Genomic DNA, 72,089 nt, shown 5'->3' with positions numbered 1-72,089 from the left:
CCAAGTTACAACTTACAAACATTATTGTAAAATAGTCAGAGGGAAGAAATTCTAGGCTACTACAAATAATCAAAATTGTGTGCCCTGCATTAATCATAACTATAGACGCAAAACTGAGGTATACGATTTTGGGCATATATTTTTACTGAAATTACATAGAATTTTGAATTATAGTAATTTAATTTAGAATAAAATCATAGATTAATCTTCAATATAAAGGAATCCTAGATGAACCATCTCATTCAGTTGTATTACTAGAGAACAGTGTGTTTACTGTTGATCTGGTCCCCTGTTCAGGTCCATAGTTTAAATGAATGTTAAGATAGTCACAATAATCTCTTTTTTAGCAGTAGAAATGCATTAAAACTTGAATGTTAGCCATTTTGACTTCTCATATCTTCTCAAACTAGTAAATAATTTGGATTGATTTGGAATTTCTTGCTAGCTTTGACAGGCTTATATAGCCTATTGGCAGAGTTGCTTGCCTGGCAATTTGACAGTTTTTAATTTGCTTGGAGCATCATTGCTCACTGCATAGTGCATACCTTAAGCACATGGTCAAGCAGAAACGTTACAGAAGGAAACAAGACAACCCATGCACCCCTAGATTCTTTAGTAAACAAGGAGCACAAGATTGTTTAAGCAGGATCATAAGTGAATAAATTTGGTTAACATTATTATGAATTGTGTCTGTATCACAGTTTGAGTTTCCTTTGTTACTCACACTTGACATCACTGTTACGAAATTCTATTCCAAATTGTTTTCTGAACTTTACTCCTCATTCTCCTTTTTTACATTTCTTGTCTTGTTTGTTTAACGGTTGTGATACCTTGCTTGGATACTCCATTCTCATGCATCTCTTTTCTATTGCGTGTACTTGGATAAAAAATAAATTCAAGAGTTATCTTTTTCTTTTTTTCTTTTTTCGAGAAAAAAGTAAGTAAATTTTATTAAACTAAATCCGATTGGAAAACAATATCCAAATCACTAGGTAAAGATTCTACCCATACATCTGTGTCTACAAATAAAACTGCTCTTCTAGCTAAGGTGTGAGCTAATCTATTTCCTTCACTTTGAACATGCTAGAACTTGCAATACTGAAGAGTAGCGCCTAAACTTCGACTCTCATCTATCACATGACCAAACAAAGTGCTGCATCTTCTCGGAACAGTCAAGGCTTTAATCATCGTGAGTAGTCTCCCTCTATTTCCACATAGAACAAGCTCAGCTCCTTGGCAAACACTACTACAAGTCTTGCCGCCAAAGCCTCCATCAACTCCATGGACTGAACTAATGGGATCTTTTGACTCAAAGTAGCAATAATATTTTCAGTGTGATCTCGAAAGACAACTCCAATACCTGCACAACCTGAAGCATAAAAAAATGCAGCATCAAAGTTACCTTTATAATTCTGCTCAGTTGAAGGAGTCCAGCGAACCCTAGCAGGCCAAGTTACATCCCGAGTAGGTTGTTTCTTCACATCGAGATACTCCAAAACTAGCTCCTTAGCACGATTCCCCAGTTCATGAAGCTGCCAAGTCGATTGGTTCTCTCTAATCCTGTTCCGGCGTTGCCACAAGCACCAAGCTATGGTGAAGAAAAGTGCAACCTAATAAGCTGAGCCCCTGTGCATCACCTCCTCCACCAAATCCTCAAACTCCCTATATTGTTTCTGATACAGAGGAGCAAAACCCGAGTCTGACTTCCAAATAAATTGTGCATGATCGCACAACCAGAGGCTATGTAGTAGAGTTTCTTGATGATCATCACACAGATCGCATGTCTCATCTATCGGAATATGTCGAGCTCTTAGATTTTGTTTCATTGTGATGAAGCAGAAAATATCACCAGTGAGCCACACAATACTCACACACTCGAAATACCTCCTGCACGACAAAAAGAGAAAACTTAACAGAGAGCACCGGTGTGGTACCGGCCAAATACCCTCCGAAGGTCAAGTTAGAACTTCTTACAACTCTAGAGTGCTCGAGAGGGGTTAATTATGTGTACCTTGATTTGTGAGGGTGTTGGGGCTTTTATAGTAGTAGAGGGTTGACCATCTCTTCCTTGGGCTAGAAGTCCTTTCCTTATAGAAAACCTCATGAGCGTATATTACGGAATCATTTCCTTGTAGGAGACTAACATTGAGTGTGGGATACAAGTCATTTCCTTATATACTCATGCGTTGTGGCCAAGCAAAGGTTTTATTAAAACTGTCAGCTTCAGGATCGTCAACTTATCTTATTCCCTTCAGCCATATCGGTGTCAGTCTTTCGATGGTGTCAGCCCCTTAATGTGCTCCGTGAACTTCCTTCCACGACCCTATCACATCATTGTCTGTCAGCTTTAGGGTCTTCAGTTTTTTCCATAACTTATCCCATCAGCCTAAGTTGTAGGATCCATTCCACGAGCAAAGCCGACGGGTTAAATCTAGAGTGCCTTGCATGTTATAATTTTACTTATCAGTTGCCCCTTACTCCATATCCCCGTCAGTTTAAACTGACGGGTTATGGAGTTATACTTTTTGTTGCTAACTTTCACTTCGGCCAGGAGAGAGAAGATGATTCAAAGCCGATTCCTCGAGCAGCCATTATTAAATGCTTGGACACATGGCGCATTCTAGTTGGCTTCGCTTCTGGACGAGGGCGTCGCTTCGTCTTCTGTGCATTTTCCCTTTATATATAACCGACCTCTTCCCCTCATTTTTCTTATTTCATCTTTATTGATTCTTGGAGAGAAGACTCGTTGCCTTTGTTCTGTTAATTCTCCTACATCGTTGCCTGTGTTGCTACCGTCGCTTCCAAAATTGTCACCCGTTTTAAGGAACTCGTAAGTTTTTTTTCTTTCTTTGTATATGCTTTGTTTTGGTTGATTTCTCTATAGCGAGGTCGTCATCTTAGGTGTTTAGAATAAATCCGTCACTTGTAGGTAGTCAGATGTCAAGTGATGCGTCGAGTGATTAGTCGTCGGTCCACGATGGAGCAGGCTACGACAAGGTATTTGGTTCAAGTTATGAGTCTGGGAGCTTTTCCTGGTCGTTAGAGAGGGACACGTCAGCCCAATCTCCTAACGAGGAGGTAGGGAGTCACGGAAACGAAGGTCAAGAGGAGGTAGTAGGTAAGGAGGGTGAAGTTGAAATGGAAGAAGAGAAGGATAGTGACAAAGGTGAAGGTGATGAGGAGTCCTGTGAAGGAACTTCAGGAAGTCCTGGAGGTAGCTATCCCTTCATCCTTCCCGAGGAATAGGCCGTCAATAAATTTTTACCAAAAATGAGTGATACTGTCTTCAAAGAGTTGCGCATCCGTTTCCAAATCCTAGACCACATCCCTATTCGTCTCCCTAGGAAAAATGAAAAGTGCTATACAGGGAGAACCGCAGACGTCGGTATGTATGATGCCATGTTCACTGCGGGGCTCAGACTGCCCCTGACGGCCTTACACCGTCAGCTGGCTGACTTTTTAGGGTTGTCCATTAGCTAGATTGCTCCAAATTCATGGAGGATCTTTATAAGTGCTGAGATCTTATGGGGTCGTCTGAATGGAGGACACCGTCAACTTTCTTTAGATGAATTCTTCTACTGCTAGAGACCCCAGCACCTTGCTTCTTCTAAGGGGATGTACCATTTTGCTGTTAAGGAGAGGGATTTGAGATTAGTGTTTGAGATGCCAGATTTAAATAGAGATTGGAAGAGTAGGTACTTTTTTGTTAAAGGGACAGACTGGGTGTGCCATTAGGAAGAATGGGAGACGATGCCCCGTGGTTATTTTGATAATACTTGGGCTTTCGTTAGGGATTCAGGTTTTAGCCGACAGCTTTTAGCCCCGTTATCTTATACATATATTTGTTTATTTATTTTTTGAAGTGTCTTAATGCCGTCAACTTTTTTTTCTCTTTAGCTAACACTCGCCCTTTTATCACTGAAGAGCAGAGGGATTTTATCTGTCGGGTTCTAGAGATTCCCTTAGAGGAGCGAAGGTGTTGGAATTTAATTACTCTTGATAGTCTTCACGCATACTGTGTGGGTCCGGAACCGACGCCTGAAGCTCGCAAGTTAGAAGAATTTTCTCGCCATCGTAAGTAGTTTTTTCCGATGGTCCCGTCACTTTTAGCTCTTGTCGTCAATTTTTCTCATATATGTCTGTTATTTTTGCAGAGATGGAGGCAGCTAAGCAACAAATAAAGGCCGCTGCTGCCTATCAAAAGGAGGAGAAGAGGGCAAAGAGGGAGTTGACATCCTCGTCAGCCCTCAAAATTGTCACTAAGGGTCCGTTGAAGAGGAAACCCAACAGGAAGGATGGCCGTCCCCTTAAAAAGGTGGCCGTCACTTCTAGAATTGAGCACCCAGAGAAGTCACCCCCCAAATCAGGCCATGGAGCAGGAAAGGGGATGATGACTTCTTTCGGTCCTGTCCTTGAGGGGCTTCGTTGCTTACTGATGCACAAGGATTATGCTGTTGAAGAGGTAGAATCGTTCATAAAACCGATGGATATAGATCCTTGTGCTTGGTTGGGGACAGAGGACTTGGGGGCGTCAGCTCTGTTTGACCTAGCACGGGTAAGTCGTCTCCCCTAGCTAGCTTTTCTCTTATATTTTTCTTGTTTATTGACCGACAGCTGTGTCCTTCTTAGGCCTTGGTACATGTAAAAGCGCTCCAGGACCGGTGTGTGGCCAAGGAAGGTGTCGTCACTCGCGTTAGTAAACATAATACTAACTTGTTGAACCAGTAGGCGCAGTACAAGGAGGCCGTTCATCTCCTGAATGTTGAACTGAAAGAGACAAAGTAGAAGTTGGAAGAGGCGGGTCGTCAGAATAAGAAGTTAGAACAAGAGTTGACGACCCTTCGTAAGCAGGTGGAGACGGTTGGGGCTGACGTGGTCCAGAGATTCAAGGCGTCAGATTTCTTCATTGATTCCTGTGGTGGATACTACGGTACTGGATTTGATGACTGCCTCAAGCAAGTGGCGTCAGCTTGGATGACCCCTCGCCGATGACACCTGCTTATGATGCCGCTACTGTTGAAGGTGACGACTCCAAGGATACCCTTCCTGAAGATAGTGGCGTCGTTTTGGCTTAGCCTACTACGAATCCTCCTGTCACTATTTCCAACCCTTTTGTTGAGGTTCTAGATGTGGAAAATCTTTCTATTCAAAAGACCTCGAGTGATGCTCCTGCTGCCCGGCCATAGTTCTTCTTTTTTCCTTCTTCTTCTTTTACTTTTCTTCTTTTTATATATTTTGTTTAATTTGTAAACAATGTTTCTAAGTGATCCTTTGTTTTTGGGTCGTCTGTTTGTAAGTGATATGTTTGTTGATGCTTGGTAACCATTGTTTTTTACATGTATGTATTGTCATTTATCTTTGTGCTTCTCTTTCTGAGGGGTGTTTGCTTTGTAGACTTAATAGCTATTTCGTAGTCGTAGGCTAGGCTCGTCAGCCTAGCCGTGGATAATGATTTAATGGTATTGATTTGCCATTTTTATGCATGATTATGGATCTGCTTATTTTTACGATGCCGTCAGCTTATTGAAGCCATCATCTTCAATGACCATTTTTGTATGTAGGATACACTAGTGGAGCCGTCAGCTCCAGTGACCTTGTCTATTTTATTAAGTAATGGGTGTCTATTTATGACGTCTTCAGCTTAGTGAAGCTGTCAGCTTCAGCGACCATTTTTATGTGAAGGGTGTTCTTAGTGGAGTCGTCAGATCCAGTGACCTTGTCTACTTTATTAAGTAATGGGTTCGTCTATTTTATTGACAAACGAACCCTTTTGTCCCTATAAGGGATTTTTAATCATCTTTTCATTCTTCTGGGGTGCAGCTGTCCACGTCATGAGCTAATGTTGGACTTGTTTGTTTTAAGGGTATGATAAGTCCGTTGACTTCATAACCTTTTTATTCGTTATGGACTGGACTATTGATGAGCCCGTCACTGGGACTGTTAATTTTATAGCCTTGTCCATATTATGGGCTTGGTGAGCTTATCTTTTTACAATCTCGTCACTTTGATGAGACCGTCAGCTTAGTTGGCTAATATTTTTTCATCTTTTTGGGATAAATTGATGCTATGTAGTTTTTGGATAGTGAAGTCATCTGCTTCTTATGGATTTGACCATATTTGAACCTGGTTCCTTGCCCATTCAATGGCTTCAACCATGCTTCATCCTCTTGGGATGGATCCGTCTGTCTTACGAGCTTATAGTTGCCTATTTTTGCAGACTTAAGGTTGTCCACTTTTTAGGGACATACAATCTTTTTACTTTTTATGGACTTGAGGTCGTCCAATTTTTGTGAACTTGTAAATATAAAAACGTCAGCCATTCTAAATAAACTCCTTTTATTGCTATGCATTAATAGAAAAAAGTAGCTCTAAAAGAAAAACCTGCCCTTATGCTTATTGTAGCAAGAACTAATAAATTTGAGAAGTATAACTTCCGTCCGTTTAGCGTCTCCAGGTGATAGGTGCCCCTCCTCTGCCATGCCGTGACTCGGTAAGGCCCTTCCCAATTTGGACCGAGTTTTCCTTGGGTTGGGTCTCTTGCAGCGCCCATGACTTTCCTTAGAACGAGATTTCCAACTTGGAAGTTTCTGTGTCGGACCCGAGAATTGTAATGTTTGGCTATGAGGTCCTAGTACCTTGCGAGCCTTTGTTCCGCTGTCGCCTGACTTCGTCTACTAGATTGAGCTGTAGACGTATAGCCTCTTTGTTTTTGCTCTCGTCATGGTTGTGTACCTTATAGCTTCTAAGTCCGACTTCGGCTGGGATGACCGCTTCGCTCTCATATGTTAGTTGGAATGGTGTCTCTCTTGTGGGCGTCCTCGCCGTTGTCCTGTATGCCCAAAGTATGCTTGGCAGCTCTTCAGGCCATATACCCTTTGCCCCCTCGAGCCGAGTCTTGATAATCTTGAGCAAGGATCGATTCATGACTTCGACCTGTCCGTTAGCTTGAGGGTGGGCGGGGGAGGAGTAGTGGTTCCGTATCCCCAACTGCGAGCAAAAGTCCTTGAAGGAGTCGTTGTCGAACTGCTTCCCGTTGTCCGAGATTAAGACTTTAGGGATGCCAAACCTGCATATAATGCATCTCCAAATGAAACTCCGCACGCTCTTCTTCGTAATGGTGGCCAAGGCTTTAGCTTCCACCCATTTATAAAGTAGTCAATGCCTACTACCAGGAACTTCAGCTGTCGTACCGCTGTAGGGAATGGTCCCATAATGTCTAGTCCCCATTGAGCAAACGGCCATAGGGCCATTATTGGGGCTAATTCTTCAGTTGGTCGTCTAATGATATTGCTAAACCGTTGGAACTTGCCACAGGTCTTGACATAAGCCTCAGCATCCTTCTGCATGGTGGGCCAAAAGTACCCTGCTCGCACTAGCTTGTGCATTAATGATCTTTGATGAGTCCAGAAAAATCATTAGGTTGTCCATTAATATGGATGACCTTGCATCATTAGTAGGCCATCAAAACACTCAACACATTTAATAAAAACCATCAAAGGTCTTAAACTCTCATCAAGACAAAAAACGTTATAGTCAAGGTAATAATCACCCTAATTTATGTACAACAACTACCTAAGTCACCAATAAAAGAGACAATCTGTCTCACTAGCAAAGGTACGTCAAAAACTACTACAAAACACTATCTAAATATGAAAAATATGGGTTGATACTAACTTAAGCATCGGAGGCTCCCCCACCGGGCACAACTCAGTGGTCTATTCGATCTATCTCTCCTTTATCTTGCAGGTCCTATGAGATTGTCTAATACTTTGAATTGGGCGAGTGACCCAAACTGACGATTTTGGCATCATCAGTTTGGCGCCGTCTGTGGGAAGGCGATTAGTCATCTAGCTCTTTCTGTAACAAAGGGTTCACTCGGTTCAATCTAGAGTACCTCATAGGATGAGACTCAATGCTCATCTCTTTACTCTGCCCATATCCAGTCATCTAAAATTGGGTCGAGATGGGAAAGATAAAGAGATATTACCAAGGCACCATCGTCTTTAAAACACAAATTGTTAGCCGAATGAACAGACGATGATGAGAGAGCCTAGATCCAAGGTCTTAAATATGTTGGCCTCTAGCTTGAGGGTCTGGTGGAAAGACATCTCCAGTGATGCCGTTACCAATGAAAGTGTGACTCCCAACCACAAGACATGATTGGGTTGGTTGACGGTGACGTAAGAACTTCACAACCTGTGACCTTCTAAGCATGACACAGTACACAACCACAAAAATTGAGCGACCTTGGTAGACCTCGCAGGAATGGCCCAGCTCCTAGGCCTTAAGGTAAGATGTGTCGTTTCTCATCTTGTTATATGGTCTTACATCATCTTGTTAAAAGATCTAGAATACTAGAAGTCTAAAAATGAAATGATAACCTCGTCTAAAACTTTAGAAATATAACAAAGGATTTTATTCTATTAGATATCCTTTTGTTAAAAAATAAAAAGAAGTGATTGTATGTGGTCATATAATTTTTAGCCACCCAAGTCAACTATGATGAAATTACTATAGGAGAACTTTCCTTTCTTAGTTTCACCGGCTCCTCATTGTTTTTAGTTTGCATGAAAGGCGGAACCAAACTTCAATAGAACATAATTACCTTACCAAAATTGTGATCTTAAATATAGGCATTGAAAAAAAAAAAAAAAAAAAAAACAGGAAAGGTAATGAATACCTTGACTGTTATAAATTGCATCAGTCAAACCGGTCTCTTTGAAGTCCTTGCCATTAAAGCCAAATATAATTATATATTGTTAAGGATACAGCTGTAGTCATCAAGGATAGCAGCTAAGTCATTCGCGGCTGGTGTTACTGATGTATCACAGCTGTAGTGTTCAAAATACAAATCTTGGATTGTGTTGAGATAGGATTAGGATAAGACGGAATTGTAAATAATTTTGTATCTAAGTGATAAGGGAGAAACATATCTAATTTGTATAGAAGAGTCAAGGCTGGATTGCATGGAGAAGCATATCTGATTGTGTATAGATGTGGTAAGGCCGAATTGTATTTTAAATTTTGAATATGTTAAAAACTATGCTACATATGAAAATGCCTTGAACCGTGAATGGTAAGGCTAGGAAACAATTTCAATTAATTGTTTTTACATATATTATGGCGTAATTGATATCCTAATAATGGCTTCTGCTATAACTAAAACAAAAATAGAATGTTTGTGTCCCTTTATGGTATTAGATTAATGGTACACTAAAGAAAAAAAATAAATGGTACCCTGATAATATCTTAGTTAATATTCACGGGTAATAAAGCCACAAAATAAGGCCATCCCCCAAACTTATATGTGTATTTATTGGTGGCGAAAGTATAGTAGAAAATGCATAGCATGGTTAGAATGCTCTACAGTTGGTTATGCATGAGTTATTAGTCCGTCAGTTGGTTAATGAAACTATGTTTTTCAAGGAACAATTTCGAAAAGATTTAAAAAGAAACCTTTAGGAATAAAATGCATGAATGACATATTCGGCTTTGCACACAGAATAATTTTCAAAGTGAATGCAAGGTGGGACTGAGGTTGAAAGACCCAGAGAATTATAAAATTCAGTCCTTACAAAATTACCACAATAGTTAAGCATAAATCATTTTCAAAATATTATGAAATTTTGTATCTTAAAATGTTCCACAATAGAATGAACAAAATTTACTATTCAAATTTTTCCATGTATAAATATATGTTGCTTTGACTTTGAGAATGGAGAATTTAAATGGTTCCATCTATACCTAGTCATGCTTTGAGCATTCAAAGGGAAAAATGTGGGACTCTCATGGTGTCACAATCCACATGTATGATTCAATAAAAGCGGCTATATAGGTACAATGTTTTTTATTTTATGCTTGCACTAATGACATCACCAGAGTAAGTACTTACTCACATATCTGATATACGAGCAAAGCTTACTGTCTCTAAATACTAAATAGTATCAAATTATTTCCACGTGATTCTATTAAATAGAACGACATGTACTCTATATTAAGCTCATCATTTGAGAACAATCGAGATTATTAATTTGTTAGTATTTTTTGGAGCAAAATGAGCCTAGTAAAGCTTGACAAAATGGATCAACCAAAGGCTCAACATAAGAAAAATCATTCAGCAGAAAAAGGTCATGGCGTAGGCACAACTGTTGAGAATGTCGTAGAGGTTTTCTTACCAACGAATGTACCTTTCGTGTTTGAACGGGGGCAAACCCTTTGGATATATCTACATCTTCAAATAGCTGGAACAAAATACAGCAACGATGGTGCCCAATTCTTGGGCCTTAAGATCAGATTTAAAATTTTCTTTTCTTTTTAGCTCTCTAAGTATTTGCAACAATGTTTGAAGTCAAGTTTTAGGCATAACGACAAATATCATTATTGCCAAGCTATAAATTTAAAATAAGATCATAACTGTTTACTATGATAAATATGATGACTATTTATCATAAAGGCAAATGTCATTAAACACACCGAATTCCAACACTCTTTAAAAAGTTTAAACACTTTGCCAAGTGTTATTTAGTTGCACGAGAATAGGGTAATAGTTATGAAAACGATTGTTGGAAAGGCAAATTGCTAAATTACAAGATTAGTACAAACATGTACAATTGACACAAAAGGCTAGATACTTTCTTGCTAAAGTTAAAAGGCTTGACTAGTAATATCTGCTCTAGCTAGTGTGACCTATTTTAGACTTTTGATCTCTAGCCGATCAAATGATCTTAAGTCCATCCATTTCTTTTATTATTCTACTATCACCAAAACCAAGAAAAAAGCGGAAATGGCTGAATTGCCTATAGAGCATGTGCTTCATACATAAAATAAGACAATTCTATTCAATTGCATGGCATTAAGTGTGGATTTAATTCTCATTAAGTTTCTATACTCTTACATGAAATGATATTGTTTGGATGTAAGCTATATCAATTCACCCAAAATTTTATATAATATGTAAACCTATAAGAGGTTTGCTAGATTACTAGCTTCAGATATGCAAAAAACAGATGTTCCAAATTTTCTAAGGGGATGTCATAATTGGACGAAGAGAAACGCTTAAAAAGAAAATAGAGATATAGCTAAAAGTTGTGAAAATTCCATCTACATCACAAATACTGAGTTTAACTCCTGTAAATTATGGGTTGTACAAATCCAACAAAGAAGAGCTCTATAAGTAAGAGTTCAATGACGAAGAGTTCGCCAAGAAGACTACAACAATGAAAAGACCGAGGTATGTACAAAATAGTATTGAGATTTAAGGTCTTCTATTGAGGTAACTCATTTCTTTCTTTCTTTTTTATCCATGAGATAATTTTATTGAAACTAAATAAATATCTAGCTTGCATGATTATTACAAATGTTTATGTAGAACATGTTGAAAATATTGCTATAAAATTGTTACAATTATCACAATCAATATGACTATATTTTTAGTAGCATATGTTTCATCGTCATGAATCTAAGAAGTTCAATTAAGTTTCCTACACATAAATGCTAGATGATCGTGTTCACAATATGCTCATGAATTTAAGTCTCAATAAATTTCTACTATCTCCATCAACTCACCAAAATCTTCTTAAATTGCTTTAAAAATCATATACGGTGCAAGCACCTAACAAAGACCAGTTTAAAGAAGCATATAGTCAAATAGCTTTAATTCTTATACTTCTCTATGATTCATATAGAATGCATTTTGTCTTGTATAGCATGTAATTGCACATTTGTACATTGTCATGCTGCTAGCACTATTGAAGTGACTTAAGTGTACAATTAAAGAAGAAGGAAGAGGAAATTGCTATTACAAATGGTAATGACCACAGTCATCAAAGCATGCCAGAAAAAGAAGAAGAGAGGTTCCAATAGTGGATGACCATTCCCCTAGTCGTCAACAAACGAGAATTGTACTTTTAAGGTTTGAGCGGGGGCAAAAACGTGGCCTAGTTTTTACGCCTTCAAAAAATTGAAGCAAAAGAGATCTAGGCCTTAGACATGAAGTATCATGTTGAGCTAAAAAAAAAAAAAAATCTTGAAAAGGGAAGAGCTCGTCATCTTAAAAAGGGAAGAGCTTATCAAGAAGATCCCAGCAATTAAAAGATCAAGGTATGTGACAAAATAATATCGTCATTTAAGGTAACACATTTATCTCTGTCTCTTTTATATTCGTCTATAAAAATTTGCACCTCGTAAGGTTTCATGCAAAAATGTATGCATTACTAGACAAATCACAAAAGAGGTAAAACTCTAGGATTACAAGGAAATAAGAAAAAGGTCCACCTAGGCTATTGGTAACTCATTATTTATAAATTGTTCTAAAATTCTGGTTTAACAAAGTCTTGGCAAGTGCATGTGTTACTTAACGCAGATATCAACATGACCTCAAGAAGGTCCAAAACAACATAGCGTCAAGAAATCTTTCTAGCAACAAGTGACAAGATTTCTTAAATGGATGTAAGTCACCAAAAAAATGGCTAAGTGATAAGATTCTGCCAAGACAGATGTAAATCACTAACGAAGCCTAAGTGACAAGATTCCTTAAATGGATGTAAGTCACCAAAAAAATGGCTAAGTGATAAGATTCCGCCAAGACAGATGTAAATCACTGACGAAGCCTAAGTGACAAGATTCCTTAAATGGATGTAAGTCACCAGAAAATGGCTAAGTGATAAGATTCCACCAAGACGGATGTAAATCACTGATAAAGCCTAAGTGACAAGATTCCTTAAAAGGATGTAAGTCACCAAAAAAAAAAAAGGACAAGATTCCGCTAGACCGATGTAAATCACTGACGAAGTCTAAATGACGAAGCTCCATAACTGGATCTAAGTCACCTAAAAGTGGCTAAGTGACTAAATACCCTTAGACGAATGTAAGTAGACAAGGATTCTCACACAAGTGCAAGTCACACGCAAATCAAGAATATCAAACGTGACAACCAAAAAATGAATGAAAGAAGAAGCATCGAAGTGATCAAAAATGGTTGTCCAAAAAAATCACCTCGCTCTTCAGTAGTGATAAAAAATGGTTGTCCAAAGAAATCACCTCGCTTCTTAGCAATGATAAAAAATGGTCGTCCAAAGAAATTACCTTACTCTTCAGTAGTGATAAAAATGTTCGTCCAAAGAAATCAGCTCACTTTCAAGCTATAATCCCTCGAATGTCCAAAAAGACCTTCAAAAGGCAGATACTAAGAGGTCGTCATAGAAATACTAACATTCTTGAAGAAGAAAGTAGTTGATGATAAAGAAGCCTGAATCTGAACAAGTCCAGAACATTCCCTAAGCCTGATCAGCATAAAGCAAAATCAGACTTAGGAATGGGGGGCAATTGATGAGTCCAGAAAAATCATTTGGTCGTCCATTAATATGGACAACCTTGCATCATTAGTAGGCCATCAAAATGCTCAACACATTCAATAACGACCATCAAAGGTCTTAAACTCTCATAAAGACAAAGAACGTTACAATCAAGGTAATAATCATCCTAATTTATGTACAACAACTACCTAAGTCACCTATAAAAGGGACAATCTGTCTCACTAGCAAAGGTACATCAAAAACTACTACAAAACACTATCTAAATATGAAAAATATGGGTTGATACTAACTTAAGTATCGGAGGTTCCCCCGCCGGGCACAGCCCGGTGGTCTATTCGATTTATCTCTCCTTTATCTTGCAGGTCCTACGAGATTATCTAATACTTTGGATTGGGCGAGTGACCCAAACTGACGATTTTGGCATCATCAATCTTGACCCTGAGTGGTTCCCGTAGATTCCCTCATGTACTTCTCTCATGACGTAGTCTGCTTCTTCAGGACTTACGCATCTTAGGTATGGGCGGAAGAAACCTCTTTTGTATAGGACATCTTTTATTAAAACGAATCTCACTGCTTGGACCTTCAGCTTTCTTACGGCCTCTTTTCCGTCTGGCAATACGCCGTCCTTCAAGTAAGAGACTAACAATGTGGTCTAATTACTTTCAGAGCCTATTTTCTACATATCGATGGAATCTATCAGTGGAGAGAGCTGAACAAAAGAGAGTACATTATCTAGGGTGGTCATATGTTCGGCTGAGGCGGCTCTGGCCAAGCGGTCAGCTTGCTCGTTTTCTCCCCGGGGGATTTGTATGATTTTGGCCTTTAGCTCGTCTACCCTTTTCTTTGCTTAGTTTAGACACTTCTTCGTTCTTTCGCCCCGACACTCATAGTCCCTGTTTATTTGGATGGTGACGACCTAGGAGTCGCAGTGAACGACTACGTTTGCGACTCCTGCAGCTTTGGCGCGATCAAGCCCTGCTATTAAAGCCTCGTACTCTGCTTCATTGTTGATGGTAGGGAAATGGAGGTGGACCATACATTTGACCGCATCCTTCTCGAGTGATAGTAGTACTATGCCAGCTCCCCCAGCCTACCTGTTGGATGATCCGTCTACATGTATGCTCCACTGGGGAGACTCCTCTGCCCCCCTGTCCTTACCATTTGTGAATTTAGCTATGAAATTTGTGACGACTTGTCCTTTAATGGCGGTTCGTGGGTGATACTGGATGTTAAACTCGCTTCACTCTATGGCCCATAATGCCATTCGACCAGCAGCTTTAGGGTTGCTCATTGCCCGCCGCAAGGGCTTGTCAGTTAGGACGATCATTGTGTGGGCTTGAAAATATGGCTTGAGTTTGTGTGCTGCCGTAATTAGTGCGAAGGCGAGTTTCTCCATGGGCGGGTATCCTTCTTCGGCACTACGAAGTGCCCGGCTGGCATAATACACAGGCTTCAACACTCTTTCTTCTTCTCTAACCAAGGCGATGTTGACGGCAGCAGGGGAAATAGCCAGATAGAGGAAAAGTTCCTCATCGGGCTGCGAGGGACTTAGTAACGGCGGGGAAGAGAGATAAGTTTTTAACTCTTCGAATGCTCGCTGACACTCGTCGGTCCATTCAAAATATTTCTTCAGTGTGCGAAAGAAGGGTAAGCATTTGTCCGTTGCCCTTGACACAAATCTGTTTAGCGCTACTATTTTGCCGTTGAGGCTTTGTACCTTCTTCACATTTTTTCGGGGTGCCATCTCCATTATGGCCTAGATCTTGTTAGGGTTGGCCTCGACACCCCTTTGTGACACCATGAATCCTAGGAATTTTCCTGCTGTTACTCTGAAGATGCACTTTCCTGGATTAATCTTCATGTTGTTAGAGCGAATAGTGTCGAATGTTTCCTTGAGGTCTTTCAAGTGGTCCTCCTCCCTTTGGCTTTTCACCAGCATATCGTCGACGTAAACTTGGACATTTTTCCTAATCTGCTGCATGAACATTTTGTTCATGAGCCTCTGATATGTCGCACCTGCATTTTTCAGGCCGAAGGACATCACTTTATAACAGAAGAGGCTTTGGCTGGTTACGAATGAAGTTTTTTCTTGATCAGTTTCATGCATTCGGATTTGATTGTAACCGGAGAAAGTGTCTATAAAGCTTAATAGCTTGTGCTGAGCCATAGAGTCTACTAGAATGTCGACCCGTGGAAGGGGATAACTATCTTTGGTGCATGCTTTGTTCAGGTCGGTAAAGTCCACGCACATTCTCCACTTTCTGCTGGCTTTCTTGACCATTACTACGTTTGCTAACCAGTTGGGGTAGTACACCTCCCTAATGCAGCCTACTTCTTGTAGCTTATTGATCTCCTCTGCTATTGCGCAGTCTTGTTCTTGGGCAAAGACTCGCTTCTTCAGTCGAACGGGTGGACAGGATGGCAATACATTTAGCCTATGTACCATGACTGAAGGGTCAATTCCTGGCATATCCTCATGGCCCAAGCGAACACATCCTGATTTTCCTTAAGGAAAGTTACAAGTACTGAGCGAATCGCTGGGCTGGCGAGAGTACCAAGCCTGGTGGTCTTGTCCGTCCTGGAGCTATCTATGGGTATCTCCTTGAGCCTCTCTACGAGTTCTGCCCCCGCCCGCTGTTCTTCTATGCTCATGGTTTGCAAATGGTCGTCTATTTCCAGCATCGCAATATAACATTCGCACACGGCTATTTGGTCCCCTCGCAATTCCCCCACTCTGTATTCAGTGGGGAATTTAATCATCAGATGATAGGTCGAAGCTACGACCTTCCAAGAGTTAAGGGTAGGTCGCCCTATAATGGCATTGTAGGCAGAGGAGCAATTGACCACAAGGAACGTAACATCCTTAGTGATTTGTTGAGAGTAATCTCCAATGGTGACCGGCAATGTGACTGCACCTAGGGGGTACACCTTGGTTCCTCTAAACCCGACGAGTGGGGCATTGGCTAGGGCTAGTCGCTCTTTGCTAATCCGCATCTGTTGGAATGCTGGGTAGTAGAGAATATCTACGGAGCTCCTGTTGTCGACTAAGACCCAATACATGTTATAGTCTCCTACCTGGATGCTAACGACAAGCGCATCGTCATGAGGATGGTGGAGTCGTCGGGCATCTTCTTCCGAGAAACCAATAAGGGGGTTGTCGAATCGCGGCATCTTCGAGGTGATGCCTGTGAACTGGACGTTCTAGACCATCCTAAGAGAAGTCTTTTGAGCCCTTTTTGATAAGCTGTTGGCGGCTGCACCCCCTATGATCATCCTTATGTCTCCCAAGGGCTATCTCGGACACTCATTGTCTCGTCGGGGAGCCTACTCTTGAGGGAGCTGATCAGTTCTTTCCTTGTTAATGAACTTTTGCAACTTTCCTTGCCTAATGAGGGCTTCAATCTACTGTTTCAGGTCATAGCAATCAGCCGTATCATGTCCGTGGTCACGGTGAAAGTGACAGTATTTGTCTATGGACTGCTTGTTAGGATCTCCCTTCAACTTTCCATGGAAAGTCAATGCCCCCTCATCCTTGATTTGCATTAGGACTTGGTCGATTGGGGTGGTTAGTGGAGTGAAGCTTGTGAACCTCCACGTGGGGGGCTTGGAGCGCCTATCGTCCTTTCGCTCTCCGGTTCTCACCATCTTCCGCCCTCTTACTTGTCGAGTATCTTCCTGCCTTTCTCTCTTCTTGGGTTTTTCTTCGCGAGTTAATAGAGCGTCTTTGGCATTCATATACTTGGTGGCCTTGTAAAGTACGTCCGACATAGTTTTCGAGTCATTCTTATAAAGTGAAAATAAGAACTTATCCTTCCTTAATCCATTTGTGAATGTTGCTACGAGTATTTTGTCGTCGGCCTCATCAATCGAGAGTGCTTCCTTGTTAAAGCTAGCTATGTAAGATCTTAGCATTTCATCTTCGCGTTGCTTGATACTCATCAAGCATATTGTAGACTTCTTATACCGGTGTCCTCCAATAAAGTGAGAAGTGAACTGGGCGCTCAACTCTTTGAAGGTGCTGATGGAGTTGGGTGTCAGGTGGCTGAACCAAATTCTTGCAGGGCCCTTCAGCGTTGTAGGGAAAGCCTTACACATGATCTCGTCTACTACTCCTTGAAGATGTATCAAGGTCTTGAAGGTCTCTAGGTGATCAAGCGAGTCCTTGGCTCCATCATAGCTCTTAATTTGCAGCATGTAAACTTTTTGTGGTAGGGGGAAGGAGTTGACAAAGGTGGTGAATGGCGAATCGGTTCGGTGGACCAAATCATCGAGGTCGATAGACACCCGTCTTTTGAGGGCGTTCACCATAAGGTCCATTCTTTCCTTCATTAATTGCATCTCCGCAACCATGTAAAGGGGGGCTGTATCAAAGTCGAAGGGACGGCTGGTCTCCTATCGCTCTTGTTGGTTTAGAGCGTTGCTGCCTTCGGGTCCCTCCTAGTTCCTTCTTTTAATGCTGGTCCCTTCTTGATCATCTCTTTGGTTATTCGGTGTTGCATTCTTCTAGCGTAACTGTTCTTCCAGGTCATGGTTTTGTTTGGTAAGGCGTTCCACGGCAACGGCGAGAGTTTGAACTTGTCTCTCGAGGGCGGTCGTAGGGGGTTCCTCTTCTCGAATGTCGTTTGTGGTTGCCATCGAGCGAGTAAGCACCATGCAACTCTTTTGTCCGGGAAACTACAGTATGGCTTTAGAATTGCAACAAAGTGTTTCGTACAATGAGTTCCCACAGACGGCACCAACTGATGAAGCAAAAAATGTCACCAGTGAGCCATACAATACTCGAACGCTCGAAATACCTCCTGGACGACAAAAAGAGAAAACCTAATAGAGAGCACCGGTGTGGTACCGGCCAAATACCCTCCGAAGGTCAAGTTAGAACTTCTTACAACTCTAGAGTGCTCGAGAGGGGTTAATTATGCGTACCTTGATTTGTGAGAGTATTGGGGCTTTTATAGTAGTAGAGGGTTGACCATCTCTTCCTTGGGCTAGAAGTCCTTTCCTTATAGGAAACCTCATGAGCGTATATTACGGAATCCTTTCCTTGTAGGAGACTAACATTGAGTGTGGGATACAAGTCATTTCCTTATATACTCTTGCATGGTGGCCAAGCAAAAGTTTTATTAGAATCGTCAGCTTCAGGATCGTCAACTTATCTTATTCCCTTCAGCCATATCGGCGTCAGCCTTTCGATGGTGTCAGCCCTTTGATGTGCTTCGCGAACATCCTTCCACGACCCTATCACATCACTGTCCGTCAGGTTTAGGGTCTTCAGTTTTTTCCACAACTTATCCCATCAGCCTAAGCTGCAGGATCCATTCCACGAGCAAAGCCGACGGGTTAAATCTGGAGCGCCTTGCATGTTATAATTTTACTTATCACGTTGGAAGTGAATCTTTCACTGCACGCCAAAGGAAATGTCTAATTTTATTGGGAACCCGAATCTTCCAAATACTCTTCCATAAGTTCCACTGCTCTGTTGGTGTGGAAGAACTCGGTGCAGTGCTTGCCTCTGCTGAAGCTAACAAGCGATATGCACTCCTAACACTATGGCTTCCATCCCCAGTCAAAGGCCATACCAGCAAATCCTCATCATACAATATTTCTCATTTGTCACACTAATTGTTTTATAACTTAACTTATATTTGTGGTTTTAATCTTTTTTTTTTTTTTACATTCAAATTTTTAATTTTAACTTATGAGTTGTTTATCATTAGAATTCACAATTTCATCATATAAATAAAAATTATTAATTAATTATTCTTCTTTCTCATTTTTATTGTTAATTGTTAAATTGGGTTAAGAATATTTATTCCTCATTCTTTGGTCACATGCTCATTTATGCGGAAACTGTGAGTACTTGTTCCTTTATACATCAATGTTTTGTTTAGGAAATATTTTTTAAATGCAATAGTACTTGAATCAAAATAGCAGTAATAGTTAAGGCTTTTTTTGTGTTAGGAAAACTTTATATTTTTAGACAATGTGCTGAGATTATTTTCAACAAAATTTTAGAGTAATAACTAAGAGAATATTTGTTTCATTGAACATTAGTTCTGTCCATAGTCCATTTTGATCTTTTATCAATATTATGCTCAAGTTTTACCTTATGATAGAATATGATAAGATTGATTTATCAAAAAAGCTCTAAATAAAATGGTTTTTTCTCATACTGGCGCTCTCTCTCCCTAGTAGGAGTTTTTTTCCTCTCGTTTGAATACGAGTTGTTCCATCCCTAATCTTCCATTTTAGGGGTTGTACAGTTTTTTTTTGTTCTCTTTAGGCAAGAGCCAATAATCTCTAGTCATGGATCCAAGTTTTCCCTCTAGTTTACAGAACCTGCAACTCACAAAAGAAGAAGAAGAAGCTATTCCTATCACAGTCACAAACTGCTCCGGCCTCTTGGAAGAATGTTCCCTAAGTCTTTTTGGGCGGCTTGTCTCTGATCGGCAACAGAACCAACGTGCTCTGAAGAACACCCCTAGATTAGCATGGAAAATGGGTTCAGACATGAGAATTGTGGAAGTTGGAAATAATATACTTCAATTCAAGTTTAGCTCAAAATATCAAATGAAGTGGGTTGAGAGGTATGGGCCTTGGAGCTTTGATAACAACCTCCTCTTGCTCTGTAGATGGAAAAAAGGGCTGACTTCCAAAAATATTTCTTTCACCCATTCTCTCTTTTGGGTCCAAATTTGGGGTCTTCCTTTTTAGCATATGTCTCAGGATGTTGGGGAAGAAATTGGTAGCAAGTTAGGTAAATTCATTGAAGTTGATAGGCGTTCGTGGCAATCTGATCAGGCAAAATTCATGAGAGTCCGTGTGGAGTTGGAGATTGATAAGCCACTAAGAAGAGGAGCTTATATTGCAATCTCTGAAGGTGAACGACTATGGCTTACATTCAAATATGAAAGGCTACCTCCTGTTTGCTTCATCTGTGGGAAGCTTGGGCATGATAAAAAAACATTGCCCAATATCTGGGGTTTGGCAAACTGCTTGCCATCAATATGGAGACTGGTTAAGGGCGGGATGGACCACAAAAGTGGCAGCCAAAGAAAGGAACTCGAGCAAGGACACGATCCGAGTGAGCTCCGATGAGATAGAAGTGCAGCAAATGACCCGGCCGGTGAATGGTTATGCTTTGACATGGCTTGAGGCTTCAGGTCTTGTGGGCAGGAAAAAAAGCTTGGAGAAAGGTGATGCCTGGGGAAGCAATAACACCACATGTGCGGATGGACAACTTGCTGGTGATGTACAAGCCTTCAGTAGACCTACAGAGCAGATGATGAGTGCAGTGACAGGACAAGACTTGAGTGTTTTGGGTTCCTGTGAGAAGTCACGTGATCATCTAAGGTAGGATTCTTTAATTGAGCATAGAGACTCTTTCTCCCATGGGCCAAAAAGCCCTGCTTCACAAAGCCCAAAAGGCTCTATTTTTCAAGGGAGCCCAAGTACTAAAGCCCCTTTAGAATAAAATGAGAAAGACAACCCAGAGAAGAAGAATCCTGCCAATGCTGTCCAAGTTGGTGTAATTTTTCAAGCCAAAGCTCAATGAAAAGGAAAACAGATTTTGAGTAAAGGCAATCTGAAAAAAATTGCCCATGCAAAAGGAAAAGTTAGTGATGATCAAACTCTCACCCAGATGTTGAAGTTTGGAGCAAAGCGCTTGAGAGCGAATGAAGCTTCAGAGGAAGAGAACAACCGGGCTCCTAAGCGCCTCTGTGAACCAGTCAACTTAGGTCTAGTTGGTGTTGTCTTTGGGACAGTTTAACTTGTCTGCACTTTTTGGTGCTTGTTGGGATCTTGGGCTTTTCTTGCTTTTGTTAGTTTTGTCTTCTTGAAATGGGAGTTCAACAGGATAGTTTATAAGTTTTTAGCTAGCTGGTGTGTATAAGCTTTTTAGGTTTGGGAGGGCCCCTCTTGTTTTGCTGTTCCTGCACTGGCAGGTTAGTAGCTAGAGGTCTCTTTTCTTCTTTTGTCTTTCTTGTTGTATTTCTATTTCTTGAAGCAATGAATCTTTGTTCCCCTTCAAAAAAAAAAAAAAAAAGGTTTTTTCTCATTGATAAAAAATAGAGAGCATAATAACAAATTTACCATCTATGATGCTTTGTTATAACAAACTCATCAATTATCAGTTACATCCAATCAAGATAAACCATGTATCTAAACTAATCCTTACATTAACTGAAGCATGTGAGTGGTGACGAACATGTAACTGACTTAAGATAATTATTACTGATCATGATGACAAAGTTTCACCAGGCTCTTTAATGTAACGACATCGTTTAGTCTTAGGCATTTGGTCAATTGCTGAATACGACACCGCTTTAGTGTCGTCGTTTTTAACTTATGTAAAATTACTTCCAGGAGACTCAAAAAAAAAAAAAAAAATCAATTCATATGTAATGGCTAATAAACCGATACTAACTACAGTGGTATCAGGGACCGGGGCCTCAATTTTTGTTGCACTTGAAATTCTCTTACTTCACAACCCAAATGTATTTTCAAACTCATCCAGTTCATCTTTACCATTTGATACTACCATCAAATATTTGTTTCATTTCTTTAATTTGAACAAGTCCATGGTCTTTAGATTTAATAGTGTAAAGGTCAATACAGGCTACCCATATTGAAGCATATTTTCTCACTGCAAACATTAACATTTATTCATCAGTAAACGTTTTTTTTCTTATTTTTGTTTTGTGTGCATCAGTACCGGATTCAAAGTAGTAGTATGAGTTGAGGCTTTTTTGTGTTGGGAAAACTTTATATGTTTAGACAATGTGCTGAGATTATTTTTAGCTGAATTTAGAGTAGTAACCGAAAGAAAATAGTTGTTTTGTTGAACATCAGTCCATAACCCATTTTGATCTTTTATTAATATTTTTCTTCAAGATTTACCTTATGATAGAATATGATAAGATCGATTGAAGACTCTCTACTCTATGTCTGTACAAGACTCTTTAAATAAAATGATTTTTCCCATTGATCAAAAGTAGTAAGCAAAATTACAATCTGAATCTGTGATGCTCTGTTATACAGTATAATGGACTCCTAATTAATTACAACAATCTCACTAATTATCAATTACAACCAATCAAGATAAGCCAAGTCTCGCCAACGGGGGCTTGGCTGAGTGGGTAAGGCTCGAACGCTTCGTGTAACATACCCAGGTTCGAGTCCCGTTGCCCGCAAGTTTTCGTTGGTGGGTAAACTTAGTGGTGAGGTGTACTCACAAATGTGAAGTGATTCCCGCACAGTGGTACAGAAGGGCCCCTGAGATCGGGCTACTTCGACCGAGGCCACTGGCTCCCTGCCCGGGGGTGTAATATGACCATAAAGACCCCTTTTTTTCTTTCTCAAAAAAAAAGAAAAAGAAAAAAGATAAGCCAAGTCTCCAAACAAATCCTTACATTACCTAAAGCACGTGACGAACATGTAACTGACTTAAGATGATTATTCCTGATCACGACGACAATGTTTCAATGGGCTTTTTTTATTTTTTATTTTTTTATTTTTTTAAAGAAAGTTTTAACCTATGACATCTGCTTCTAATGATAGTTCTTTATCATTATACCAAAGACACCAATCAGTTTTTGATGTAGGCGAAATTGAACTCCAGTTCTCTTATTCAACCATTAGAGACTTTACCAGTTAAACTAATTAGAACCTACCAATGGGCTCTTTAATGTTATGACATTATTTAGTCTCAGTACTAGTAACACTCATCAAACCACTGCCACTAACGAAAAAGGTTATTTTATTATAGTTTAAAAATTTTTAGAGTTCTTAATTGGGCTAAGGCACATTTCATAGATGTATGTACAGTACATATACTGGAAGACTCCCACTCCTTATATAATAAAGAGCAATTAATTATTTTATGACTCAAACACTGGCTAAAAAACATGGAGATATTTTAAGTTCGAGGGATTTTATCTCTTTTGGAATTTCTATTACACCAGAAAACAAAATCAATATTTTTCCTTGAGTCTTTTCTTTAAACGAGCTATCTTTAACACTTGTAGCTTGCGCATCTCTCCTTCTCTCCTTGTATGCTCCATTGTCGCGCATCCCTTTTCTATTGAGTGTCCTTGGATGATGAATAAATTGAAGAATGTATATCTAATTCTGCAATCTTTCTCATTTATTTATCACATTTATTTATTCTTTATTCTTTTCTTTAAGCGAGCTATCTTTAATCCGATCCATTTGTTTCCCCCTCGAAAGCAATGCACACCAAAGGAAACTCTTCTCTTTCCTTTAATTCATTGTCATATATTCTTTGCTTCTGCTTGTAATAGAAAAAAAAAATAAAAATAAAAAACAGAGGGAAAGAACTAAAGAAGAAACAGAATCTTAATCTCAAAAGCCTGTTTGGATATTAAAAATTAAAATTAAAATATATTAGTGTACTGGCCGAGAGGGCTCTAGGCCCACTATAGTTTTTAGTTTTTATCTTTAGAATTCACAATTTCAACGGACAATTCAAAAAAATTATTATTATTATTATTCTTGCTTCCCATTTTATTGTTGATTGTTAAATAAGATTAGGAATGTTTACTCCTCATTCTTTGGCCTTGTCTTTTATGCATCAATGTTTTGTCTAGGAAATGTTTTTTTTTTTTTTAATTGTAGTAGTACTGGAATCAAATTAGTATTAAGAGTTAAGGCTTTTTCGTTTTTGTGTTAGGAAAACTTCATATGTTTAGACAATGTGCTGAGATTATTTTCTGCTAAATTTAGAGTAATAATTGAAAGACAATAGTTGTTTCATCGAACATCAATCCATAGACCATTTTGATCTTTTATTAATATTTTGCTTCAAGTTTTACATTATGATAGAACGATTGATTGAAGACTCTACTCTATGTAAGTACAGGACTCAAATTTATACACTGAAAGTTAATTGCATTTTACCATAGTACTAGGTGTTAAATGGTAAATTTTAAACATGATGTGATATAAAGTGTATTGTGAAATAAGAACCGAACCGGGATTTTAAGTTAGAAGGAGCCGGAGTATAAGTAAAAAAAGAAAAAAAAGAAAAAAACACTCCAAATATTCATCCTTACCGTATTAACAAATTATAAACACACAAAATTATTATTTCTTAAAACATTAAGATGCAATCATCTACCAAAAAAAAAAAAAAAACTAGTGTTGGGTTATAGATTGACTCTAATTAATTAATTCAATTACCCAAGTTGATTAATTATGTTAAATTACATGTAAATGTGGAGGCACCATCAAATTACCAAATAAACTAATATGCAACGAAAATTAAAAGACACTGTGATTTGTTGATGAATGAGGAAAACCTCTCGCAAGGCAAAAACCTCACTAGGTAATTTTCAGGTCACCACTCCTAAGAATCCACTAATCAAGAACAAGCGGTTCAAGAATAAGGAATCTTACCACTACCAGGCCTATCCCAAAATACCAACCTGCAGTTGTACCTTTGCTCTAATCCCCAATTGGACTTGATCTTATAGAAGACTTCTTCCTTTACATGGATCCCAGTACATGACTAACTCATTTACATGAATCCTAGTACATGACTAACTCCACAGCAACCATTTAATTGTTGTAGTTGATTTATAACAACTTCACATAGAAACACCAATAAGATCTTCAATGGTTGGTGCTTGAGACTTTGCTTGGTTACAGAACCCAAAGGTGTACAAGAAACTCATCAATATCTGTTTTTTCTGTAGGAGGAGGCTAGGGTTTCAAAAAAAAAAAAACTTATGAAGCTTTCTAGGGTTAGGGTTTTCTTTCTCCACCTCCTTATCTATATCTATATATTACTAAAAGCTGAAGCGTAGCGTTTAATGTTGCTACGCTCCAATTAAGCCACGTCAGCACCATGTCATCATTTATTTTATTTTATTTTATTATTTTATTTTTTGTTTTATCGATTGCCATTTATTGAGTTTCTTTTTAAATTCAGGTGTTACTTTATCTCCATATCTATCGCGTGTCTCTCCATTAACCCATAACCCATACTCTTGAGATGTTGCTATTATTGGAATTCTTATAGTCGCCAATACTTTATCTCCATATCTACCATGTGTCTCTCCATTAACCCAGACTCTTGAAATGCCGCTATTATATGGAATTCTTATAGTCACTAATACTTTATCTCCACATCTATCATGTGTCTTTCCATAACCCAGACTCTTGAGATGCCGCTATTATATGAAATTTTTATAGTCACTGATAGATTGCAACCTCCTCACCTCTCATTTTTTTTCTATAAATTTTCAATTGTTCTCTGTTTACAAATTGATCGGTATGGCCTTCAATGCGATAGTTTCTTGAGTGTTTTTTCTGTTCTTTTGGTCATGGCTCAAGTTCGTCTACCAAAACCCAATCAATTGAGCGCAAGAGATAGATAATGACTCTAGAGCTTGCAAACGAAATTAAAGCAGATGAGAGGTGAACATTGGTAGCCCAAGTCCAAAGGGTATAAACTGAAAATGAGTTCTGCTATTTGTATTATTCTTTTTCTTTATTTTTCTTTTTTTATTCCCATCTCATTATTAGGAAAAAAAAAAACGTAGTTCAATTTTGAGTTTTCATTATGAATGAGATTGAGTTTTCATGGTCTTAAAACTATTAAAATATATATATATATATATTTATTTATATTTTTAAAAAAATTATTTGAGTTGGGCATTTGATCATGTTTGTTATAAATTGTTTTATGGTTGCCATTCTCTAGACTGTAGGAATGTTACTCTCAATATGTTTGTTCAATGTGATGTTTTTAGTTTGGCCTTTGTTTTATAGTAAGAGTGTTATTCATTTTCATCAAAGAGAAATTGTTATTGTTCTCTTTTTCCCATCGTCTTATATGCTAAACTAAATTTCATTTTTATCTCTGTTTTGTTTGTTAATTCTTCGACAGATGTCAATGATCTAGACTCGCAATCATTGGAGGCTTTTTAATCTATTAAAGGTCATACTAATCAATTGGTAACCATTCTTTTCTTAGAATATTTTGAAGGAAAGAGGAGCAAAATTGTTGCTTTTCTTGGGTGGTGCTTGATAATTTGCTTTTTATGGTTCAATACACAGCTATATTAGATTTCATTTCCTTATACTAATAATTTGTTTTTTATTGTTTAATTTGGCTATTTGGTGTCCCAGAAATTGTGGGAAAATGAAAAAGAAAAGAGAGTAAAGTTTGAATCTTTTTTTTTTTTTTTTGTTTGTTTTTGTGTGTGTGTATGGAACTTGGGATGTAATAGTTAAATTTTTTTTTTTTTTTTTTTATCTTAATTTTAAAGGAAACTCTAATTCTTCAAAGTACATCAGCTTAAGTAGATTGTTGTATTGTGGCTAGAATTTTTGTGTTTGAGACCTAAGTTGGCCTGTTTGGTTGACGAATAACTTTGGGGATTATTTAGCTTATGAGAATTTTTTTGGTATTTTAGGAGTGAGGAAATTCAAAGAATTGAGTTATTTTTAAATTCCATTAGTACCTAGCTTAATGCTAACTGTTGTGAGGATAGAAAAATTAATTGGTTCTTGATTTTTGAATACCTATCTTTAATACTGTGTACATGAACATTAATTGGATTTTTAGTTTTAGATTTTGAATTATGCTATTTTTTCAACAACTTGATTTTCTTTTTTTGAATATCTAGAATACTATGTACATGAGTTTTAGACAAATCTTAACAATACTATTTCTTTTGGATTTTACTATTTTTTTCCTTATTAAACACAATATGATATAGTTGATGTGTTCCAATGAAGGTAGAAGCAATTGCTATTTTTGGGCATAGCAACTAATACAATCTGATAACTTCCTGTAGCCATTTGAAATTCATAACTTGGAATGTTAATAGACATCTTCTCCGAGGTAAGAACAATTGGCCGAGTTAGCAAGTTTACAATTCGTATACGCTCTATTTTGATTTTCTGTGGGAATTCAAAACAATAATAATTGAGTGATTTGTATAGGGACACATTGATAAATGTCTGTAGTAGACATGGGTGGAATCAATGGCATATTACTATTTGACAATTTGGTGGTCTTTGATGGAAATTGATATAAGTGAGGATCTATTAAATTTGATCATTTTGCTGAAGTAAGGTTTGTTTAATATGTATTTTATTTATATGCCTTATTGTAAATAAGTTTTTGTACGTGATGATTCTAACCTATAAAACTTCACTTTACTTTTCTTTTTCTTTTCTTTTTTTTTTTTTTTTGTGGTCATTCTTTTTTGTTGGCAACTAACTAGACATCACTTTTGGGAATGAAGGATTTAGCAATTGGTACGAAGGTTGCACTTCAAAATTTAGAAGAATTAAAATATAATACAATCTCATCATGGGAAGAAAAATAGAAATCTAATGTTGTGTTGGCATGTCCCTCCATTATTGGTTTTCAAATATCATATCTATAAAATAAAATAAAATAATATAAAAAACCAAAATAATATAATGATATATTTGTAGAGATAGAGAGTTGGAAAATAATTTTAGAAATAGTTCAAGTTTTTAGGAGAAAACTATCTTCAATAAATTTTAGAGAATAAATTATGAATTGTATCATATTACAAAATATATATTCCCATGCATCGCGTGGGTCTGCGACTAGTTTAAATAGAAGCTTAATGGGTCTTTTAATTAGACTTTCCTATTCCAATTAGGTTTACACAAACCTTGGGCTTTCCTAGTCCTATTAGAATTATACAAACTCATAAACAAATAGCCTCTTAGAATAAAATGTTGCTAGCTATATTTTGAAATCCATCAACTTAATAGATCAAGAGTTGTTGAGCTTATGTCGAGAATTCTTCATTGTCTCGATAGATGCTAGTGTCAAAACTAGTGTTGACCTTTACTGTTTCAGTTTTTATTCATTAGTTTCTTGGTTCAATCTTCATATCTTTAATGATATCACTTGTAATGTAAACTTTACATACTTCTTGATATATTAAACCCATCTTAGATTTACTCAATTGCAAATAAAATGTATTTTGTCATAAGATATGCCAATACATAGAAAATATGACCCTAACAACTAGGCTAGCCTTTCTCTCTCTCTCTCTCTCTCTCTCTCTCTCTCTCTCTCTCTCTCTCTTTGAAGTTAGAGCATTTACAATAGTGATGCTAAAAAATTTAGCTTTTAGCACCTCAAAAAACTACTTTATCTATTTTTTACTACCTTATTTTACAATATATCTAATATCAAATGTTCTATTTTTTAACCAATTCATTTAAATAATATAAATAACTCATTAAAATAATAGGGATGAGAGAGAATTTGACTTTTCTAATGGAAGGAAGAGATATAATCTTAATAAAATATTTTATTTTATTTTTAACAACTTGCTACTGTCAATTGGTATTTTTTTTTTTAGTAATAAGTTAAAATGGATAAACTAACTTTTTTTTGACATATTAAAATAGCATTTGTTTAGAAAACTTGATTCCTCTAAATAAAATTTTTTTTTTTTCTCATTGATCAAAAACAAAAGGCGTAAGATGCTCTATTATACAGTGTAACAGATTCCTAATTAGTGGTTAAAAAAAAAAAATCCTTAGCTCAAAAAAAAGAAAAAAGAAAAGAAAAAGACACCTAATTAGTTAAAACAAACCCATAAATCATCAGGTAGAACCACTCAAGATAAACCACGTGTCTAAAGTAATCTTTATATTAACAAAAGCACGTAACAAACACGTGACTGACTTAAGTTGATTCCTCATCACTGACACAACGTTTCCCCGGGCTCTTTACTGGTACGACATCCTTTAGTCTAAGGCATTTGGTCACTTGCAGAATACGACATCGTTTGAGAGTCATCTCTTTCAAATTCTGTGCAACTACTTACATGAGAGTAGATATGTATAAATGTAGCACTCCTGACATTAACTTGAGAGACATAAAGGTAGGAAGTTCTACAACCTTTGGATGAGGAAGCGAGCCACTGAGGTAGACTTACCGCAGAGCTCTCCAAGTTACAGCTTAAACTATTATTGTAAAATAGTGTGTCTGGATGTCAATTTTTTACAATATTTTGAACTCATGATGCCATTCATATGTGATGGCTAACTTGTCCCTACTAATTACAATACTATGTGGACCTCTATTTTTACCCCTTTTGAATTTCTCTTGCTTCATAATCCAAATGTATTCCCGGATTCAATACAATTCATTACCATCACAGCAACAACATGAGCAGGGTAAACAAACAACAATTTCTTGTCAATCTTAAGCTAAAGCCAGTAACCAATCAAAAACAAGCTAAGTTGAAGCACGATCTCATCCATTCGCGTGGGTCTGGCCTGATATAAAAATCCAGCAGGCCAAGGTTACAGTCTCTCACAATTCCTAGCTCAATAAGATACATTGGTTTCTTTTATTCAACCGAATAAATGAACAAAGAGTGCAATCATAGAGGAACAAGAAAGCCGCACTATTTATCAAAATAAGAAAAAGAAAAAGAAAAAGAAAGCAGCACTAAAACAAACACACAACATTCCAAACAAACCACTATACAAAATAGTGCAACGCAGAGTACAATCACCGAGTAAACAATTCTTGACACCACTACATGTACGCATCAGAGAATATATTTAATGAGTCTACGAAATCAAGTTCTTCAAATTGTATAATAGACACGAACTTGTACAAGTTGCAGAGCTGAAACTTTGGCACCATGGATTAGATCACCTGAAGAAAAAGAAATGAGACAACCAACTAAAATGATTAAGCCCAATACATAAAAATAAAAATAAAATGAAGTATGCTGTAGACATGAACTCATTAAAGAACACTTAGGATTCACTTATTTTGCTAAAACTGAAAACTTTTTGCTGAAAATACTATAGATAAAAGTAAAAGTTAATTGAAATAATACAGTGGAATCCATGAATAGTACCAAAAAGTGCAATTGGATCTATGAATAATAGCAAAAATAGACTGAATAGTAAAATATGTTGGCAAAAATAATCTTGCCAAACAAACACTTAGAACCATATTTAGTTAGCCTATATATTCATGCTACGGAAATGAAATGAGAAAGTAGGAAGGCCCAAAAAAAAAAGTAGAAAGAAGAAGCTGTTAAAAAAAAAAAAAAAATTCATTGTTTAATTTATTGATAACATGGCAAAAAATAAGAGTCCACCACAAAAATGAAGCAGAAAAGAAAGTAAATAAGTATGTAAATTGGGGGGGGGGGGGGGGGAATAGACAAGATCTTCATTCTAATCAATAGACGAAGTACCCTTGCATTAGGGAAAATTTTGTTAAATATTATTGGACAAAGTTTGGCTCTAAATATATTTGGAGTCCTAGGCTCCTAATAGGAAGATGTCATTAATCCTTATCAAGTGCAATACACATGACTCATTTAGCTCAACCAACCAAGTGAATTATATATATTATATATGACGGTATATATGTTATCTTCTTATTGGTAGTTGGAGCCCAAGGCTCCAAACATGTTTGGAGATAAACCTTTTCCAATATTATTTAGGAAAAAATTGAATTAATTGGGGAGAGATTTGAAACAAAAGAAGCACCATAAAATATTTCAAAAATGTGAGTGCAAGAATTCATTGATGTACCTTGTTAGCCAAAGATTATCATTCTCTGTCACATTGTTGAAATAGAAGGGAAGGGACATGTTGGACTCTGTAAAAATCAGGTCCTCCTTTGTCAAGCCTATCTTTGAATGACTTTGGCATGTCATTGATCTCCAATTTCTGGAGGGTTGCGATGAAACTCAATCCATCTGGAATTGTCATCAAGCACCAGCATTCTCTAATTTCCAAATGTAAAAGATTGGGTGCGGCTCCTTCATACACCTTCCATTCCTCTAAATATCTCAATTCAGAAAGGACAAGAGATTGAAGCAAAGGAAATCCTCTTNATTCGGAGAAAAAGCATCCACCACGATAAAATCTACCTCCACCATATCTAACCCAGTCTGCACGGGTAATCTAACCATTCCCAACGGGGTGACCGATTTGCCTTCGAATCCCACCAATGGGGAACTATAGTGGTCAAGTCTTCAGGTTTCAAATTCAGCCCCTTGAATAAATCAGGGTACATTACCTCGGCGGCACTTCCATCGTCAACCATCACTCTCTTAACGTCATACCCTCCGATCCTAATCGTAACCACTAGAGCATCATCATGCGGCTGCATGGTTCCTCTCTTATCCTCTTCTGAAAAGCCCAACACCAACGAGGTGCCAGGTCTGGCCCTCTTCGGCCTCGTGCCGGGGTCCTCCTCCGAGCATTGAGATACAGACATTACCCTGGAAGGGCAAGACCCGGTCCTCCCGGAGCAGCGAATATAACGTTTATCGTGCCCAAGGGAGGTCCTCTCGAGGCGTCCGCCTGAAACGCCGAGCCCCATGACCTCCTCGGCCACCGGTGTGATGCAGGAGTTGGGTCAACTTTCCATCTTGCACCAACTGTTCTAAGTGGTCCCACAGATTATTACAATCTTCGGTGATATGCCCGTGGTCTTGATGATACTGACAGTAGAGATTCCTATTACGCTTCGCAGGATCCCCCGCCATCTTGTTGGGCCACTTAAAGAACGGCTCGTTCTTTATCTTCTCCAAAACTCGTTGCACTGGTTCTCGGAACACGGCGCTAACCACCTGGGAGTTGGCAGGCCCCGACTGCCCCCCAAAGTCCCTCCGAGGTCGGTTGTTGTTGTACCGGTCCGGCCTGAAATCCCTCCTCTCTTGCGTTACCGCTTTAGCTTTCCTCTGCCTTGCATCTGATCTTCCTCTACTCTTCGATATTTATCTATTCGATCCATAAGCTGACGTACACTAGTGACAGGCTTGCCGGTCAGGGACTTCCTCAGACCGTGCTCGGTTGGAAGACCCTCTTTAAAAGTATTCATGGCCACGTCATCGTGAGCCCCATCCACCTCGTTAAACATCTCCCAGTATCTGTCTGAGTAGGCTTTTAGGGTTTCCCCTTCTCGCATAGACATGGACAGTAGCGACCCCAAGGGCTGAACAACCCTTCTGCAGGTAATAAAGCGAGCGCCAAAGGCCTGAGTGAGTTTCTCAAAAGAGTCAATAGTGTTAGTTCTCAAGCCATTAAACCATCTCATTGCCACCGGACCCAGGCTAGACGGGAAAACCTTACACATCAAGGCTTCGTCCCTGGCATGAATAGCCATTCTCTGGCTGTAGTGACTAACATGTTCCACTGGGTCTGTCCGACCATTATAAATGGTGAACACAGGCTGGTGGAATCGTCGAGGGAGACTAGCGTCCTCAATATGTCGTGTGAAAGGCGACTTAGAGACCTGATTCAAAGCCTTGTTCAAGGCATCATTCCCCTGACCCTGGCGAGTCGGACTTTTACTTCTTCGCCTACGGTGATGTTCTTCCTCGCACGAAAAAGACTCACTGGGGGGAGTTCTCGATCTCTGCCTGTAACTGGCGTCATCCGACTCCTCAGAAGAGTGCTTAGAGTTATGAGCCTTACGCCTTCGTCGTTCATATCGCAATTCCCTCTTCAACTTGTCGATCTTACGCTGCAGATTTCCTTCACTCCGTACAGGAGAAACATGGCCTTTCCCCCGGGAGCGGCTTCTATCTGTATGGGTTGTACGGGCACTTCCCTCGTGATCCTCCCCTTGTTCGCGGCCTATCAACGGATCGCCGTGCTGAGAGCCCCTAGACTCTGCTGGTGCTGATTAGCATCTGCCTGTTGTGGCCCACTAACGGTTGTTGCGGTACTCCCTCTTCCATCGTGAGTTCACACCTGCCCTTCCTTCTCAACAGATCAAGTTCTTCCCACAGACGGCGCCAATTGTAAGGACTCAATTTGAATTGAGTGTTGGGTTTTCAGCCCAATAAGCCCAAACAATAAATTTATAGAGTATGGGCTCAAGAACTAGTACTGTTTTTCAGGAAGGGTTCTACTCATCAAGTAACAAGGGATACTATTGATTCGCTCTATGAGGAAAAACTCTCCTCGGCCCTCTTTCAATTGGTCTGTTCTTCTCTCTCTCTTTTTCCTTTTTCTTTTTCTGGTCAGAAGTCCTTTCTGTTTTCTTCGTTTCTACCTTATATACTTCGTTTCTCCTCTTGTTTCCTTTGTACACGTGTAGTTCTTATCCTGGGAGCTCCTTTCTGTCCCATCTAGTCCCTACCGGAACCTTCAGCTTAGTGGTCATAAAGCTGCTTAGTTACTATTCAGGTATCACCTCCACATTAATGCGGCCAGAGTGTTAGGTGGACAGCATTTAATGAGGAGGTGATAGACTTTAGAAGATATTTTCTACCTTCTCCGACGCCTCTTTAAGCTATATCCAACTTCCAATTCAGCTACAACCTGGCAGAATCTTTCAGTCAGTACGAAGGTTACCTTCACCTCGGACTTTGGCGTCCTCGGACGTGTGCTATACCACCGTATATAACACCTGTTTATACCTTTCATATCACCTATTTAACGTGAATAAAACTTCTTTAGGCTGTCCTCGGACATACGCGTATCCTCGGATCGGGCCTTTGGGCCCTGGGCCCAATTCTGAGGGCTACTATACCTTTTTTAGGTAACAGGCCCCACATGACTCATTACAAACCTTTTTTCTCTTGATATTATATTTGAAAATTGGTTAACTTCTTGATTTCATTATAAATTAATGGACTCCATATTATGCTATAGATACTGTAAACCTCCTTATTATGTAATTGTAATATTTAAGAATGTGTATTTTTTGGTGTTGAATGGATAATTTAATATGTTATTAAACTATGTGATGATTTCTTATTAGTTACAATTATAAAACCATGTAATTTAATATATTATAAAATAATGCGTACCCCAAAATGATATACCAAAATAGACCAATATAAAATTCAGCAAAAAAAAAAAATAGACCAATATAAAAATATTTAGTTCCAAAGGACAAATTGAAACGGAATTGATAACTTTGAGATATGGTGTTTTTTTTTTAAAGAATTTATATAAAAAGATCTAGAGTTTTACACTATTTCTAATTAGCTTTAATTTTGTTTTAATTGTCAAGTAAAGTTTCAAACTTATAAAACCATTACACTTTGAGTTTTTCTCCTATCTCCATTATCAACGTAACAAAATAGAGAAAAATAAGAAGCCATTGATAAAAACTTGTGTTTCACCTAGACAGTCATCAATAAAGCCTTCCTCTATTGTCTTTTGGCGATAGACTAAGCATTAATTTCCATCTCTCTCTTATTAATTCCAGTTGGAGTTAAGCTTCAAATAATTAACTAGTCACTTAGAGTTGGAATATTTTTACATGTAGAATAAGTATTGTTTATCGAGTCTTTTTTTGAGAAATAATTATAACGTGCTGCTAACCCTGCACCTCGAACTCTTTCCCCTTTAGACTCCCAAACACTTTATACATGGGGAGGTGCCAATTCAACTACAAAGTCTTTGAATATCCCTTATATATTTATTCAAGTATTATTTTTTATTGATTAGGGACATTTCAGTTGCCAGATGTAATTGAATTATTATCATGTAATAAAACTTAATGATTTCTTAAAGTGGGTGCATACCCACTTGCCATGAAGTTAAAGTCAACATGTTTACTAAATAAATTTAATCAGAATGCTGGTGAATGCGATCACATTCAGCATTTTCATAGCTAGAGCAAGCTGTATATATGACCATATATTAATGTTATGCTATGGAAAAACAAGAGCCAAAAGGGCAGGGTTGATTGAATTCATACAAAGAGAGCTTAAATTAATTCTTGCAACCACCGCACACTCTTGGTGCGATGGTCACTCCATAAGTATAAGTGCTTGTGGAGTGTGGGAGGCAAGAGCCGGGGTTCAAGTCTCCAGGAGAGAGCTTCACACACATATACACTTAGATTAGATTAGAATAGAATTCTATCTTGTAAAAAAAAAAAAAAAAATTCTTGCAAAGAGTTTGAAGCAACATTTCAAAGCTACCATTCATCTTCTTTCAATTGAGAAGGGAATTAATGGTTGAGTCTGTTGTCTTTGGTGTGGTTGCAAGGCTTGGTGACTTGCTCATACAAGAAGCAACATACTTGTCTAGTGGAATTGACCAAGTTCAGCAGTTACAAACTGAGCTTAAACGGATGCAGTGTTTTTTAAAAGATGTAGATGCGAGACAAGATGAATCAAAGATTATAATGTAGGAAATTAGCACGAAATTCCCAAACCTGTGAGAAACAAAAATAGAGAAAACACACGCCAAAGAAAAATAATCACACACACAAGACAGTATTTACGTGGTTCAGCAATTTGCCTATGTCCACGGAGTTGCAAAGATTTCACTATTATCAGGGAAAAAAAATACAAAGTGTGGTCGTACAGTTTTTTTCACTCTCTCAAAAACAACAATTAGAAAACCCTAATCATCAAAACAACAGTTTTTATATCTTACGCACAGGATTCGTAATGGGCCAAAAAAAATTTGAGCCTCTACTCCATGGACTAAGCCTCAGAAAATCTCCTATTAAAAACCACGCAACACTATTTCGGGTTGGGTCAGGTCGCCAACCGGATCAAACATAACTAGGCTCCACAAAGCCTAACATATAAGTCAGTGGGTTGCTGAAATAAGAGATCTTGCATATGATGCAGAAGATATCATTGCAATTTATGCCCTCAAAGTTGCTTCCAAGAAGGGAGGAGGCATACAAAAGGTCCTCATGAGGTATGCTTTCATCTTTGATGAATGAATTACAGTGCACAAGATTGGGTCAGAGATTTCAGATATCAAGACAAAGACTTCTGATTTGAGATCAAGTTTTCAAAACTATGGCATAAGAGAGTACTCAATAGGAGGAGGAGGTGAGCTGAGTTTTTTGAATGAAAGGCAAAGAGAGCAAAGAAAAACTTATTCTCATCTTGAACATGATGTTGTTGGGTTGGAGGATGATGTAAATAAATTGGTGGCATTTTTGTTGAAAGAAGACGAACACAATAGAGTTGCTTCCATATGTGGTATGGGCAGGTTGGGAAAGACAACCCTTGCCAAGATGTTTTATAATCACCACAAAGTCAAGCAACACTTTGATTGTTGCGCTTGAGTATATATCTCTCAACAATATCAAAAAAGACATGTTTGGTAAGGGATTTTGATTAGCCTTCTCTCTCCCATCTAAAAAGCAAAGGGACGGAATTCGAAAGTTGAGAGATGAAGAGATTGTTGAGAAACTACGTCAAGTTCAACAAGAGAAGAAGTGTTTGGTGATTTTAGATGATATTTGGAATATTGAGGATGGGGAAATACTACGTGAAGCCTTCCCGATGAAGAGTACTAGCAGTAAGATATTGCTTACCTCTTGTAATGGAGTTGTGGCTTTGTATGTGGATCCTAGAGGTACAAGAAATATCTAATCCTCCTTTACTCTATTAACTTTTATTTTTTGGGTAATTAATTTGAGGGTTTTTTTTTTATGGCAATGAATTTTAAGTAGAAAAGTAGATGAAGGTGTTACATGCCTAAATCTTATTTAGTATGAAATCAGTCAAATCACTACTAAGAGCATTCGCAGTAGTGGAGCTAAATAGTTATAATGCTATTTTAGCTCCACCAAAATACCAAAAAGAGCCGCGCAGCAGTGGAGGCATAGCAATAATTTTTAGCTGAACTGCTACAGTGCACATCTATCTATAGATGTGCACTGTAGCAGCCATCTAAAAAAAATAATAATTTTTTATTCAGCACTCCCGATTAACATAATACTTGGTTGTTTATTTTTTTTTCATTCTTTTATTCTTCAGTTCACCGTCCTCTCTCTCATAACTTTCAAGCTCCCATCTGAGAAATTTCTCTCAAGCTCTCACCTCTCTAAAACTCTTAAGTTCACTCTTACCATCTCACCATCTCTCAAGCTGACCGACGCCGTCCCAGCCGAAGCTCGACCCACCGCCGTCCCAGCCGCCGATTGCCTCAGACCGAGCCGTCCCAGCCGATCCACTTCAGGGCAGTGAATTTTTTTTTTTTTTTTTTTGATGAATTAGTGAATTTTTTTCATTTGGGTGTTCATTGTTTTGGCTTAATTTTTCTGGGTTTGTGTCATCATTTATGGTGTTATTTTGTGGTGAAAAATGGTGTGTTGTCAGGTCAGTGAATTTTTTCATCTTTTTTTTTTATTTGATGAATTAGTGAATTTTTTCATTTGGGTGTTCGGCGGCGGCGGCAGTGGCGGTGGCGGTAACTGTGGCGGTTGAAGGTGGTTGTGATTATTGTTTATTTTATAGAATATATTATTTTATTGTAATGGATATATTATTTTATTATGATGTTTATATTATTTTATTGGGTTAAAAGCTAAAATAGATCCACTGCTGCAGTATGTATGTAGGTAAAATAAATAAAGTAACTTTTAGTGGAGCTAAAAAGCTAAATTTTTAGCTCCACTGCTGCGAATGCTCTAATGTTGGTATAAAACATAGATTCATTAATACTAAATAATAACCTGTGAATAATGAATTTTTCTTATATTTGAATTTTTAGCTGTTAAATCTTACCTTTATAAAATTTCAATGTTTGTGTGAGATCCAAAAATTTGAACTAAACGTTAACATCAAGAAAAAAAGGGGGGTTATTTGACTTATTTCAATTTGTCTTGGTCTAGTAATTAACTAGTTATATTATTTTATCTATTCACTTATTTAAAATCATTTGGTAAAAAAAAAAAAAAAAAACTATTTTTAACAATAGAATAGATGAATTAATGCATATAAAGTTATAGACTCATTAAAACCCATTGTACAAAGTTAAATTTGAATATATTATACTCCTATATAATAAGTGATTAATAAATAGATTTTTTTGGACTTGAAGACCATTATCTATTTAGAGAGAGAGAGAGAGAGAGAGAGAGAGAGAGAGAGAGAGAGAAGAAGAAGAAGAAGAAGGGGGGTTGAAGGAAAGAGGTGATCTCTTTTGTTTGGCTAAAGGACAAACATTGCAACAAATGTTGTTACAAGTTTGAAATGAAAAATGTACCACACTTTTTTTGATTAAGGGATGTCCTAGTCTAAAATTCCATAGTTTTGGCAAATTGGAAACAGAATAAACAAGAGTAAAATTCATAGAATTGAAAAACTTGTAATTGAAAAGAAAGCTAGACAATGATGGAATAGAGGTAGAATTGTCTGGTTTTCGCAGTAGGTATAAACCAGGATGGAAGAGGTTTCATTAGTAAGGAGTAAGCTTTATTAATGGAGGGAAGAGGTTCCATTAGTAATATCTGGCTTTAAAATCCAATAAGAATGAGCTACTTAACCCAATAAATGTAATGGTCCAACCCAAATATGAAGTGTACAAAAATTCAGTTTCGTGAATATTTTATGTGCATTCCCTTGCATTTTACATTGAACCAGTCACCAACTTTTCCAACATTTCTTGGCACATTAACTTAATCTGACCTTGGGCTTGGAGGCTACTATTTTATTTTTTATGTATTCCCACAATGTTATGTGAGGACTATAAGGAATCATGTGTGTGGAGACTTGGAGAGGCTTTATCTATAGTTTTGAGTCCCACAAATCAATGTCAAATAAAAAATTGTTTAACTAATAAAGACCAAATCAATCAAAAGCAGATTCATATAGTCTATTATTACCCATTTCTTTCCAGATGATGATGTATTTACCTTTTTCAAGAATCATATTACACAATGGCATTAGAGAAGAAAAAAGGGAAGGTGTTCTTCTTGGCAAAGGGTTTGTGATTAAATTCAGAGTCAACATTCAGTTTTGTACCCATAGATCTCTATATGCTATACTATACTGGGAGCAAAGGCCCATATAGTAACTAAGAACATTATTAATGGAGGGAGGAGGTTCCATTATCAAGAGTAAGCTTTATAAATGGAGGGAAGAGGTTCCATTAGTAAGATCTGGCTTCAAATTTAATTATTGTATCATTCAACCCCATTAAGAATTGCATAACAGAATCTTGGAGTTGATGCTGGATCAATTTTTGACTGATTCCACAAGTACATCTTCCACATGCAACATGTAAAGGCTCTGTAGTTATCAATCTCATCCCACAAGAACTTCAGTTAAGTGCAATGATCTGTGATTGAGAGCTCCCCTTGATTGATTCCAGCCAAATATTTTTGCAATTGAAAAATTTTTGGTCCATTCCCTTGAGAAAATCTTTCCTTCACTTCCTCCCAAACCTCCAAAGTTATGTCCCTATAAACCACACTTGCAAGGATTTTTGGAGAAACTGAGTTTAGAATCCAGAAACAACCATGTTGTTACACCTAGTCCATGCCTAAACTAAGAGAGGTTGATTTCGCCATTGTTGGAGTCAAAGTGAGAGTACCATCAATAAACCCTAGCTTATTCTTGGCACTCAATGCTCTTTGCATTGATTTTGCCTAAGTAGGATAGATTTCACTAACTAAAGGTTGTGAAACTAAAATTGCACCTGGATTTCTCCATGATGCAGAAAAAATGGATGATTTTCATCATTTTTGATGGTTTGGGAAGCTGAAGTCATTGAAGAACACTCTTGGATTAGCTTCAAGTTTGATGAAAAAGTATCTTGTATTGCAATAATGAATAGCATGTACATGGAAGATATTTATACAAATAAATTAGGTTAACTGCCCTTAAGTCCCTAATTCAGCTCCAAACTATGTGGATTCCTTCTCTAACTAATTGCAAAAACAGACACTAACAAATAGACATGTGGCTAATAATATAACTAACTAACTAATTCTAACACTAAATGACTTGTAGCTTTTATCTATACAAACTAAAGCTACTGTCGTATTGCAAGAAGTTAGATATTTGACTTGCTTCCTTTCTTCTAGCTTTCTTCCGCAACAGCATTAAGCTTTCTTTTACACTTGTTATCATCTATACTCTGATAGTATACAAACTCATTCTACCAAATATGTAGAATCAACTAGGTTATTATCAAACTTTTGTTCCTCTTTTGAATTTGTTGTTGTTGTGTATGTGGTTTTTTTTAATAAACAGATTAGAGTACAGTTGGAGAAACCTAAACTGGAATCCCTACCCCTGCATTCAGAACTTGAACCAATTATTACAGAAAGATTTCCTGGTGTTTATTCTTGCATGGTTGATGCCATTATCAGGGCTTTTGCAGCAGATGAAAAAGCAGAAATTCTTTCCGCTGTAGCATTTCTGAGTTGTTGTTTTTGAAGGGACCATTTGGTGATAATCATGCCTACATGTAAGTATTTGTAAATTCATAGAGTACTTGAACCATTCAATTCGATATTTTTTATTCTCACTTTTGTCATTAACTTCTGAAACTTTTGTTTTCGTTAGGTGCATTTATTTTCAAGACGCGCCAGAAAAAGAGTTGAAAAGACCAATCACGAAAGAAAGGTGATTTTTAGGTTATTTATCAAGTGGCTATATGTATATATTATTAAGATCCAAAGTTCAGCTAGCTGCTGATGCCTTCAACTGCTGCTTTAATGGACTTTACCTTTTTAGCCGGGAGTTGCAGCTATTGCTTGATAGTTCTAATTTTGAAGCTTTAAAGTCCTAAAAGGGTGTTTGTTTGGGACCTTTATTAATGATTTTCATGGAAACTTAGGAAAGAATTTCAATTTGTGCTTCATGGAATAGGATTTACTTTCAAGATATCTTGGTGTGAAATGGTAGACATAAAAGATTGAAAATCATGAAGGTTCGAGTCCTCATAAGGCATAATAATATTAAGGATGCTTATTGAAACATCAATTTAATTAGAGATCTTGGACCAATTACATATAAATTTATTTGCTTGGGTAATGGGTTTATAACCATTCTAGTTATAGATACAAGTAAAATGTACCAATGAAAATATTGTTGTAGAGATAAACCTAGTCTTATTAAATCAGGGAATTTACACTCATAAAAGCTTTGCATCATAATTTTCTGTAATGATAATTCAAATGTCATTGATATCAAAGCGATGCTATATGTGGCTTTTGTCTTGCATAAGGACGTGGCAAGATAGAATATAATAATAATATTGTGTGTGTAATTGCATATATTCTTTATGGAATAATTAATGAGACCAGAGCCTTGTGATTCAATGACACTATCAAGTCATTCCCATGGGAGAACTTGGGTTCGAATGCCCCCTCTCCACTTGTTGTAAGCAGAGAAAAGAACAATAACTAATGAGAATCTAGTAATATTTATAGGAAATTTCACTGGTAAAACGTAGGTGAGCAGCCCTAATTAGACAAAACTTTAAGATTAGTAGCATAATGTAACAATTAAAGATAGAATTCTCAATTTTAAATATTACTATGAACTCTTTGCTTTAATAGCTTTTTTGTTCATAGCATGAATAATGGCAGAAAGTTGGACAATTGATCTTCTTGAATTTGAAGAAATAGTAACTAGTCTTATAACAGGAGACGGTTATGCTTAAGGAGTTTTTGAAAACTATTTAGTTGACAAAAATTTCATTCTGAGGTGACAGGGAGAAAACTGAATAATGAATATTGCTGGGAATGCATGTTTTGAAAAGGAAGTGTATGTTGTTATTTTTAAATTAAGGAATATTTATGAACTATTGTCAATACATGTTGCTAAGGCTTACGTCTTTGGAGTTACTAAATTATGGGAATCAAGGAATTAGCTTGATACTGCTTTTTTTCTTGACTACTTGTTTAGCTTATACCAAAATGATTTTTTTTCTTTTGTACTCTGAAGCTCAACAGAGAAAGGGTAGAGGCTGAGAAGGAGAGGAACAAGGAGAAGAGGAGGAGTAGGAGGAGGAGAAGTATAATCTAGTTGATTATTGGCTTGCAACAGGAGTACAAGAAACATGATTATGGAACTACAAACAAATGCTGAAGTAGACTTTGATTTCACTAACACGGTATGGTAGAGCTCCTCGTCACACTGTCAATGATGCAAATACTTGTGTAGATGAATATTAATTTGTCCACCTTAGCAACATGAATTAGAAGCTATCTTTATTTTGTGGTTAGTTTATGTTTGCAGGGTTACTATTTCTGCATTTAAACAATTTCTAAAGTCGTATCGAATTGTTTATAGATGAATATTAATTTGTCCACCTTATTTTCCCCATGTTGAGTTTTGTTCCACATTTAATTAGGGGCATCCTTGATTTCATAAATGTATCACCTAAGTAGGTTTAAGCTGTACATCCGATGAATTGAACCATCACAATAGTCTTGAAGTTTTTGATGTGTTGTTGGGCATTTGTGTTTCCATGATTCCAAGTTCATGCTTTTAATTCTATTTATAGTACCTCAAAGTATGCTTTTATTTTCCTATTTCTTAGTGGGGCATTATATTAGGTTTCCCAAATTAGATTTGAACACATTATTGTATTGACCAATTGAACAAAAAAATACACCTTGTTGACCTATAAGTCTTCTTGGTATGATTTAACATGTCTAAGCACATCCTCCCATTCTTCTTGTGTATGCTCTGCTGCTAAAAGGCCTCCAAGTGTAGTGATAGCCAACGGTAAACCCCCACAATATCCAATCATTTTCTTCCCTAACGTTTTCATCTCAGTTTTAACAACCATGACAACAAGTACAATAATAACATCAAACTATATATATTCTGAGACTTCAAAGCCTACAAATAACTTAAAAATTAATTAACCATTGATAGTACACCGTACATCCATTTGAAGAAATGCACTACATGCATTTTTTTTTTTGAGTACACGAATATATGGCTTTTAACCCATAAACAAACTCTCGGCAAATATTGAATTTCTCTAAATGATTTAAAATGAAGTTAACTTAATTCAAAAGTTTTAATTCCGTTTTTTCTACATTAATATTTTATCAAATAATTTGAAACATTCCCCAATTGTTTTTTTTTTTTGATAATTACATTCCCCAATTTGTTAATTAGGGTTAGTAAGTAAAAATGATATAATATTAAACTAACCAAGCTTGTGGTACTAATCAAGTAAGCCAAGTGGAACAAACGCTAATTTAGGTTTTGTCATATGTTAATTTTATCTTTGTTTTTAAATCCTATTGTTTTATTAAAATAGTATGGGCTACATTGAGACCAAGAGAGAACATGACCCTCCAAAAATGTTTAAAGTTCAAACTAGTTTACTTTTTATCATAGAATTTCAATTTTCCCCTTTTATAAATCTTGTAATATTGAAAAACGCCCTCAAAACAAGATACCATCCACCCCCCTTCTTCTTCTTCTTCTTCTCTCTCTCTCTCTCTCTCTCTCTCTCTCTCTCTCTCTCTCTAAATAGATAATGGTCTTCAAGTCCAAAAAAATCTATTTATTAATCACTTATTATATAGGAGTATAATATATTCAAATTTAACTTTGTACAATGGGTTTTAATGAGTCTATAACTTTATATGCATTAATTCATCTATTCTATTGTTAAAAATAGTTTTTTTTTTTTTTTTTTACCAAATGATTTTAAATAAGTGAATAGATAAAATAATATAACTAGTTAATTACTAGACCAAGACAAATTGAAATAAGTCAAATAACCCCCCTTTTTTTCTTGATGTTAACGTTTAGTTCAAATTTTTGGATCTCACACAAACATTGAAATTTTATAAAGGTAAGATTTAACAGCTAAAAATTCAAATATAAGAAAAATTCATTATTCACAGGTTATTATTTAGTANGTTCATTCCTGAGCGACACTGTTTTCTGCACAAAACTCACATAGTATTAGCCATTGAAGCAAATTTGGGTGCTAAAGGTCAATAACTTGAAGCTAATGTACCTCTCTCAATTCATTTTCAGCTTCAAGTTCGGCACGTTTTAGCTCTTCAGTGTGGTCAGCTTTAAGTGCCAGTTCCTTTCTGTCATGTTCCTGTTGAATAAGACTCACCTACAATGAACACAACCTAAGTCAATGTATTAATGAAGATTTTAAATTATATGTGTAGGCTTCTTCTGCAAAACTTGGAATAAACATTCATTAAAAAAATAAACTCAGAATAAACATCAATGCATATAGCAGGATTTTTTTTTTTTTTTTTTGGATAAGTCATATAGCAGATGTAGTAAGAAGATTGCACACTTGTCCCTCAGAAGTTAGTACTTGCCCACCCAACCCCCAACCAAAAAAAAAAAAAAAAAAGAGAGAAAGAAAACTACAATTCAGAGATAAGGATGCATTTTTAACTGAGAATAATAAATCAAAAGTTGCTCCTGCTATTCAGCCTAGAGCCTTGAGCATTGTCCAAGGATATGCAGTAGGAGTAGCTCATTACCTTCTGGGTGGAATTGCCACAACATGGGTGTACTTCTTATCAAGAAGTATTGCAGCAGGATAATGACTAAGAGGATTTGAAAGGCATTATGGCACTATGATTTCCAAGGTTTGGCCAAGGCTTAGCTCAGGAAATTTTTATTAATTGAATTTTATGTTCACTAGTAAATTGCATATAAACTTATCTAATAGGTTGGCTGACAATCCATAAAGAATACAACTTATAAACTCAATTAAAATTTGATATGAAAAATATTAATTAACTCAATTAAAAGGTTAGATGATACCAACTAGAAATCCTGTATCTTACAGGTAGGCTGTGAAGTTTTTTAGTAAGGAAGAATTACTCCCCAACATACAAAAATATTAATAATATCAGGGATTGCATGAGAAAATATAAGATATTTGAGATGAATAAATTCAAGTAATAAATTACAACAATAATCACATAAGATAGCAAATCCAATGTTATTGATGCAGCATATGCAGAAGCAGAATGATCAAAGACAATTTTTCTGATGCATACCAGAGCAGCATGTTCCTCCTGAACATGCATCAAGTATTGCCTTGATTCTTCTTTGCTCTCTGTGATTTTTTGGTCACATTTTCTTTCCATTTCTGCAACAACTTTGTCTGCCTGAAGGTTCAAACGGATGAGAATCATGATTCACAAAGCTATTGCAACAAATGATGCTAAGGAGCAAACCTTTTCTTTTTCCATATTTACAATTTCCAGCTTCTCCACGTCATACTTCCTCCTTATGTCATTGATTGCCTAATCATTTTCAGCTGAGTATCAGTGTAAAGGTACTTGCATAAACTCATATTTGCATGTGCTAAAGGGCTTAAAACAAAACCTGATCATTTCTCTGAGAAATCTCTTTCAAATGCCTTGACAACTCCAATTGTTTACTCTCTAGCATCTGATCATATTGCTTTTTAGCCTCTGCAAGTTTACTTTCAGCAGCAATCAACAATACCTGATTCTGCAATAACAAACAGGATCTTAATATTCAAGAGTTCTCATAACTCTATTTATTTTAAAAATAAAACTGCTTTTAAAACCTCTTTCACTTGATCTTCCAGCTTCTTCTCTTGCTCCTCACATTGCAAAATAAACTGTTCCTTTTCCTTTAAGAGATCATGCAGCTGACTGATTTGTTTCTCTTGCAAATCTACATGCTGCTTATGTTTCTCACTATCCTTTTGCAAAATATCTATTTCTTCTGCTTTTTTCTGTATCTCTGACTGTAATTTCCTGAATTATCTTTATTCTCACTTTCTAATGCTGAAATTTTCAGCAATAAATCTTGCTGCAATATATCATGAAACAAGCTCAGTAAAGCACTAAAGCATTCTAAAATGTGGCATAAATGAGTAAACAAAACTTACAGACCATTTTATTTTCAGATGTTCTTGAACTTTCTGACAGAGTATCAATTCTCTCCTCTAATTTGGACACCAACATTTCTGTTTCAATCTTCTTTGAGACCAGAGTTTCTGCTTCAGATTCCAATTTTTGAATTCTCTCCCCTGCTAAACGGCACTCCTCTGAAAGATGTTTCATAACAGACTCTTGGACTTTCTGAAGTTCGATGAGCTTATTGTTTAATTCCTGATTTACTAGTTGCAATGCATCTTTTTCTGATGTCATGCATAAGAACTTATCATGAAGTTGATCATATTTTTTTTTGGCATGTGTTGCAGCAAGGTCTTTCTCCTGCTGGACCAGCTTAAGGCAAGAGTCATAAAGAGAGTTCAGATGATCAAACTTGTCTGAAAAAGTTAAGCTTTGTTTGTCCAATTCAACCAACCGTGCAGCAAACTCATGGACCAAACCTTCGAGGTTTCTTATCTCCTTGAATGAAATATCTAATTTTTTAGCTAAGTCTTCACTGCACAATTGGAAATCACTCTTTTCTTTCTCCAAGTTCTGCTGAGTGATTATTAATTGTTTAATTTCATCTTCTTTCAGTTTCAACTCAAGGTGCACCTCTTCCAATTTAGAGTTCAAACTCTCTGTCGCCAGTCTATTGGCAGCTACAGTTGCCTCAAACTTCTCAATCATCGTGTCTGATGAAAAAAATCATGAAAGAACTTATTTATAAAGCAATCCATTGATTACAAATAGAAGTTGAAATATCGTCAAAATCCAATCAAAATGATCAAAGGTGCAATCATGATTTGGTTGGCTCAACATGAGACAAAAACCTCACAGGTATGCCTTTAATGACAAGGTATTTCATTGTTCAGCTGGAAGCAAAGATATGAAGACCCTCTCAAGGAGACAATATGTTTCTCAGCTCCATAAAGAAAGAACTACTGAGGTTACGTATGAATGATAGAAATTGTCAAAGATTCAAGCAAATTAGCATTTCATTTCACATGACTGGGAAGTTTTGGACAAAGCTAAGCATCTTAGAGTAAATGGTAGAAAATTATTGAGCAACTATGCTCCTAACTATAAGTCAGAGGATATTGATGAGAAGAGTCTTAAAGAAACTTGAACCATGGTCAAACATTGATAATAACACAGGGGTATGATCCCCTTATGGCCTCAAGCATTGCTAAAGGTTTGCCTTATATTCAGGCGTAGGAATATCACAAATTTATATATTTGCAAACATAATCAATTAGGGAGGAATTTGATTAGTTCTCAGTCCATTAAAATGAGAAGCTTTAGGAGGACTCCGAAAAAAGTTATATATAGGGGAAACAATACTGTAGAACAAAGCCTATCTTTATCTTTCTGCTAATGAACATATAAGAATAGCTTATGTACCAATCAGTTTGGTAAATTCTCTTTTTTCTATTCTTCTTTTAATTAAACATTAAAACATGTCAGAAGAAGCCTACACATATAATTTAAAATCTTCATTAATACATTGACTTAGGTTGTGTTCATTGTAGGTGAGTCTTATTCAACAGGAACATGACAGAAAGGAACTGGCACTTAAAGCTGACCACACTGAAGAGCTAAAACGTGCCGAACTTGAAGCTGAAAATGAATTGAGAGAGGTACATTAGCTTCAAGTTATTGACCTTTAGCACCCAAATTTGCTTCAATGGCTAATACTATGTGAGTTTTGTGCAGAAAACAGTGTCGCTCAGGAATGAACATGAAGCTCAGATGAGGGCTTTGAGATGTGAGCATGAAGATGAGTGCAGAAAGCTGCAAGAGGAGTTGGATCTTCAGAAGTCCAAAGTATATATTTCCAGAAGTGCTAATCTGATTGCATTACCTCCACCAGTTCACCTTATTTTAAGTTTTTCATATATTATATTACAGGAAGACAGGCAGAGGGCTTTATTGCAATTGCAGTGGAAAGTGATGAGTGACAAGCCAAAAGAGGACCAAGAGGTGAACTCAAAAAAGGTTAGCTTCTATGATCAATAGATTCCATACTCATGTTTGCAGATTTATTTTGATTAAAAAATACTAATCTTTTGTAAGGTAAGTTAATTTGACTATCTTTATCACATCTGTTAGTGGCTTTTAGATAGTTACAGTCACTAGTTTATCATTTAAAGTAAAGACACATAGGAGGTAAATAATAAAGTTATACATGCTTAAAAGTTTATTAAAAATTTCAATTTCTGCCTTTACATTCTGCACTCAGAAAAGCTTCATTTAAAAAACAAAATTGTTTTTTTATTTTCATTTTATGTGATACAGAATTTTGTAATACATACTTTTACAACAATTTCTGGAAATTATTTTTCTTATTACTACTTCCAAGGATTGTCTTACGTTGCACCAAGAGGAGCTGGAAAGTCCTGCAATTACTGCAACATTTGAGCCATAAATTTTATGCAAATGGCTATATCATCTTTGCAAATATGTTACCACGAGTTTATTTCAGTTCTTAGATATTCTTTTTTTAAGGGAGGTAAGAGTGTACAGATTGCGATTTGTATTATAACTAATTGCAAATAGTGGAATATCTAGTTAACATAACTCTAATATTCTGTATGGCTGGTGGCAGAACATATTGTAAAGAGTTTGCTTTGTGTAGGTTTGGAGTGTAAAATTTTTAATGTCACAATTTATCACAATGAATATGCAATGTGTGGTAACACACCATTTTCAACATGATCAATTTGATAGGAGCACTCTATTTCATCAATCAAGATGAGAAATTCTGGAGGCAGCAAAAGAAGTCAGCATGCTCTGGAAAGACCAGAGGGCAAAGAGAAGGTGACACAAAGAAATGGCAGATCATTGTGCCTGCTTTCACAATAAGTTATGCTTTAGTGGAGATATGACAGTCACTTTTTGTCTGTCTTTTATTTTGTGTATAAGGAATCTCCTCTCTTGGGAGCAACACAAACACCGGTGTCAAAGTTGCTGAAGAAAGTAGAGAACGTAAACACAGGAAGTGTAATGAGTATTCCTAAGCATCATAAGAAGGTTATTTACAGAGAAATTTGAGTTGTCTGAAGACAGATAATAAATATTTGATGGTTCAAGATGTTAATATAGATTTATAATATATTTTAGTTGGACTCCGGCCTATTCTAACCTCTAAATATATACTTCACGGATGGCAGGTAACTCACCATGAGTATGAAGTTGAAACTTCTAATGGCAGAACAATTACAAAACGACGGAAAACAAGAAGTACTGTCATGTTCGAGGTATGTACTGGCCCATCTGGCAGCACCATTAAGCCTAAGAATATTTTTTAACAGAATGCATTAAACAGATTGGCTTCTAGCCTTGCATATTCCTTTTAAATAAGTTTCCTCACGCTGAATTTCCTTGTTCTGTTATGCCAGGACCCAAAAAAACATAAAAAGATGAATACGCCAAAAGCGAATACCCCCAGAAGTTTTGTCAAGGTAGCTAGAATCTAAATTAATTATTTCTGAACTTTCTCATCTTTCAAAATATGTTTTGCACTTATTTTATTTTACTGTTTCTGCTTGAAAACTGATTTTTTGGTAGAGCAAGACCAGTAGATTATAAAGAAAATAATATTTTTTTTTTCCAGATTTTCTTCCTCATATTCATTTTTCATTACTTAAGTTTCTTACCAATGACATTGGAAAGGGAGCCTTAGGTCACCCTATTAGGTTTGCAATTTTTCATTCTTGAGTGGTTTATTTCTTTTGAATGGCTTTTGAGAGTATTCCAAGCACTTTCTATATAGTAAATGTGATGGTAGTAAACCATTTCAAGAATATGCTTTATTTTTTAAATACTGTGCCATTGTATGTACTTCAGTTCTGCATGTTTGAAGTTCTTACGTGTCAATTGCTTATGCAGGGAGTCAAAGGAGGTCATCCACGTCCTTCAAACATAGGTGATTTGTTTTCAGAAGGGTCTCTAAATCCCTATGCAGATGATCCCTATGCATTTGATTAGAGGTATTTGCAATTATTCCTTCTAATGATTATTTTTATTTTTGTTTTTAAAAAATGCTGTGACTCCCTCGTTCTTTTTCAATAAGTAATACAATTTATTTTCCATTACTTATATATATAAAAAAAGAAAGTAATATGATGGTGAACACTTTTGGGTGCTACTTCCTCATTCTTAATCATAATGAAAACAATTAGCCTTTGAACTTCCTTTAGCCATTGATCTTTATAACAAACCAGATGTTTTCTTATCATAACATTTAATTTTTCTGCATCCAAGCCATGCTAAGGCAACTAAATTCTAGAGATTCATAATCTATTCGAATTCCACCAGGAACGCAGTCCATAAGAGTTCTGCAGGCACTAGTTAATGTGGTTATGCAATCAACTCCTTAAACCTCTTTTACCTTAGTCAATAGTCTGATACATATTGGCAGTGTTTTATTGAGTGCTTATGTATTTGTGTTCCATTGCCTGTTCCTATGAGAAGACATAATAAGATAGATCTCCATGATTCTGTCATCACTTGCATTATGGCTCAGTTGAAATTACTTCCCACCAAGGGAAGATGAAGCATTTTTTTGAAACTGTTAGCAGCTGAAGGTGATGGCTGGGAGCCTAGCCTATTAGCTAGAGCTTAGTGCTTTGGGAGCAGTTAGTGACTGGAGAAAGAGCAAATCCAGTCCCCTAATTAAATTTTTAAGGCAGGCTTAATGAGGGCCCTGACGCTGCATGTATCATGTTTTACTAAATTAGATCTGGCATGGCTTGGTTAGTCAATGCTCTGACACTGCACATAGGTGTCCCTTTTTTTCTCTCAAACGAAAGATCTCTTGCTTTAAGTCACAGGCCCTGTCATCCTTTTGCACTACTGATGTTTTTGATGGATTATATATTTCTCAAAAATCATTTTGGGTAGAATTGGTAGAAGGTGAGAAAATTTTCTAGAAATAAGAATAAATTGTATATTATCAGCTTCAGGATTTCAGAATTTTGACAATTTGGTGGAATGTCACCACTTAAGCCAATATGAGTGTGGAATCTCTTCATTCTCATAAATAAGATTATTTAACAAATCCTAGTGTCCTTTTCACTCCTTTTTTGATGATGACACTCCAATGAAGATAATCCTGTTTGGATTTTGTTATTGAACCCTCTTTCTTTCAAAGGTTTCAGCACTGCATTTAGGCATATGACAACGATCACTCCAATGAAGAGAATCATGTTTGGACTTTGGTATATTAGCTTTTTCCTTTCAAATGTTTCAACACATATAGCTCAAACAGCCTTTCTTATAATTATGATGAAAAATTGGATTACTTTTAAGAAGTTTATGGGATAACCTGCATGACACTGATAAATCATATCTAGACCATATTGCCTCTGTTTCTTGGATAGTCTGGATTGCTTATAATTATTTTGTTTGATATGATCTTGGTTTGGCCATACCCAGATAATTCTCACTTTGGTTATATCTCTTTGATTGAATTTTTACCTTGCTGCAAATAATTATAGAATACTTAAGGATTGCCATGTGGATAAGATTGAAGCATTAGAACTGTCTTCTTTTTCTCTTCCAGGTCAGAAAGAATTCCTTTTGGGATTCTTTTGAACTGCTTCATTGATAGCAGAATGGCATTGTGTTGGCCTGCAGAAGGGATTTGCGGTCGATGCTGGTTCTTCCCTTAACACTGTAAATAGAAAGGACGCCTGCAGTTTCACTTTGCTGGTTCTGATTTGATCACTTTGTCACTGATGGACATTAAACACTTCATCTTTTGTAAATGAATGCTTTGATTTTTGAAGAATGACATTACAAAATTTCGTAAAAAAAGTGGAATGTACTTAAGACTGCAATTAGTATTCCATATTTGTATGATTTGGTTAGCCATCAATATATGGGCGTATCTTCCCCCGATGATATTTTCATAAAAGGCTCATCAAACTATCTTCAATCTATACACTAATTAATACTGCTTCACGTTTTTGTTCTTGGTTGCTGGGAGCTTTACACTTTTTCACCCAAACCCCAAAATTTGGCTAGAAGTTTGGTAGCCAAAGCCAGGATAACATAATAGTGAAGGGTTTGTACGGTAGGATGGGGTCTAGCAGCTTGAGATTTCATTACATACGTGTGATTAAGAAGTAAAAAGGGATTTTTTTTTTAATTTAAAAAAAATTTTTTATTCAGCCGGTTAAATAAAATAATAACAAATCTCTCTCATCTCTCATCTCTCTCAGTCACTCTTTCATCTCTCTCTCAAAACTCTCTCATCTGTCTCTCTCAGTCACTCTCTCATCGCCGATCGCCTCCCGCCGCCGATCCCTCATCTCATCTCACGCCGCCGATCGCCTCATGCAGCCTCACGCCGCGATCGCATCATCTCATCTCATCTCATCTCACGCCACCGTCGATCCTCGCCGCCAGACCCAGACTCACACCACCGTCGATCCTCGCCGCCAGACCCAGACCCACGCCGTCGATCCTCGCTGCCAGACCCACGCCGTCGATCCTCACCGCCAGACCCACGCCGTCGATCCACATCGATCCACATCAATCCATGCCGTCGATCCACCGGGAATGATGTTTGATTTTTTTTTTTCTTCTATGGGTTTGATGGCTGTAGTTGTGGGATGATGTTTGATTTTTTTTTTCTTCTATGGGTTTAATGGCTGTGGTGGTGGAATGATGTTTGATTTTTTTTTTTCTTCCGTGGGTTTGATGGCTGTGGTGGTGGCGATGGTGGTTGTTGTGGCTATGGTTTGGTGGTACGGTGTTTGATTTTTTTTTTTTTTCCTGTGGGCTTGGTGGCTGTGGTGGTGGATTGATGACTATGATGGTTGTTTGGGGATTTATTTTGTTTGTGGTTTGGTTGTGTCTGTATTGGTGGTGGTGGTGGTGGTGGTGGTGGTGGTGGTGGTGGTGGAAGTGGTGGCTGTGGCTGATTGTAGAGGAGGTTGTGGTCGGTACTGGGAGGTTTTTTGGGTTTGAGATATATTATTTTATTGTAAGAGTATATTATTTTATTATGATGTTTATATTATTATATTGTGTTGATAGTTAAAATAGATACACTGCAGCAGGTGTGTAGGTATAATAGATAAAGTAACTTTTAGTGGAGCTAAAAAGCTAAATTTTTAGCTCCACTGCTGCGAATGCTCTAAGGATTACTTGGGAACTTGGGAAGAGTAAGGTAGGTCATATTAAGATTGATAAGAGGAAATTGTTCATCAATAGTGCCATATATACTGACATAGGAAAAACCTAGAACACAAAGTTTAAGGGATTTTTGGCCCATTAGTCTGGTGGGTAGTTTGTATAAGATCCTAGCCAAAGTGCTGCTAACAAACTTAAGACAGTCATGGAGAAGTTCGTATCATAAGTATCAAAATGTATTAGTACTAGGAAGACATATTTTCTTTAAAAAATATATATATATATATATATATAAGTTGTGTTTCAACTGTGTTGTTTGATGATAGTTAATGATTCTATGCCAGGTTTCTTTGGTAGCTTGAGAGGGTTAAGGCAAGGAACCCACTATTGCCTTTACTATTAATTCTAGTAATAGAGTTAATTAATGCTATGCTGATGTGGACATTAGAGGGTTGGATGGTGAATGGGTTCAGAGTGAATAGAGGCTCCACTGAAGAAATGAGTATCTTGCATAACTTATTTGCAGATGACACTATNTAAACTAAAGAAATATTGGTGGGTGGAAGAAGTTGTATATGTGCAAAGGTGGTCATCTTACCTACTTATTTCTTGTCTCTTTTTACCATTCCTTCTCATCATGACTAACATGATTTAGAGAATCGTACATAATTTCCTTTCAGAGGGGAGTGGGAGGGAAGATGGAGAGTTTAATTTAGTGAGAAGGGATAAAGAGTGCTATCCTATAAAGTATACGGGGTTAAGGTTTTGGAAAGTCACGGCTTTTAACCACACTATGTAGGGTTAGTGTTATGGAGATCTAGAGCAAATTTGATGCAGAGTTATTATGGAAAAATATGGGGAAAATTGGGAAAACAAAACTACATTTGTATTAAGAAGACCTCATGGATGTAGCTTGTGGAAAGAAATTCAAGCCAGTTGGGACAGATTCTATGTTTACTTGTCTTTTTTGGGTAGGGAATGGTAAGAGAATCAGGTTTTGGCATGAAGTTTGTTGTCGATCGTTCATTAAAGGATTTGTTCCTGGATTTATGTTTTATTGCTGTGGAGAAGGATGCTTAAGTACACTTTCTTGTTACTTTTGGAAGGAATAATAGAAACTTGTGCTAGAACCTAAGATCCATCAAGGACTTTCATGATTGGTAAGCTAAAAGAGGCAAATGAATTAACGGATCTGATTCAACTTATTTTGGACTCTATTGGGAAAGGACAGTTTAGCATATGATCCTATTACGAGTATCAGTAAAATGTGCTTACATGTATGTTCCCCTGGAAAGGTGTGTGGGCGTAGCAAGGTACCTCATAAGTATAAGGAGGCTTTCTTTTGTAGAAAGCAGCCTTGGATTCCATACTAACCTTGGATAATCTTATTAAGAGGAAGATGGTAATGGATGTATAATGTGCAAGTATAGTTGTGAAAATACATCATTTGCGTCTTCATTGTCCTACGTCTCAAGGGTCGTTCCTTTGCATTTACAGTTTTTGGAGTAATATGGGTGATCCCAAGGCGTGTGATAAACTTGTTTACAGGAGAGGAGCATTTGGTTGTCATCGAAACCATGTTGTCTGGCAGGCAACTCCTCATTATATAATCTGGACCATTTGGAGAGAGAAAGAGAGAAACCGTAGGACTTTTGAAACTGTGAACTTTGTTTGAATATTGCACTAGAATTGGGGGGGGGGGGGGGGTTCCTGTAGCTCTACAGTTGTATTTTTGGATCATGTGGATGTTTGTTTGAAATTCTAAGGAATCTTGTCATGTCCGTTTGACATTCTTTAAGCAAGCTCACCATTCTAAACTCTCCTTTCTTATAAAAAGATATCTTTTGAACAAATGGATCTTCAGCGCAATGAGCATATCATTGTTAGATATCCTTGCTTGTACTTTCTACTTGTAGTGAATTGGTAATTTATAAAATGCTATGTTGCTACATTGCCCTACAGATGAACTATTTCACCCCGCATAGCCACTAGGGTGTTTTTTTTTTTTAATTTTTTTTTTTTGCTTCAGCTACAGTACACATCTATATATAGATGTGTACTGTAGCTGAACATCTAAAATATTTAGATTTGCCACCACTGCTGCAGCGTGAGTTTTGTGTTTGTGTAGCTAAATTTTAGCAATATAGCAATATGGCTCCACTGCTGCAAGTGCTCTAAGACCTAGAGAAGATAAATTAATCTTCAGCTTGGAAAACAAGGAAAAAAAAGTGTTATCATGCAAATCAATGCATTCCTTTATAATATAAAACTCTGACAAAGAAAATGCCCCCCCTCCAAAGGGACAGTTTATTTACTCTGATCAGGATTATGCACATGCAAGTAAGACAGATGATGATTGTGACCTGTTAAGAAGAGTTAGATATTACTGAATTAGAGGTAAATGAATGTAAAGGCAAGCCATATATGTCATATGATTTATGAATGGCTTAGGGATGGAAAGTACAAACAACTCAATCGCCGCATTAGATGCCCCTTACGTACTAGTAAGAAGAAACAAGATCACTATACAAGGTCTACATAAGCATGTTTGGGAAGTAAGTAATGATTTCAAAAATGGAATTGAATAGATAAGGTGTATCACCTTGCCACAGCTATGGTTAAAGGCTTAGAGCTGCTTGACTTCTTTGCAGCTTTTGACCTCTTTTAGTTATTAATAAATCTAGTCATTGACCCGTTTGGTGCACGAAGAAGTTTCAATTACTTTTTTAATGTGTTTATAAATATATACATTTTTGGGAAATATTTTGCTATAACATTTTTATTCCTTTTTCAATTAGTATATGATTGGATCCATTTCCCATTTCTAACGACCAAACTAAGCAGGAGAATCCAAAAGGAACTCACAAGTCACAACCATGCGTGCAAGGAAAATAAAGAAGCAATTGATGGATTTGTTCAGAAAAAATGAAGAAGCAACTAAATAAGGGAGGGAAAAAAGAAATATAAACCAAAGGTCAAAATTGTTGAGAGTAAAAATTAAAGAACAGATTGATCATTGATGGATTTGTGAAGAAAATATAAAAACTATAAATAAAAAAAGGGGATCAAGGTGGTCATGAGTGGAAAATAAAGGAGAAATTGAGAGATTTATGGAGAAAAAAAAAATCTTAGAAGTAAGAGTAATTAAGGAAAAATATAATTAATGTAAGACACAGAGTTTGAACACTCCAAATCTGTGAAAAAGTCCAAAACCTCCTTTAATATATTATAATATAGATACTGAAATTTGATATGAGCTCTGATAACTTGTGATTCTTAGAGGCCAATGAAGACTTCCAATCACAAGCAACAAAATTAATATATACCGTAAAGCATCTCTAACAAACTTTAGAAAGTGGATCAAGATAAGAAACAGATATAATGGCTAATCTAGCGAATCAAATTGATAGAATATATGAATATATGTCTGAACAATTCTATAGTATAAGCACAATGAGAAGCGAAACAAAGCACGATTCAAATTTCATACTCCTTCCATTGAAATTGACTCAATGCGACACAGTTTCTCCCTCTCTTGGAAAATCAAATTTCTAGGATTGCGAATTGACCTAAATGTAGTAGTAGTAGATGGAATAGTAGTAGGTGATTGTTTACAGCGAAAGGACGACTTAGATTTTCAAACCTGAGCTCAAGGAGCCGCACAGATGGCGATCACAGCTCGATCAGATTGAGAAAGAGCATGAAGAAGAAAGTGGAAAGAGAGAGAACCAAAGCGAGCTCAAGAACCAGCTCGATTAGAGCAAATTGCTTGATCCTCTTGTTCTTGTGCCGCTCCCTCGCCAATTCTACCTTTACCTCCAGCATCTTCTTTTCCTGTCAGTCACGATTGAAGTTTAGAACATTCTCGAATTGAGAGAGAGAGAGAGAGAGAGGGAGAGATTGTTGACCTGGTGGTGGTGGTCGGCGGTGGAATTTGGGAGCGATCTGAGCGAAGAAAGTAGGAATGCGGCTTTGGCACATCGAATTGCGACTTTTGATTTCAGAGCTTCCTCTTTCTTTTCTATCTCTGCCTTCTCTGGTGATCCCTCCTCCATTCTCCTCTCTTTCTCTCTCTCTCTCTCTCTCTCTCTCCCTATCTCAGTTTGTTTTTGAATTTTATGATCTCTGATTCGGTAAAGCGAGCGAGGGAAAAGTGTGGCTTTTGAACTCTTTCATAGGCGGTTATAGTTATAGTTTTAGTCGAAGAGGCTGATTGATATTGGCAAGGCCCAAAAAGGCGCGTGTTTATGTGATAGGATCTTTGGAGTTTGGACCATCTTCTTGATTGATCCATGACATGGTTAATTTTATTTTATTTTATTTTTTGTAGTCAAGATAGATTTCTAATATATCGGTGTTTTCTTTCCCTACTATCATTGATTTTTTTGTGTTATAAACTAATATATTAATTGATTTTTATAGTGTATGTAAGGTTCAAACTTTAAATCTCTTATTTGATGATAATAAATTTTACTAATTAAATTAACTAAATTCCATTTAATGATGTACATACACTAATACATATACATATTCTTAGTTGGTTTCATGATTGATGTTATTAAATAAAATAATAATAATAATAATAATAATATGAGATATAATATTATAACATGATTTGTGAGTTTTTTAATTAAAAAAATTATATTTTTGAAGCTTTGATTGATGTTATTAAATAAAATAATAATAATAATAATAATAATATGAGATATAATATTATAACATGATTTGTGAGTTTTTTAATTAAAAAAATTATATTTTTGAAGCTTAAAATTTTGAGTTATTTTTATTTTATTTTTTAAGGTTTTTTTCTTTTTCTTTTTCACATTTTAGTTCACTCAATTTGATTTTGTTTTTTTTTTTTCTTTAAAGATCATTTTGTTCATGTTTTCAACTAATTTGATTGTTAAGAGAGAGAAAAACCAAAACAAACAAAATGTTTTGTAGGCATTTAACGGTCAAATCAATTGCAGAGAAGATGAATGACAATTTTTTTAAAACAAAATAAAATTTAATGGATCAAAATGAAAAATCTTAAACTTAAAGAATTAAAATGAAAAAAAAAAAGGTTTAAGTGTGATTTAGTCAAAATATTTTCATGCAAATTGTAGGGTCTGTTTGTGTAGCCCAAGCCCAAAAAATATGGGTTAAAGGCCCAGCGAACCCAGGACAATAAATTTGTAGAAAGTGGGCGAAAGAGCTAGGCTGGTTATGAAGTAAACAATGGTTGGCTAGGTTAATTGCAGTGATGATAATATGAAATAATGCCTGAACAACTCCATGAATGAATGTCTGAAGAGATGTTTTATTAAGTGAACAGTGATTGCAACATTCAGAGTTACAGTAAAACTTTTATTTCTTTCTTTTTTCTCTCCCCTCCGTCCCTTATTATCAGGGACCCTTCTTCTTTATATAGCATCCTCTCCTATCATCTCCATCGTCCACCTGTTCTTCATCTGCATATCTACTCAAATGCATGTCACGTCATGTGTCTACTTTAGTTCTTTGTGAGTAGCGGTAGCCGAGGTTACACTGTTCAGGGGTCTTCTCCACATAAATGCGGCCAGAAAAGCTGTTGCAGTGCATTAAATACGGTGGTAGCAGCTTTTCCTTTAGATATTTTTTAGTTCTGATCATCTCCGGATCCACGCAGAACTTATCATTATCATTGGGATTGTTAGGAAGATTATTCGGACCTTCCACACGTTTGTTTGATCAAGGCTATTTGTGGCCGAGGAGTAAGACGTTTTTGGACCAGTAGTGACCTCTTCGGACGGTACTCCCCCTTTACTTCTGGGCTTCCTGCTTCAGATGGGCCGCTCCAACCACCTATTGCTCCTCGAAAATATAATAGTCCTCAACAGGGTGTCTCGGGCCCATTAAGTAGGTTTGGGTGTGATTTAGTCCCCCTATTTTCATGTAAATTTATTGAGTTGGTAGTGTTTACAATTCTTTTAAGATTTAATGTTTAAAAAAAAATAGAAATGTATATTTAACTAATATATTTATTTTATATGTATTGATAAAAAGTTAGAAATATTTATTAAATTTCATTATATCTATGGTCAAAGTCCAATTTGGATCGAAAAGGCCCGCCAACGCAAAATAATGCTGGTTTCTGGTGAATTTGATATTTTTGCCACCACCACCACTTTGCAGAATAAAAACGAGTCCGAGATAACAACCAATCCCCAAGGGTATATAATTATAGACACCACTGAATTCTACTTCATAGTTAGTTCATACACTTCGCAAAAACAAAAAGCCTTTCCCTCTTCCAAACTCTCTCAAAACAAAACGCCTTTTTAACACAAACCCACCAAACCCAAAAGCTCCTCTGCTTTTCTTACTTTCCAAGAAACCATCCAATCCTCCCTCTCCCACTCATTCTTTTGCCAAAGTAGTAGTAATTACTAACAAAGCTTGTTAGTTAGCTTGAATTCTTTGGCGCTCAAAAAAAAGAAAAGAAAAAAAATGGCTCTCGAAAAGGACCAAGACTCCAACACTTTGCAATGGGAAGTGTCAGTGACATTGTCGACCAACCAACCCGTCATTGGCTCCAAAATCTCTATCACCGAGACCAAACTTGTCAGTTCATATCATACAATTGGCTCTCCACCACCACCACATTCTTTCGTTTACACCTGGTTCCTCCTCTTCTCTTTTTCCACTTTTATCTTCTTCTTTCAATCTTTTACTCCTTTGTTTCATTAAAAACCATGTGCTTATATAATTTACATGTTCCTGTATGCGTAACTCTCTGTTTGGTTGCGGAGACAAAAACAAGAAAAAGAAAAAGGAAGTGATATATTGAAAGACTAGTAAGCGGTATTAGACAGACTTGAGTGGATTCTTGAAACCAAATGGGCCATCAACACTTTTTGTTTGTTTTGGTTTTCTTGTTTGTTTGTTTGTCTGTTTTTGTTTTGTTTTGTTTAGTTCCATATTGCCTGTAAGATGGTTCAATCTCTTAGACATTGAGTTCTGTTTGGTAATCGAGAAAACAACCAAAATGAAAAATTGGGCTGTCCCGATTTCTGGTTTTAGGAAAATAATTTGGGCTGACGTGGGTAGACCTTTGATTTCTTTCATGTTTTTTTTTTTTTTTTTTTTTTACATGCGTTTGAAAACACACAAAAAAGCACTACCTTCAATGGAACCTTTTGGTGCGATGAAAAGAATGTTATTTAACACTGAAAAATGAAGCAATGATTGGTTGCAGTCAATGAAACTCAACACTGAATTTGTTACTCTTTCTTCTTTTTTTTTTCTTTTTTTTGTCCATCCATACTAAAATCCAATTGATACTGGCATTAACAAACACTACACCTCAATTCCAGAAATTAAAGATAGAAATGAGAGAGTGATGATAAAGAAAGTCCCTCTTTTCACATTTAACTGATTTGAGGACCATATCCGTACAACAAAGCCTTTATATGGCTATGCTACCATGTTATTTTGTTCTTCAAAACAAATGTCTATTTTTCTTGTACATTATGCTTCTTATTGCTTAATTTCAACATTGAATCATGAAAAAAAAAAAAAAAAAAAAACATGAAAGAAATCAAAGGTCTACCCACGTCAGCCCAAATTATTTTCCTAAAACCAGAAATCGGGACAGCCCAATTTTTCATTTTGGTTGTTTTCTCGATTACCAAACAGAACTCAATGTCTAAGAGATTGAACCATCTTACAGGCAATATGGAACTAAACAAAACAAAACAAAAACAGACAAACAAATAAACAAGANGGGGGGGGGGGGGTGGGGGTGGGGTAGCTAATTAGGCTGTTCAAAATTTATATTTAAAGAAAACAAACCAGATATTTACATAAAATGCAACTATGCTACAATGTGCATCACCATACTTATTCTTTAGAGAACATACTAATTCTTATATTTTCTATAAAAAATTTCTGGTGTTTGTCTTGCATATATAGCTGGGTTTCCCCGCTTTCTGCACTTTTCAATGAATTATTACTTTATAAATTTTTTTTTTAATAAAAAAATCTCATGCTTCTATAATTCTAAATCCAAGAATTAATTGTCATACATGTACAGTTAAGCCACAGTTTGGATAAATGAAAGCAAGATCATAATTAACTGAAAGTAGCTAAACTTATGACTGGGTTAGGTCAAGATAGGGTAGATAGGGGTTTAACATTTCTTGTTAGATATGTTAAACTGTTGTTTAGTTAGGTTTGTCAAATAGCAATTTCCATGTGTTAAATATACCTAAGATCAGATCATTACAAAGAACAAGTTACTAATGAAAATATCTGTAATAATATACATTAAATATATCTGATATCAATTAGGGGTAAGACTTCTTATGGTGAGTTCTATTGATAAGAAAAAGAAATGTCACCTTGAAAATTTTCATGTAATTAACAATTTTATCAACAGGAAGAAAACACAAACTATAAGCATCAGTAACAATCAATCTACGAATCATGACAAGAAAATCATGCTGCTACAACACTGGATATTGTTCAACAAAATTACAATGTGAAGCAAAGAAATCAATAGGGGTCAAGAAGCACTTCTCCTGGCAACTGTCCTCCAATCTTGCCCTAACAAGTTAAATTTTGTCAAACTTTCCAAATTTCAAAGCTTTACTTATAGCTCTTCTACAAATAATATATGTATATATATATATAGATAGATAGATAGATAGATACGCACACATTTTTGTTGATGTTACGAATGTAATTGATGAGAATTGTATCTGCAAATTGTCAACTTATGGTTACAGTTCTTCAATTTGTATCAGTGCATAAACAAGCTTCCTCATCAACTAAAAAGAAACAGAGCTAGCCTTTGTTCTTTGTCTCTGACATATAGCTAATATATGGATGTCAAGAAAAAACTGGTTTTATGTGAAATGAACTACTTATGTTCTAGAAACATGGATGGCACACATACAAGTACGTATGCTCCCAAATTTAGACAGTTAATTGGGTTGCTATTTCAAAGTTGCCACAAATAAATCATTTTAACAACACCCAAATAGACCCCTTCTTCAGATTATAAATCATTAAACCTTCCAACAGATTTATGTTTAGTACATACACACAAATGAATGAATGTAATCAAGTCAGATTTCAACCATACCCCGGATCCAGTTTTTTGTTTGTACATAACTGAGTATCCAAGTTTTTTCAGCTCAGGCTCAAAGAAATTTTCAAAATGGTCACACTCTACCTGCACATAAACAAGGAACAATATATAAGGAAAAAAGGCAGTATGCTACCAGCCTACCAGGCACACTAGATTCGTTTTTCATATTAAATATTCCAGAAAACATATGCAGATACACAGGTGAAAAAAAAATTTACCTCCTGAAGACAAAGTATATCTGCATCATATTTAATGATCTCTTCGAGCAAATTCTCTTGACGGTATTCCCATGAAAAAGCCCATTTTGGGCAGTAACCGAGAGCATTAATTGACAACGAATCAGCAAGGATATTATAGGTCAGCACACTAAAAACTACATCATTAGAAGATTGGGCTTTGAGATTCGAGTAGTTCAAAGTGTTCCGCAGACGGATCATTTTTCGAGGAGGATGAGAAGGTTTAATCACAAGATCAGTCACTACAATATTATCTAGTGACAAACGAGTACCCAGTGAAGAGTCTACAGCTGCAGCATGGAGCCTCAATTTAAAATCACAATCAGACAGTGTGGGTATATAAAAATTCGAGGAGCCCACCTTAATCCATATGTTATCTTCCCCCCAAAAAAAATAAAAATAAAAATAAAAATAAAAACCACATAAAGATTTTATGCTTACATATATTTAAATGTCAGTATACCTTTTTTTTTTTTCTTTTTTTTCTTTTTTATCATTTGAAAAATAAAATTTACTTATATGGTTGCAATATTTGGAGATGGAACTCATCCTGGGCTTTTTATGTTTCAATATTTTTGACACCCATCCATGCTTGCATTATCTCCTCTATATCTATAATAAATGTTTCGTAGATCAAGTCACAGAATATAAAATTCATTAATGTTTTTTTTTTATATGATCACTCTAATTGAATGATGATAAAATTCCTTATTTTTCATTACATTTAGCCTCACATCTCTCTAAGTTTATCAGGAAAATCAAATTATTAGATTTATCTTGCAGCTTTTTTTAGGCGAGACTGAAAAATCAACAAATCATGGGTGTGCAACATTTTATCATGGTAAGCTGTTCAAAGAAATTATGAAATATGAGGTGAAGAAACTGTAATCTGTGTGAATAAAATATGGTATTTAACTATTTATGAAAGGGCTTAATGACTCTGAACTGTTTATTGTAGCTTGAGTTTGATAAAGAGGCATTATCAGTGGTTAACGCTTTGGAGCCTAAAATCAAATTCAAAGGCAGCCATCGCCTTACATCAAAGGTGTTAATTTCTTATGTAGTCTTCACTGTGCTCTATCTTCCTAAATCTCTTGTTTCTGCATAATCTGTTCCTTTTGTCACCCTTTTTTTTTTGGCCGGTTTTGCAGGACAACGTTGCACTAGTTGTGGTATTAGAGTCTCTACAAAATGGCAGTAACAGGGATGCCTTTCAATCTAGAATATGCGTGGTACTGTATGTTTTTCATCTCCAACAGCTTTGATTATTTGCTAATTCTGGGAATGCTGACGCACTTAAGCCTTTTATCACCAGGCAAACATCCACACACATTGGAGTAAAGGTCATGAAGATGTAACATTGTTTCAGGTACCATTTAATATTGTTAGATTATGCCTCCAATTCCTAATTTAAATTGGTATAGGCTTCATTGGTCTGGAAAAAAAGGAAAAAAACATTATTATTGAAGAAGTAATTAATTGGGTGTTCCATTTTGATCAAGAAGTAGAATTGGCGCCTTATAAATAGGCATTGTTGTGATAGTTTGGTGGCCTTTGTTAAGGGTCATCCCACATGGAGAGAGGAGAAGAATTTTTAAAGAACATGAGTGAGTTTCTTTAAATAGTAGTTTGGTAGATTTTTGGGGTTGAATGATATCCATGTATGTGTGTTCAGATTTTGTTTGTTTTATTAGTGTGAGAGACTTATTGGAGTTTCGGAATTGAGTTTGTGTGTGAGGTTTGTGAATTAGTTTGTATTTGTGAGAGGTTTTATTTATGCTTGTGAGGTTTGTGAGTGGTGATTTTGTGAGTGTGTGAGTTTGGTTTGTGAGGTTTGGTTAAGTGTGGTTGTAATCCATAAACTTGAAAGTGAATTTCAATTGGCTTAACCAAACCATTTTAAACATTATTATCTTGCATGGGAGTTTATTTTTGTTTTGTTTGAAAATGCTTCCATTAACCCAAATCACAACAAATATGTAAATCTCTTCCTTGTATATATTTCGATTTGAAAAACTATATTGATTTGAATGTTTCTTCTTTTATGACATAAGGTTGTGCACCTTGTGAATGGACTTGAGAAAATTGCCCAGTCACAACAAATTCCTCTAATAATTTGTGGGGATTTCAACTCTCGTCCTGGAAGGTAAGTCTTTTGTTACTGGCAAAATGGCTCAAACTGAAAATACTTTGAAGTTGCTTATGAGCAACATTATTTTTTTTTTAAATGGAAGAAAATTTGTGTTCACCCTATACTATTTTTAGACTTTGTTGGTCTTTGTTTTAAATGATCAAGAAATTATTATCTGCTTTGACTTGCCCATCATGATTTAGTACCCTTGGACATTGATTTTCCTTCATTTGATGACTCTAATAAATGGTAAAAATGACAACAAATGAATCCTTTTTTTTAATAATAATATTCTACATTTTTTCTTCTTTTTTTTTGGGGGGGTGGTGTGGGCATGGCTAGCCCTAGAATATATAAACTCTCAGTCCCTAAAGCTTAAGCTAATACGTTGTGTCAAGATCACAGACAGATACACTTAGATTGACATCAATGACATGGACAGAAGATGAAATTGATTAATTTATTCAACATTGCAGTGATCCTCATAACTTTGTAGTCAAGGGCAGAGCTAATTGTATTTCTGAGAAGGCAAATGATCCATTGGGTATATTTCAGTATCTCAAGCTCCAACATTCACTGTCCCTGGTATGGCAATTGTTTTACTTATGATTTTTTTGGGATATTATAAATGCCCTTGCTATGTTTGGATGATATTCATTGTTTCTTGAAAATTTATATGCTGGTGGATGGTGTGGTTGTTGGTATTTTGTAGTCTGGCCATTTCAATGTTATTTTTGCTATAATCTGCATGTTGTGAATACTATATACTATTGTCAGTATATTGTTATTACTGGATTAAGTATTAATCCATGAAAATTTCTATTCCAGGTTAGTGCATATTCATCTTTCTTACATTCAGATGGGGTTGAAGAACATCGGAGGAAGATGAATAGCCAAACCAGTGAGCCTGCATTTACCAACTTCACCAATAAATTCTTCGGCACCTTAGATTACATATTCTACACAGGTATTCTGGATGTGATTTGTTACCTTACTTCATTTTTAGTATCTACTAAGAGTCCTGCCTATTAATAATTTGGTTTGCATTTAAGACAATTTTCGTCTCATTGGAATATCAATATTTTTATATAATCTGGTTTGCATTGATGACAACTGCTTTCTCATTGAACATTTATATTTCTCTAGTAATTAGGATTTAGGAAGCCTCGTACTGTACTGGTGAAAGCACATTTGCAATTTGTGCTCTCTAATTACAAGAAGCAAGGTTTCTAAAAGATGGCTTAGAGAATGACATAGGACGAAACCAAAAAGCTCACAAAAGCCAAACCCCAACTACACCTAAAGAGCTTTCCCTCAATTAACCAAGGATACAACATAGGAAGAAAACAAAGGGCTAGCTACATATTATCTAATATCTCCAAAGTCTAGGTGAAGATACAGGACTCAAAGTCCTTAACCAAATAGGATGCCTGTTTATTAAACTACCCGCACAAGAAAATGAAATAGGAAACACTGTTATTAAGCTTGGCTACGTGGAATTCCTGATAAACTTGAATAGGAAATGTCCACCGAATTATAACCAAAGTCGAGCCATGTCACCAAATCTCCACCTAGGTTTGAATTTGATTAAAACTTGCAAATGAAACTCTATACAAAATGAAATTCTTCAGCGCCTCCACCAAAGCCCCCAAGGGCTATTATTGATTGCAAACCCCAATAAAATCCAAATGATGCTTGAATTTGTGCAAGGTAGTGTTTTGTCTCTCTATTGAATACTAATGTTACTTTTAGTGGTTATAATGTAATAGGTTTAGATGTCGTTTCCCTGAACCAAATGAAATTTTTATAGCCAAAAATTTACCTATATGGATAATTTTAGTATCTTGTCAAGATTTCTTGGTGACATTTTCACCATGTTTTGTATATTCTTTGCATGTGATTGTTATGCAATCAAACCTATTGCTTAAGATGCATCGAATGCTAAACAAAATAAAGTATTGCATTCCATTTTTATAGTATATATTCATTGAAATGAGTCTTATCATGTGGCTGTATTGGGGCCTGTTTCGATATCAAAAATAAATTTAACTAATTATCTTCTGAGTGATTTTGAAGATTACTTCTCTTCATGGAAGAATCTGTGCTTTTAATATCTTAAGTGATCATCTTCCCATGCGATCAAATGTTTTATTGCTCAGTTTTGAATATAAGGAATGGCCACTAAGCACCTGTTTTCCTATGTCTGGGATATTGACTCTTTTGCAGTGTTGGAAATGCAAAAGAGAGACTGACATCCTCTAAATATTCTCAAATTTGTTTTAGTTTGATCCTTTTCACTGCAATTCTCAAACGGATTACTCTGCATCCCAAGGGGCCTTGACCTTGAAATCATATATTTTGGCATCTAGACAAACTTAATTTATTTCAGCTTAAATTCTCTTTCTTTTTTATGGTTGCAATGATTTTTTCTTTTACTTTGTGGGAGATATCCTCGACCTTCATGTACCTTCTTTCTTTAGGTGTCTAAATAGAAAAGTGCCTCTTAATTACTGTAATTTGAACTATTTGTAAGTATGTTTAATTTTGTTCCATGCTTATTTTGCTACTAACCATATGATGCTTCCCATCAGATAACAGTTTGATTGTTGAAAGTTTGTTGGAGCTTGTTGACCTTGAAAGCATTGGTAATAATGGTATTCCATCACCTACTTGGCCATCAGACCATATTGCCCTGATGGCAAGCTTCAGACTACGGCCACCTTCCCACTGGAGACCGAGCCCACCACCTTTTCCTCTAAACCCATGGCACTTAGCAGCACTTAGGTAGCACTGGTTACTTCTATAAGAAATTTACATTAGGATGGAAAGTAGAGTCTGGTAGTTTGTGTACAATACATGCATTTTTGCCTCAAATCATAGGTGTCATGATAGTGGTTATAGTGATGCCCAGCAACTCTGTTCCTAGATGTAATACTGTCATTCTTTGTTGTTCACATGATGGTTGTTATAGGAGCTGAATTTGTACTTCTTCCATGTAAACTGTATTACACATCCTTAACTCTAGCACAACTTTACATTTTTTTGTTGTATATTTGTATTAGTCACATAAATAATGGACAGTTTTACTAATGCAATTACCAGTGATTTCAGCCTGGGACACCAAATGGTGCATATCCTCGGCTCTAGCATACCCTTACAATACAGTATAAACACTAATCGAGTAGTGTTTATTACACATGTCTTAATGCACACATTTTTCATTTGTGTAAAAGTGTGTGCATTAAGGTATGTGTAACAATATTTATTCTAATCCATAAATTGCATGCCCATGCAATGGAATATTTACACAACTATATTTTTCAGGTAGGTGCAGTATTTTCGGGCAACACATCCATTCATGAGAAAAATCCACATCCATCCTAAGAAACAACACTTAAATACTGTACCTAAGTTTTGCCCATTAATAATTATAACTCATGGACTTGCCATTAAAATTTCATCTCTCCCTGAATGAAAGCAGCCAAGCTACACTATTCACCAACTTACAAATGGAAGCATATCCCGATATCCACTACAATTTATTACTGCGACTGTCTAAATTTCAATCATCTACTTTTCATATTATAAGAATACAATATAGTATCTATATAAGAAATGTGATATGACACTTAATGTGGTCCTTGTAACATTTATGTGAATCTGAGGCAGGTTGAGGGTATATTCTTATTCTTGAGAACTAATTCAACTAATATACATATATCATTGTAAGCAGAGTCTCAAGGTGCCTAGCTAATATGTGCATTAGACAAATTTAAGAGGATAAAAACACTTGGTATAGTTGCACTATTTATATTAATTATACCCTCTCAGTCTCTCCTCATTTGGAGCAGTCATTTCGTTTTCCTAGAGGTGGAAAAACTAAAGCCTAGCAAAATACTTCAATTTGCTTTTAAAGACTACGTAGTTGTAACATAAGTTTGGAGTGGATGCCAAATCCTAAGCTAAACTAGGCTTTGTTTTCCAACTAGAACAAGAGGGTACACTTTCTCTTGAATAGGGTCGGAGGGCTATGATCTAGTGGGTGCATGAATTTGTAGTTAGGGCATGCAGGAGGGACTTGCAAAGCATGACCAACATGTGACACTTTGTGCACACAGTTGCTACCATCTCTTGGTGACCCCCTTCAAATGCCAACCACGATGAACTACTTGTTAACCCTCCCAATTTTTTCTTTGGTGTGCTAGATTCCATGAATAGATCATCTGAACCAAGTGCAGGACTACCTGAACTATGCTTGGTGAAATTGTCTTCCACATGGCTCTTTTTGAGTGACTTGCATGGTAGGTTCAGCCTGAGGTCTAAGCTCATATGATCATCAGGACTCGTTGGTTCAAGACTCTTCCTTGGATCTTTTGATGTTCTATTATGGGTCCTCGAATTGTAAAAGTGTATCTGACCTAACTGCATAATACAAAGAATGATAAAAATTGCATAAGTTAGACCTTTATGCTATACTATAGTAATTTGGCTTGAGCACACTTGTACAAGTTTTGACATCATATTGGACCAGAAGTATCTTACAACATCAAGGCATTGTTGCCACTCCAAAGGTAATCGAGTCTCTAGGTGTTGCTCGATATCAAATATAGACTTTGTGCCTTCAGCTTTTGATCTTTTCTCAAAAATTTGTTCAGTTTGTTCAGTTTGTGACTCTTTTGTCTTCTTTCATAAATTCTCAAACTCTGGGATTTCCTTTCTTTGATCTGGAGAAAGGGGTGGTTGCAAAGAAACCATAGCTGCTGATGGGACCGACGAGACTTTCCCCCTTGGACAACCTCACCAAATATACTCGTCCACCTTGACACAACACGGACGAACATAGGCGAGTCATTAAAAAGAGCATTCAATGCTTTGGACAGTTATCAATCAGTTGGCCGACCGTTGAGACCTCATCAAAATCCATGTTCATGAGCCCTGAGGCGTTACAAAAAGGGCACTAAAGCCACAATTAAGGCCCCAACGGCTAGAAACCATGAAGTTGTATATATACACTGATCAGAGACAAAGAAGGTACATATGATTCACCCCAAATCTACTTTAATATTCAGCACTTTCTTATTATTCTCAAAAAGCTTTCGTATACTGACTTTGGCATCGGAGACTTTGTGGCAGGCACCACATCGATGACCATCGTTGGAGAGACTTTGTCTTAGTTTTGCAGGAATAGTGACCAGGATGCATTTCCATCTGATGAACCAACAAGGTTGACGATCTTACACATCATCAGCTGCAATTCAAAGATCTCTTTCTCTCTCTCTCTCTCTCTCTCTCTCTCTTAGACAGAGTGATGAAATGGTGTAAATGTTTTTTGTGGTTATATAGGCTGTGTTCAATTATATCTGCAAGTGAGAATCTAATAGGAGCAAACTTTGAATGTATGACACCTATAAATCTTGATTGCTATGGATCTTAAATATAGACAATAACTCCAACTTCCACTATTTGGTCACTCAAAGAACTAGAACTTTTAAAGCTCCCAACACCCCCTTCAGCCATTTAAAACGAAACTACATTCATGGATGACCTATATTAAATAATCACTCCAAGAACTAACCTATAAAAGCTTTCAATACTCCCAGCTATTCAATCGACCCAGGCACCAGTCCCTTGAGTTAAGTTTGTTTATGGTTGGTCTAAGACTAAGGGGAACATTTATTGTTCAATCATCCCACTTGGAAGTGTGTTAGTGTTAGTGTCCATCTCTTTCTTAATTGCCCTGTGCGCTTAGGGGTCACCCTATCTCCCTACACATATTTCACACACCATAATATTCAATTATCCACTCCAATGCAAGATTTTTAAAAGGAAAAAAGGGGTTTTTGTTGACTAGTTACCTTAAGATTTTTTTTTTTTCCTTTTACATTCAACAAAATTTTTTTTAATAATAAAATGAAACTATGCACAAATATCAAGAACATACATGTACAATAATCATGTTGAATTTGTGCACGTGAATTATTCCTAATTGTAAAACAAAAAGAAAAAAAAAATTGAAAAGCATGCATTTAGCTTATAATTGAATATTTAATATTCTTTTGTTAAAGGCATCTTTTAATTATGTATTAATTCTTATCAAAATATGAGAAAAATCTCCTAAGAATGCAAAAATGGTTATTTTAGAGCATTAAGTTCGGTATGGAATAACCTAAATAACCACTTTAATTGTGACACCATATTCATCTTTTTGGATTCATGAAATATTAAATCATTTTTCAAGAGTTTTATAATTCAATTGTCTTATTTATAAGAAGAGCCATGATTCAATTCCCCATCTCCTAGTTGTTATAGCAATAAATGCTTTCATTATAAATATCAAGAGATGCATTGATACAAGGCTTTTGGCTTTTTATTATATAAGTATGAAATGATTCTAATTTATAACACTGATTCAATGATAATAGTTATTTATCATCATATACTAAAATACTAATTGATTTTTTTATGTAGACATGATCAAAACAAAACCTCTTATTTGAGAGAAAGAGAGAGTTAAGTGGAAAATTTAAAGATTAAGACATCCATGCTATATATATTTTCAAGTTTCAATTAAATATTTCTTAACTTCAACAGAATAAAAAGGGATACCATACTCAAAAAGAGAAATACTATGTTCATAATATTTTCATAGCAAATCATAAATGGTAGGCTATTATTGGCCATTACTGATGAGCCAAAAAAAAAAAAAAAAAACTTCTTAAACTTCACTGTGATAATTAAAGGAGATACCATACTCAAAAAGAGAAATACTATGTCTATCAAATTTTCACAACAAATTATAAGTGTCAAGGTATTATTGGCTATTACTAATAGAAAAAAAAAAAAAAAATAGTTTCAATAGTGATTTCAAATTATAATTAATAATAACTTACATCTTAGAATTTATTGTGAAATTATTGTGAACTTCTCTACTTGAATATCATAACTTGGAGAGTACAAGCAGCAAAGTAAAACCCTCGTGTCACAGGATTTATAATTTAAGTTTTTATTTATTTATATTTATTTAATGAAATCAATTAAGTTCCTTTGTTCCATAAAAGATCTTAGCAGAGGCGCCAACGATTATGCATTAAGGGGTGTCCTTGGCTTGGCCAAATTTCACCAACCTCAAATACATTGATGTCCTAGATGGGCTATACAGCCAAATATCATTGCTAGTACTAGTAGTAGTAGTAGTACATATGTTAGGACTGCATTAAAAATAAGAGTCTGAATTTGGTAAGAATGTGGTGTAAAATATAGGTTTTATACCATCCAATAAGAGATTGTCGTATCAACTTTTAACTTAAAACTCAATACGTCATATTACACCTAATAACACCACATCAACATTTTACTTAAAACTTGAAATATCATATTTATTGAAATTTTATCATGTGTGATTAGATGTATTTATATTTTAGTAATATAATGAGAGATAAGGATATGAATCCGAAACGATAAAAAAGAAAGAGATATCACAAAAATACCGAAACCCTAATAACCTCTTCATTGTATTTTTCAGGAAAACAAGCAGTTTTTTACCTCACTTCGCGCAATA

At 36.2% G+C, this 72,089-nt stretch overlaps 5 protein-coding genes and 3 long non-coding RNA genes across 8 annotated transcripts; 4 read left to right on the top strand and 4 right to left on the bottom strand.

Moving 5' to 3' along the window:
- Positions 1–16,715: 16,715 nt before the first annotated feature.
- On the bottom strand, positions 16,716–17,630 carry LOC136066970 (uncharacterized). Its single transcript, XM_065772095.1, has one exon. It carries the CDS (start codon positions 17,628–17,630, stop codon positions 16,716–16,718), a length of 915 nt encoding a protein of 304 aa, XP_065628167.1.
- Positions 17,631–25,490: 7,860 nt separating this feature from the next.
- On the top strand, positions 25,491–27,480 carry LOC136066981 (uncharacterized). The gene is made up of 3 exons (XR_010628503.1): positions 25,491–25,779; positions 26,224–26,291; positions 27,078–27,480. It is a non-coding gene; the product is annotated as an uncharacterized LOC136066981 (long non-coding RNA).
- A 4,560-nt stretch (positions 27,481–32,040) lies between these two features.
- LOC136066969 (uncharacterized) lies at positions 32,041–32,484 on the bottom strand. Its single transcript, XM_065772094.1, has one exon. It carries the CDS (start codon positions 32,482–32,484, stop codon positions 32,041–32,043), a length of 444 nt encoding a protein of 147 aa, XP_065628166.1.
- A 7,811-nt stretch (positions 32,485–40,295) lies between these two features.
- LOC112009739 (uncharacterized) lies at positions 40,296–42,466 on the top strand. Its single transcript, XR_010628502.1, has 3 exons — positions 40,296–40,508; positions 40,607–40,666; positions 41,993–42,466. It is a non-coding gene; the product is annotated as an uncharacterized LOC112009739 (long non-coding RNA).
- Positions 42,467–43,924: 1,458 nt separating this feature from the next.
- On the bottom strand, positions 43,925–46,597 carry LOC136066968 (synaptonemal complex protein 1-like). The gene is given in 8 exon segments (XM_065772093.1): positions 43,925–43,960; positions 44,037–44,144; positions 45,055–45,165; positions 45,235–45,303; positions 45,386–45,514; positions 45,594–45,787; positions 45,790–45,841; positions 45,925–46,597. Coding segments are annotated over 8 exon segments (1,371 nt in total). The 5' UTR covers position 46,597.
- Positions 46,598–46,689: 92 nt separating this feature from the next.
- LOC112030442 (synaptonemal complex protein 1) lies at positions 46,690–51,810 on the top strand. The gene is made up of 10 exons (XM_065772092.1): positions 46,690–46,746; positions 47,439–47,546; positions 47,623–47,733; positions 47,818–47,904; positions 48,637–48,726; positions 48,832–48,939; positions 49,080–49,166; positions 49,308–49,370; positions 49,798–49,898; positions 51,473–51,810. The coding sequence occupies exons 1-9, from the start codon at positions 46,690–46,692 to the stop codon at positions 49,894–49,896; spliced, it is 810 nt and encodes a 269-aa protein (XP_065628164.1). The 3' UTR covers positions 49,897–49,898; positions 51,473–51,810.
- A 4,618-nt stretch (positions 51,811–56,428) lies between these two features.
- On the bottom strand, positions 56,429–57,284 carry LOC112030443 (uncharacterized). The gene is made up of 2 exons (XR_010628501.1): positions 56,958–57,284; positions 56,429–56,883 (listed from the first exon to the last, which is right to left on the bottom strand). It is a non-coding gene; the product is annotated as an uncharacterized LOC112030443 (long non-coding RNA).
- Positions 57,285–63,134: 5,850 nt separating this feature from the next.
- LOC112030447 (carbon catabolite repressor protein 4 homolog 2) lies at positions 63,135–67,570 on the top strand. The gene is made up of 8 exons (XM_065772116.1): positions 63,135–63,241; positions 63,359–63,445; positions 63,552–63,632; positions 63,716–63,769; positions 64,455–64,546; positions 65,008–65,116; positions 65,360–65,498; positions 67,123–67,570. Exons 1-8 carry the CDS (start codon positions 63,218–63,220, stop codon positions 67,317–67,319), a joined length of 783 nt encoding a protein of 260 aa, XP_065628188.1. The 5' UTR covers positions 63,135–63,217; the 3' UTR covers positions 67,320–67,570.
- The last annotated feature ends 4,519 nt before the right edge of the window (positions 67,571–72,089 follow it).

Source organism: Quercus suber, unplaced genomic scaffold (assembly GCF_002906115.3).
Source record: "Quercus suber isolate HL8 unplaced genomic scaffold, Cork oak 2.0 scaffold_53, whole genome shotgun sequence".
NCBI classification, from domain to species: domain Eukaryota; kingdom Viridiplantae; phylum Streptophyta; class Magnoliopsida; order Fagales; family Fagaceae; genus Quercus; species Quercus suber.
Note: the sequence above shows the minus strand (reverse complement) of the source record. Positions and strands in the feature narration are given on the sequence as shown.

Coding starts and splice junctions, on each gene's coding strand:
- LOC112030447 (XM_065772116.1), top strand. CDS start 63,218: ATGGGTGTGCAACATTTTATCATG. Junction 64,547..65,007: donor TTCAACTCTCGTCCTGGAAG/GTAAGTCTTTTG, acceptor TCAACATTGCAG/TGATCCTCATAACTTTGTAG. Junction 65,117..65,359: donor TCCAACATTCACTGTCCCTG/GTATGGCAATTG, acceptor TTTCTATTCCAG/GTTAGTGCATATTCATCTTT.
- LOC136066969 (XM_065772094.1), bottom strand. CDS start 32,484: ATGGCTATTCATGCCAGGGACGAAGCCTTGATGTGTAAGGTTTTCCCG.
- LOC136066970 (XM_065772095.1), bottom strand. CDS start 17,630: ATGGACCTTATGGTGAACGCCCTCAAAAGACGGGTGTCTATCGACCTC.
- LOC112030442 (XM_065772092.1), top strand. CDS start 46,690: ATGATCAAAGGTGCAATCATGATTTGGTTGGCTCAACATGAGACAAAA. Junction 46,747..47,438: donor ATGAGACAAAAACCTCACAG/GTATGCCTTTAA, acceptor TGTTCATTGTAG/GTGAGTCTTATTCAACAGGA. Junction 47,734..47,817: donor TGGATCTTCAGAAGTCCAAA/GTATATATTTCC, acceptor ATTATATTACAG/GAAGACAGGCAGAGGGCTTT.